The following is a 71,546-nucleotide window of genomic DNA, read 5'->3' as shown; positions in this document are numbered from 1 at the left end:
ATTAAGTCGTGTGTCGTAACCGACGCCGTTACCTGCCGCGACGGCCGTTTCGACTGACCTCTGGCGCTTGACTGCAGGTTCCCCATATTCCCCATTTGGGGAATAAAGCCTGCCCGGGGGGGGGGGGGGGGGGGGCGCACTGTGAACGGCTTCATCGCGCGTGAATCGCGCAGAGGTTCGTGACCGTTCTCACGACGCTAACCTTGCTGTGCAGCACTGCAACCGCGGCTTGGCAACCAGAGTAGGGTTGATGAGTGCGTGGCCACCCGCCGGCCGTTCTTTCTCCGTGAAAAATAACGAGCGAGCAGACGTGCGGCAGCAGACACCTCGAACAAGAATACTTTTCTGGCAGCGTTGCTTGGCATGAAGGACAAAGACACCGAAACAAAATAAATAAATGCTGGCATAAGTTGGTCTGGTGAAATACCGCACGAGGCGGTTTGCAACAATATTGAATAATTTATGAGATATCTTTGATTGCGGGTGATTTGGCGTAATGTACGCAGCAATGTCAATACACTTTATGCAGCCATTTGGGTTAGGACAGTTGCACGCACTGTGACTCCGGCAAATTTTACGAATTGCGAGGGCGGGCATACAATTTGCCGTAGCAACTCTGGTAGCCCTGCGAATCACACAGTGCGCAAAGTCAATCTCGAATTGCGTAATAACGGAGCGCAGTCCCTATTTTTCGAGTTGAATACTACGCTGGCTCTCGGCATTGGCCTACTTTGCCCTCTTGATCGCAGTGATTGATTATTCCGTTGCTGTGGCGATGCAGACCCGTGAGCGCATTTAAAAATTTATAATAAAAAGAAAAATCATGGGTTTGCGTTGTTACATTGCTCCTGAGTGACCAGTCGCTGCCTCAAAGGGCGCAAATTTGACGAACAACGAAGCCAGACGCGCTACTACGCTCACAAATTCGGCCTACGCTGTCGCATCACGCAAGTCGAAAACGTCATGCCTGCATTTCTCACTGTCACAGCGCAGACCCCATTTTACGAGTTGAATTATGTGCCGGGCCTTGTCATTTTTCTTATTTTTTACATTATGTTGGTATGACTGGTGATTTAGATGCATTGAGTGGTGGGGTGTACATCTGATTTTTGGTACCGAAGGATCTTCCTATAGGGTAACTCTAACTTGTAGAGAAGTAAAGTTTAGGTCTGTTTCTTCACCGTGTGTCGTACATTAGGCAAACCCATAGTAATAAAATAAAATAAAATAAAATAAAATAAAATAAAATAAAATAAAATAAAATAAAATAAAATAAAATAAAATAAAATAAAATAAAATAAAATAAAATAAAATAAAATAAAATAAGAATTCAGGTGCACTGACACTCTCAATTTTAGGTTATGACGCCTGTACTAGCGTTCCTGCTGAAGGCATTTTAATGAAAACTTGGTTGCCTTTGGGACACTCTACAACCTCATAGTTAAAAAAAAAACATTTTTTTAGCTTTGCTCTTAAAAGTGTTTTGAATATTCTTTTTTTGTAATACATTGTTAAGCACATCATAGATGTGTTGTGGCACATGTACCGGAATAAGGAATAATTGAATACGTCGCTCAGGGAACTACTTGCTCGTTTCAAAAATGTCCTTTTAGTAAAGTTTCATATTTCTGTTTCTAAGGCTCGACATCGCACTGAGCTCTGGTCCCACTTACGTGATATGAACAGGGAATAATATATGCACTGCATTTATAAAAAGTTCATTGAGTACTCGGCTCATGAATAACTAAAATCTCCAAAGGATATTTGGATGGCCATTGTAATAACAGAAGCAGCCGCAGTAGAAAGTGGGAAAAAGCGTTCTTCTACCCTCCACGTTAAAAATGTATACGTTGTCATTTGCGCAATCTCAATTTCAAGGACAAGCTCTAAGGGCTATAAATTTTCGACAAAAATGGTGCATTTATTTTTACCTTATTACCCGCGTTTCATTTGGCTGAAACCACATAGGGCTGAGAAGGCCACAAGTATAAATATTTTATAAATGCTTAAGTTTCGAAATCATTCATAAGAACGATGTTCCTCACTTGGGTGGACTGGTTACGCCGCCATGGGATCTGAATAGCGGCCAGCATATTTTATTCGTCTTTTTGAGATGCGATCGAAAGCACAGCGTATCGCCGTTATCCTACCCCAACCCCCGCACGCTCTCCGGTCGTTTTGGCGGTGCCGTAAGTTGGTCCGCAGACAAGCGCATGGTCATGCAGTGTTCATGAGCTAAAGCAACTCCCCAAGCCTACACCTGACTCGTCATAAAGAAGGCGGTATTCGGCAACCACTTTTCCAGATCTACGCGCTTGCCCCTTGCACCAATGCATGCCTCCTTTTGTTTTTCGCGTGCCCTTAACTCCCGCATTTATTTCGGTGTCAGAGGCACGCGCGTATCGCAACGCATCGGCTCTCATTTTCAGCGCCACGCGCATCACCGCCGAGAGGGCCTGCGCCCTCCAAGCCGATTGGCTTCAGTGACACCAAAACTAGTCCGCCACAGCGATTGCGTCACATCGCTAACGGGAGGGCGTTCATTATTCCGCCGCGCTTTCTCGGTTCCGGCGGCTCTCCCTTGCCCTGCGATTCCGAAAGCCGCGCGCGCGCCTCACTCGGGGCTGCCGCCAGCACGCATCTCAGTCGGCCTGAGCAGAGCGCGTGGTTCTCTGGCGCAGTCGTATCAGCATGCTGGACGCGCTGAGCTCCCTCGTGGCCGTCGCCAGCACGGGCCTTCAGCAGCTGGGGGACGCAGCCGCGTCCGTGGTGTCGGCGGCCTCCGATCCGGGGTCTGGCGGCGAGGGTGGCCGCAAGGGCTCCCAGCTGCCACGCTACACGCTGCACGACGTGTGCCAGCACTGCCACCAGAACGACTGCTGGATCGTGATCCACAACAGGGTCTACGACGTGACGAGCTTCCTCGCCAAGGTGCGCCTCTCATCTCCGTCGTCTCTTTACGATGCCCAGGAGGGGGAGGAGGAGGGTCAGCGGAAATAAGGGCGTGGGACGAGCGACTTGCGTGCATGCAAGCGGGAACAAAGAGGAGGGAACTAAGCAAAAAAGTCACGCAGCGTAAATGCTGGCCTTGCTGCTGTGCACTCGTTTCGTTTCTTTCCCTCTTATCGGGGCTGGGTTCCATAGGTCGTACGACCAACCCTGACTTTTGCCTTGACTCTGAGGGGGGGGGGGGGGGGGGGGGCTTAGGCTTGTGGGGGACGAAGAATGTGTCAAAAGGTGTATGATGAGAGTAGGACAAGAAAAAGCCTGGTAGTTAAGTTTTTATTACACTAAGTTGGGAGAACCTCGGAAAAGGTCTTCCGAAGTTAAGCTTTACTGCACTGAAACAAGGTTGACGAGTACCAGCAAATAGCAGAGGAACGCCTTGTGTAAACTTAACTTTGTGTTGGGTTTTATTGTGTGCATGTAAAATCTCATGCATATTTTTGGTACTCCGCGCACAGGAATTTTCTTTCTCTCCTTTTTTATTCGGCTGTATAACATTGAATCAAGGCCTGTAAGTAGTTATGTCAGTTTACCGAACTCAAGCCGTGCGCTTCTGCGAGTGGAGGCAAAAATACTCAAAAACCGGAAGGGAGGTAAAAGTAAAGCGATTCTTTCTTTTTGATTACTATACGAGCGGTGACAGATCCCGCAAAGTAGGAAGAAGGTTCAAAGTAAAGCAAAATAAAGTTACAACTATGTAAGTCACAAATAATTGTGGACTTTATGGCCTTTGATTCCAGCTGGCAATTGTTCGAGGAAAGTGTAATATTTTTTAAAAATTCGAATACATAGAAGTAGTCGAGCGCACGGGATGGATTTCAGGCCGGGGCGGTTGTGTTTGAACGCGGGGTTCATACGCGTGCATGAAGCGTCGTGAACACCACGGGTGTTTTTGTGTTTCAACGCGGGGAAAACACAGAAACACCTGTGGTGTTCATGACGCTTCATGTACACGTATGAACCCCAGCTGGCTAAAAATTAATCTAGAGCACCGTTAGGGCCCACATCACAGCTGAGATGTTTCCTCGAAGCGCTAAACGCTGATATCGTATTTTTCAGGAACAGCTGACAATGTATGGGGTAATTTTATATGGAGGGGGTGCATCTTTTTTTGGTTAGTGTGCCTGTCACCGTGTGTGTGAGGGAGTGTGTCCATTGCCCCGTGTCCATCGCCGGTATGTCCTTGTAATATCTTTAGGTTTGTGCGCACTCGGCCACGAGTCAACGCTGACAACAAGTTACAATTGCGAATTTTCTATTCAAATTTTGTGACCTGTATTAAGGGATAGGAGGAAGTAGCAACATTAATGACGGCTCGTAGATTTCGGAGCAAGTGGAAGTAGGGACACCACAAATGTGCACTGTTGGCGCTCCGTAGAGATGCCTACGCGTACATGCCACATGGCACATATCCACACGGCGTATGGCAACGTGAGTGCGTTCCTAGTGTAGCTAGAAGGTGACATGCCCCATGCCCCCATACATGGCACGTACCCGTGCTCGGGATTTTGAAATACGATATGTTTCTCTTGGCCTACTTAAAAACAAAAATTTTAGTCCGTCCGTCCATCTGTCTCTCCCACTCCCTCCCTCCCTCCCTCCCTCCCTCCCTCCCTCCCTCCCTCCCTCCCTCCCTCCCTCACTCACTCACTTCATTCAAGAGGTGAAAGAATGATTGAGCACAAAGTTATATGGGGATACCATTCCAAACCACTGAAAGGGCTGGCATGGCTCATACATGCCAACAATTCAGTGCACAGACTTCTGCCGTATTTGAGGCAAAACTTATTAGGACATAAAGGGGAGTGCCAGCGTTCTTTTGTTCAGAATACGCGTTATATTGCTTTTTACAAAAGAAAATAAAAAAAAAACGCGCCAAACTGGTGCGAAAAGCGGTGACATGAACGCAAGCCTTAAAACAAAAGTGCTCTAGCTTTAGCTGGAGCATTTTCACGAAAAAAAACAGGAACAAAATGTTCCCAATATATGTTCCCAATGTTCCCAATATATGTTCCCAATATATGTTCCCAATAAATGTTCCCTGTAATAATCCCCATGGGGGATTGACAGTATTCTGTAAATAATAAATATATTGCGAGGGGGCAGTGCGAACGCGGGGAGATTGAACTGAGTGGACCAAACCTTCATTGCTCCCATTGCATTATAATCATGGGAGGAACGAGAGCGGAGAGGGTGTTACGTGGCAGGAGCGGCAGGCGACTATCGTCTTTCGACCACATTTGCAGCAAAGCAGGCAGATGCGAAGCCTTCTTTTTTTTTTTTTTAAGTGCGAATGCACTTCTTAAGCGAGCCTGAATCGTCCGCCGCCGTTGTCCGCATAGCAACAGCTGCGGGTGCGCGCGCTCCTCGTCTTCCCTAGCAACGGGGGGAGATGGGCGCGCGCTACTCTCCTCCTTTCTCCGCTCAGTGACTGCGGGTGTTGGGCGCCTCCTCTCCACTTCGGGCGGGAGAGCTCTCGCTCGCGTAGCGGGCGCTCCGCATTCCGACGCGTGAGGGCGCTCGTGTAGCCCTCGCCGTAACGGCGGGCGCTACTCTCCTCCTCCTCTCTCCGCTCAGTGACTGCGGGTGTTGGGCGCCTCCTCTCCACTCCAAGGTCACGATATCCACCGTAATCGCGCAATCAACAACCGTGCATTCGCACTTACACACTCTCCCCCTCGGGGAAGTGCGAGGGAATTTTTTCTCGTTCTACAGCTGCAACTACAGTACGCGGCGCTTGAAATATTTTCCTTGGGGAATCGCGGCAATCGAATAGGGGCACTTAACAGTTGCTTGCCGGTATAGGCCGTTTCATCTTGCGGTCATCTATCGTGAAGTTATTTTGGTCGCAATAAAGGGCTGTATTTTTTGTTTGTAGGAGTTTTTGGGGCATTACCTCACGCGCAAGTTCGCACTAGTGTCACTAAATAAGGTTTTTTAGTGACACTAGTTCGCACCATACACGCACAGCGCCACAACACAACTTAGTTACTAATAACTGCGATCAACGAGTAATTCGGAAACCATGAGTTGCAGCACTTGACTTGCAATATGACCGCGCAGAGCACATTTTTCAGCTGAATCACATGCTAGTCCTCAGAATTTTCAAATGGGATCCTTTGGTCATAGTGATTACTAATCTGGCAGTGGGGTGTAGTCTAATTAGGTTCTTTCACAGAACTATTTCAAGCGCAACGCAATAGCTGGCTGAATTGAGAATCATTGTGGGAAGGATCGATGACATAATAATAGTTTTTCGCTTCAATCATGCACGATTTAAATTATGATTAGCAAGAAGGACTTACTAATACCCTCCTCCACGCTCCCAATGCACAAAAAAGTTTTTACCGGTATGAGAAAGCCCTCTCATTGCCTATTTGCAGAGTTATTTCCATCAATTGATAGGCGACGTTTTTATTGCCCCAGAGACGTTTTGATCTCAGCCGTACAAAAGACGCGAAGGCTGTCATAAATGATAAATTGAGAGCTTTGTTATCTTGCCAGTGTTCCCTAGAGAGTGCCCTCGAGCATTGCACTGTTCAAACACACCAGTGGCGAATGGCCACGCTAAGCTCTTTCCTAGATGTCAATAAAAATGTTTACTCTGTCTATCTCTCCACCGCGTCCGTTTAGCGTAACGCCCTACTGCCGTTCAACGAAGAAAAAAAAGCCCGAAAAAAGCGATCGTAGATAGATCCAGGCGTTGAACGAAAATTATTGCAAGGACATTGGGCAGCACTCGAGCACTATTTCGAGGAAAGGCCCGTCCGAGGCGTTTCATCGTGTCAGTAGGAACGACCTTGGTTTTCTTGATCGGTATTCCGATTGCTATCAACTTTCTGCGGGGCAATAGCAATGGGAGACGACCCAAGGGGTGTGTGTCTACAAGCAGGTTGATCATTAGCCAATTCAGGGTCAGCTGAACGAATGCGCAGCCGGTATCCTGGATCTCAAGCTCAAAATTCCGATCTGCGCCGCAGGAACGAAGCCCAATATTCGACGCTGTAGCAGTATACGCGACTGAACAAACTATGACCGCTTTCATTCTTGCCTAATTGCTTTTGGCTTCGGCAGTATTTGCTTTTGCTCTTCGTACCGCTTCTTGCGGCAGCCCGGGATTTTCAGTGTTGGGACAAAGTACCACGAGCGGTCCGTGGACTTGCGAGCAGTGAACTCAATGGAAAGAGGCGGAGCAATTTTTCTGTGTCCCACGCTGTTGTACCTTGTAGGGAGACACAGCTCAGTTAGCATGTGGGGCCGATGGCATTGCGCCTTGTTATGAGTGCGGATGGCGGAAGTGATGGGAGCATCGCGAAACTAATGGCTCTTCAGGTATACGCACGAATAATGTAAGGACATTATAATTCTCTGTAACAGTGAAAAGCTTTTTATTACGAAGGGCGTCACGCAAAAGAGACGCGGTCTTTCCGATATGATTCATAGTCTGTTTAAAGGCTTGTTTTGGGGGTAAATTATGGCACTTTAGTCGACACAAGGGAATAGTTGCATTGGAGTAATTGGAGATTTCAGTACGACATGAATTTATTCCGTGTAGATGACATAGAATTTGTTTTATTGAAAAAAAAAGACTCCCAAACGTTTTTTAGAAAACCAAGTAATGATGACTGCACTAGTTTCGAGGGTGTTCAGAAGATGGGAAAGATAATTGCTGGTTGTCAAGTGTAAACAGTAAAGGTTGCGTGATAAAAAAATAGTTTGATGGGTGGAGGGTGCGCCGTGAATTTGGGTTGTCCTTTCGAAAAATAAACAGCACCTCACCACTGCCGCCGAAAAGAACAGCGTGCAGTCAATCGCACGGCTCACCTCAGCGGCACAGATTTATCGTTCTACGAAGCACCTTTCAACTTACTTTGCTCCAATTAAGGGACATAAAGGTTTTTTTTTCAAAAACACCTTGAAACAAAATTTAGGTCAACCGATAGAACCATGGTAACAATGATGATAGGTATAACGCTAAAGGGTAGGAGGCGAGCGTCTTTGATGAAGGAACAAAGTGGCCTCAAAGACATTCTAACCAAAATTGAGGGAAGAAAGCCGAGTTTGGCAGGGCATGTTATGCGTAAGGAATGGGCAACACGAGCAATTAGTTAGATAGTGAGGAAACGGAGAAGTGGCGGCAAATAATGAAATGAGTGGACAGATGAAGCGAGGAAATTCGCGGTGAATACGGAATATGAACGCTTGAAAGTCTACCGCAAGGGACTTAAATTTGCGGCGTCCGTAAACAAGTCTAGAATGACGACGATGATGACGAGGTTTACAAGGTCCAAAGTCCGGTAATTCATGTATAAATAACACTCGAATAGAATTAAAATGATCGTTATATTTTTATATCGCAGTAAAAAGGGATGACGCGAGCGGTCCTAAAACGCCTGGCGTATATACGGCGTCCTAGGGCATTTACACCAGGATTAACCAGAAGTATATTACTGCTGGCGCACACAGGAAAATGCAGCATCCGGTTCATAGTGTCACCTACATCTCCAGTTTCCGCTGTCGTCGACTGAGCATCCGGATTGGGCGAGTTTTTTCCTGCGTTTACGTGGAATCATCGCGGCAACAGTTACAATGAACTGACGTACACTGTAAGGCAATGAAAATCAGAGTCGCGAGCGCGTCCAGACCGGCCGTCGTGCAGGAAAGAAACTCTCCGTTTCGTCGAGTGAATAGCCTTGTCAGCAATGATCTAGAACTTGGGGAAAAAAGCGAAAAAATTGCGGGGACCCTTAATTACATTTATGATGTATTTATTTATATTATTTAGTTGGTGCCCGCAGCGACAATGTGGCTTTATAGTGGGGGCTTAGCTATTGCGTAGTAATTGCGTAATGTAGTTAGTTAGTGAGGAAGCGTTGGTGTTCAATTGCCGAATGTGTCCTCTCACTATTACTATCATCATTTTCCCTTTGCATCTCTTTAGTCTTCTTTGGGTTACTTTAACTCGGCACATGGGCGCGTTCGCACGGCAAAGCAAAAATGACATTTAGCGGGAACGCACTTTGCCACTAGACTAATCGCAACTCCTGCAGTTAGCATTTTGAAATTGCTGATGTCCAGTTATAACACATGTTTCTATGTTAAACCTGTGCTGATTTTTCTTTTAAACTCCATGACTTAACTTCGTTAAAACGAGGTTCCATAAGAAATGTGGCGTCAATTCGAAGATTATTTCACTTGCTTTCTATTCTTTTCATCATCGGCCAGTTTATCTGCCAACCGTCTACCAGGAGTGGCTGATTTTCGACCCGCTGTGTTAGCTAATGTGTTCGCATTAATTGTGCCAAACAGAGAGCGCTTACATGGCTGTAGTAATGCTAAAACGTTGTTTAAAGTTTATATCACTCTAATTTAAAAATTACAAAAAGCGACGCAGCGGTTGCAAAAAAAAAAAAAAAAAAAAACTCGCTTTCAACAACTCTGTCAGTAAGGGCGGGGCGTGCTCTGCGGCGGTTATTCTCTGCCACTATAAGTGCACCCATAATTTATTCTGGCTGTGCGGCTGAATTTCCGTTACTGCACTTTGTTTCATAATCCACGCTGTTTGATTTAGTTTTTAAGCTTATGCTTTCAGGATTAGCTGCGCAGCGAAAAAGAGAGATGAGGGGACTGGCGCACTTCTATTTGTGTTAACGTTTTCGTTAATGCGTAAGCACTCTTTGCCGAGTACCCCAACGTGAACAGTGAAACGGCTCGTACTTGTAGAAAATGCGGACTTGGTAAATTTAAGACATTCCATCTTTATAGTAGTTTAAGTGCACGTTATGCTAAGAAAAAAACAAAGAAAACAACGTAAAGAAATGAAACGAAAAGTCACCCAATTTCGTGATTAATATACAAATCTTGCAACCACCGCACGTCGCAGGTAAAAAATTATATATATGCGGAATTATATACGGAATCCGGAACGACGTGCTTTCACTGCGTGATGCCATCGCGCAGACCAAAAATTTTAGTCAAATAGTATGCACGTCATCCTCATTCACCGAAATATCGTCGTTGGTTGCATGAATTGGTCACTCGAGTGCGTCGCGGTAAAGCTGGAGCACAGGATTACATTAGAGCCTATGTGCATGGGTCATATTGCCGCTGAAGCAGTGCACATGGGCAGCGGTGAGCTGATACCCGCGCTCCTCTCCGCAGCACCCTGGCGGCGAAGAAATACTGTGGGAGCACGCCGGCCGGGACGCCACGCTCGCCTTCATGGGAACCGGACACACGCGGGAGGCGGTTGGCCTGCTGCAACAGTACTGCGTCGGCATTTTGGTCGAGGTATGACGCTGCTCCCTTTCCAGCCTTGCTGTAAGAAGCCTCGGCGGGGCTCTCCCTTTGTGAGGGCATTTAGAAGCTAAGAAATAAACCGAGTCAGGAGAGATACCTCAGAGAGTTCAAAAAGTTTAAAATTTAGGTGTTTTACGCGCCGAAACTATGAGGCGCGCCGTAGTGGAGGGTTCCGGATTAATTTTGACCATCTGCGGATATTTAACGCGCGCCGAAATCTCGACACACGGGGGTTTTACCTTTCCGCCAACATTAGAAAAGCGGCTGTCCCGGCTGGGAATTGAACCCGTGTCCTTGGGTTCAGCAGCACAATGCTCTTGACAGTGGTCCACCGCTGCGGGTACCTCGGAGATTTTCCGACAGAATGCGAAGCCTATGGAGTAGTCACAATGGAGTAGTCACAATGAATGGAGTAGTCACAATGAATGATCGTTTATTTTCAGTGTTTCAAACAAATATCCGTAATGCACATCAGCGTTTTTTTCTTCTTTTTTTTTTTTCGCCTTACATTTGTTCCAACGCAAGACCAATGTCCATTTAAAACTTCAATAAAGGCATTCCTAAGTAAGGAAATGTTGCATCCTATGCTGTTTATTAAGCGACCGAGGGTGTGGGGGGGGGGGGGGGGTGGAATAACCGTCTTTTTTGAGCAAGCAAACTCGCTATACAACATTTTGAGGAGTAGCTGAACGAGATATAACTGTTTTTTAATACCGCCCCATTCGAGATGCTATTCGGGATGCACGCCCTCGCACATTCACAAGCGCACACGCACGCACAAACAGTCATAAAAATTCAATTGCTAGAGAAAAGATTAACTTAGGCTTATTATGAGGGAGAAGGCGTGGCAGCGCCCTTTGGGTTGTTCTGTGTGGTGTTAAAGCCACTGAGAGTGATTCAAGGAACAGTCGACGCTTGGTTGTATCAGAGTCCTTCAATTGAAGGACTCTGATTCTAGGCACTGCAGATATTTATGGGACCACTTACTAATCGGAGATAGAACCATGTTCTCTTGTGGCGGGCATTTTATAATAATAATAATAAAAAAAAAACTGGTCGCCGCAAAGCCAGGAGCCCTGCTCACACTAATTTAGCAAAGTCAAAGAATATTTCGCATTTAATGACAGACATGGAATATCAGTTCTTCCTGCCGCTCTTTTTTTGTGTGTATGAGCTGCAGGAGATGACGAGCAAATACACAATGCTATTACCGATCCATTTGTTGGCAGGATGGTATCTGTGCATATCTTGAGGGGATAATGTCTCGTTGCGGAAGCCAGGGACTTGTAACGGTGGCCTTAGGAATGATTTTAAATTCGCGTGACACCTTTGGATCAGTACGAGCAGGTGGAAATCAGCGGTTACTTTGAGTACGAAGGCGAAATGCTTCAGTGACCCATTAAGCGGAAAACCGCCGTTGCTGTTGTCGTAGTAGTAGCTGTTATTGTACGGTCAAGATAATGGCCGCCGCTGTAAAGGGCAAATAAAAAACACGTGTGTTGTCCGGTGGGATTTGAAAGCGGGAGTCCAGAGAAGCAGTTAGACGCGCTCCCACTCCACTATCTCCGATTTTTTAAAAATTTTTAGTGCACTGTCTCCGCACATTGGCAGTGGTAGAAGAAAAATTGTTGTCATTGTCCTTTACTTCGTAGACATAGCCACCCGGGGGATTGTCCGGGAATCAGAAGATTTGATAGGCCCGCTTCACAAAATTTATAAAACTAGGAATTGGAAACCTAAAAGTTGCGGAATATAGTGCAACATTACCAGGCTTTCACTTTCAAAGCACGTAAGCAGACCTAAGTGCCCCTAGCAATTTTTCGCCGCATAACCGAATACGGATAAAGTCTCAGCTAGAGCCAACGAACAGGAGATACGGAATGCACCTGCAGCGTGCCATGTCGAGGGCACTGTGAAATCACGGAAACCTGGCTTCAGAAACAAGCCCGAGTGGAAAACGCCGGGTTATATTAACGGTGAATTCCGCTGGTCCGCTTGAAGAGCGCCCCTAAATCCTCCAAAGGGCATCAAAATTTGATCTTCGGCGTTGAAATTCAAACCAACTCATCAAACACGCTCATGCTGCCCAGGAAAAGAAATCATCGTAACATGACGTTTTCTAGTGCGATATCAAAACAATGCAAACGTTGCAGGCCATTTGTCGCATCGCAGCTAGGAGAGTTTACACCGGATATGCGATCGCTTCGAACGCGCCAACATTAGCACAGCAAAATAAACGGCAGCGATAAAATCCGACAAGTTTTGGTTCTTCCACGGCCTCATATAGCGTCTACAAGTCTCTGACTCCAAAAATCTAGTATCCCGCATCATTTACCCTGGTGCAAATTACGGCAAATCTTTCAGCAAAAGCCGCCGCTGTGAGGCGCCGATACAAAAACCACTTAGAGCAGACGAAAGGGATAGTATGGACGTAGAACAGTGACGACACTCCATTCGTTGTAGCTCCGGCTGAATCGAAGCTTCTCAAAGATTAAACGTTCAACTTAGCTTTTGTCTTGAGCTATGAAGCGCGACCACCGGGGTACGCCTTGTTTGATCGATTGATAATGAGGTTTAACGCGGCGGCGCTACACAGGCCATGAGGCGCGCCGTAGTGGAGGGCCCGGATTAATTTTGACCACCTGGGGATCTTTAACGTGCGCCGAAATCTCAAACACACGGGCGTTTTCACCAAGGAGGACAACCTCCTTGGTTTTCACTTGTCGCCTCCGCCGGGAAAACGGCCGCCGCGGACGGGAACCGCGTCCTTGGGCTCTGCAGCACAACGCCTTAGCCACTGAGCCTCCGCGGCGGGTGTGTACGCCTTGTGCCCATGTACCAAATTTACCTTGTACCTAATCTTGTAACCCCATTTTTTATCACTGCTGCCAGAGAAATAGCCGCCGCGAACGGGAATGGAAGACGTGAGTTTGCGTTCAGCAGCACAGCGCCGTAGCTTGAGCCATGGCGACGGGCCATTCGAAGCCTCTCAATGAAGCGAGACTGAGCAGGGCTCCACGGAGCGAGCTGATTCGAGTCGACCAGGCAAACATGGGAAGCTGATTGCGCAGCGATCAGCGAGGTTTTAAAATTTGAGTTATTCGCCAAGAAGAGGGATAGGGAGACATATCCTCCAGATTCACGAGTGCAATTCCAGATAATCGCCGGTATACCTGTGTTGTTATTCTATTTTGTGCTTACTGAAGAATAACACCGCCGTGACAAGCTTGTAATCTTGAGCACACTATTATAATTCCTTAGCACGTCACCAGCATGTGTGCTTGTGTGGTTTTGTTTTTAACAAGTTCAATGAAGTGACGCCAACCAACGCACGTTTTTTTTTTTTCTTGCAGGAGGAGCATATGAACATATTCAGCGACGTGTCCTTTCAATTGGCCGTGACAGCGCAGTCCTAGGCACATCAAGGATTGACCAAAGCGGACGTGCCTCACAGCCTAGACAGAGTGGACTCGCATAAACCTCATCATCACCTCTCACGTGTCGTGTGTTCGTGCGTCCGTGCATCGCAGTGTATATTTATTTTCGGGATGCCAAAATAAAGCTTCACGGCATGCCTCTTTTTGTTTCTCATGTCACAGAGAGACTTAATCGTACCACGTTGCTTCTATTTATCTTGTGTGGCGACACTATAGGGTGAAGCCCTGTCGCGCCATTCAAACGAGGTTCGCTAGTCGAGCGACACGACGGCATTTTGGCATGGTCGAATCCAGTCGAATCCAGAGGCGAATCCAGTCTGGCTTCGTAACCTTGGAATTAAAGCAGGTACCCCAGTACCTGCCCTCCTTCCTGCCCCATTAGTACGCTTAGTAGTGTTAGTTTTGAAGGTGCTGTATACGAAGGGGGCAGAAGCGCTCCTTTTCTGCAACCGTCACCGAGCCTTACTCAAGCTACTTTTCGTTCAACACCATCGGTTAACCACTCGTCTTTTACACAGTCTATAAAACAGTGCAATTTTATAAGAAATTTATAAAAACGCCAGATTCAGACTCAGCAAGTGAGTGCGCGTGCACGGGCCCATGAACACAGCTTTGTTGACTCGTTATTTATTTGTATTACCCACAGCTCCAGGCCTCTCGCAGTTGTGTACTAGCACATAACTTGGCTCCGGATAAAGATAATTATACAAATGTCAGCGAAGCATGTGCATGTTCTCCACGCTCTTCCCATCACTCTCTCGCTTTTCCTCCGTTGAAGGCCATAGAGTTTGCTCAATTTAATAGAATTTTCTCGCGTTCTCACTGCCCACGCACCACTTTTTAGGACATTTTGCTTCGGTTCTTCTGTTCGTAGGACCTCGAGCCAGTTTTGTTTTATTTACCTCTCTTCGACACCATTTTTAATACGTTTTTGTTTTCATTCGCTATTGTAAAACACAACCCAACGTGTATTATAATTATAAGGGCGCTGGTACTCTCGGTTATGTACTATATTTCACCTCAGATATGCCTTAGGTGTGCTTTGCACTGAATAATGTGGCCATGTGTGAGCCATGGCGCTCGTCCTGTTTTTCGTCATTGTACCATCCTTTACGTGCAGTTTTTTCTTCTTAAAAGGTAACACCAACTAGCACAAGAACATGCTGTACTGAGCAGTTGTAGTAGTTTGGAACTACATTTATTGCCTATATATACTTCGTGTTTCAACATTCTATCACCTATTTTTTTTTTTGGCCGGTTTTGTGAATTGAGGGAGCCATGAAGACAAAACACAAGTTTGGTTCATTCGAAAGGTCGCCTCGTTAGAATCATACTGGCACCACTTTTAACGTACTATTCGCTCAAATAAGCTATATAATTAGGGGAAAAGGGAATGGGCATGCGACCCACTAGCTCATTTCCCGCAACAGAACCTATGATGTCATATGAGCCCAGCTGTGCGATTGGCTGAGGTCGGCAAAAGCAAACGCAAATTAGGCAGGGTTTGTAAGCTTGTCGGACGAGCTATTTGCGCCTAAATGCAATGCATATCCATTTTACAGCAGTAAGAATGGTGCGGTAAACAACAAAAGTTACGAAAATACACGTAAACATACAAGTACCGATGCGCACTGCTGTTGGTACTGGCCCACTATGCATGTTTTAGCTGCACAACAGTCCGACGCTTTGGAGTTGTCTTATACGACGCTGGCCGATTGGCGTAAGAGACGTTGCCTTATATATACGTGACCCTGTTTGTCAAGCATACACCATGTTTCACGAAGTGATTACTTTCTACCGTAACAAAAACAAGCCGGTCAAAATACGGTCAAAAACAAACCAACGGCGGAGTGCTGAGTATGCTAGCGCCACCTGGGATGTTTGACGGCAAGGAAGGCTGCAGAGCCGAATGGTGCAGTGGAAGTTTGTTTGTATAAAGACCGGGCGGCCGTTGTATGGCGCCACCGTCGCTTCAGCCAACAATAATGCCGCCCGCGGCGAACCGCTCGTCAGTGGAATGCCGGTGGCGGTCAGCGCAGCGTTGCTGTGCATAGCTTTCTGTCGTTCTGCTGCTGTGCGGTTTGCAAAGCGTAGATAACCACAAGGACTTCTTTCAGATCGGTAAATCTTGAGCGTGGAGGTGGCCTTTGCGAGGCATGCCTTGTGTGTGATTTACGCCCTTATTCATTACTTACGAATAGCAGACGACGCTCAGTGCGCCGAGCTGGAAGTCAAGCTGGAAGTGCAAATTCATTCCTTCTTGCAAATTCTTCACGCCTGCATGAAGTTTGGCATATCGAGGAACAAAGCCGGTGTATGCCGCCGATCCAGGAATGCTGCGGCGCTGGCCTTAAGCAGTTGATGACGAAACGGCGTCGTGCACAAACGAAAGACAAATTTGGGGGGTACCTTCTAAAATTTACCTAAAAACATGTTTAATTTCACAGAAGTACGCTTAATACAGTCATCGGAAATCGTTTACAGAATAAATACCGCATGATAGTAGAACGTTATTGCTTGTCGTGGAAAAGCATTGCTTTACAAGAATTTCAATGGTTGCTGGCTAGTTGGGTAATGGTTTTTCAAAAAAACAATTCCTGCGTGGCTAAAGGACGAGCTACAGGAGTGTGCCTAAAACCTATACTCAGTTTCACAACTGAATGCTGCGGTCATTTTACAAGCTGCCTCCCATGCTTGAAAAATCATGCGCTCCTCCGCCAAACGACGATGATGGTTTATCGCAAAGCTTTCCTTGGTTGCCTTCTGGATTTAAACTTGTGACTAGTGAGAACTTTGAATTTGACCAGCACGCAGTTTGGTCTTTTGATCGCAGCGTCGTTGACTTTCACTATTTCCCCCTCGATTTCGCACGAAGAAAGCTTCGCGTTCAACCATCATCGTCGTTAAATGGAGGGCTGAATGATTTTGCTGTTTGATTTTGCCCTTTCATGCACCCCTCTCCAAATCCTAACTGCTTCCAGTGTGTCGGAAACGCGTCTGTGCTGGAAAACTCGGGCTGTTGCACCCCCTATTTGAGGCAACTAGTTGCGCATATTTGGTTTCTTCACAAGGCATTACACGACTTTTTAGGTGCTCAGTAAAGAATACTTGAGCATTAAAAAATGCGGGCTTAAATTAACACTGCCACATTTTTGAAACTATCGGTGCCAGCGATGGATTCGCCGCCAGGGGGCCGACACAGACGGTCACGTTTTGTATGGGCTCCCGCAGTGAACCTCCAAATCGGCGGACTACCCTCACTGGCAAGTGAACGACTTTACCGTCGTGTTTCTAACGTTATCCAGCACGCTTCGGTGCTTAAAGTGCCATCGCGGGGCCTCTCTCTGCTTAATTACCCGACTTTGAACTTCCACGGCGGCGAAGCTCTGCTAAGCCTACCGCGCCAAAGGTGTTCTATACTGCTGCCTCCGGCCATGCCGGCGAGCGCAGAGCCACGGCCGCTGGATGAAAGGCGCACTGACGTGCGCTCTCATCCAGCGGCCGTGGCAGAGCTCTCACTCCCAGCGCCCCACTCCCAGCGCCAAGAGGCCATGGAATTCGACCAACTGAGTGGCCGTACTATCCCACCGGAAAACCCCTGGACCGATGTCATTTACTCGCGCCTCAAGAAAGCGCCTTCGAAGCCACCGGGCAACGCCACGTCAGCTTTACCGCCGCAACGCGGTGAGCCAAGAGTTTCACCTACCACGGGCGCCAACACCCGCCGTGCACCACAACCGCGGTTGCCGAAAGACAACTACACCGTGGTCTATCGACCCCGCTCTGGCCTTAACGTCGCGGCCTGGGCTCCTCGCACTGTTCTCCAAAGCTTCGCAACTGCAAGTGCGATTCCCCTGCAAGAATTCTACAACACCATCGTTTTTCAAATCCAGACGTCCCAAAATTTAGTCGTGGCAAGCACACCCAACTCCAGTCATGCCATCACGCTGAGCAAGATAACATGTGTGCAAATCGGCGAAGTACAATACGAAATCATGCCGTACATGAAGCCCCCTCCCGACACTTGCCGGGGAGTCATCCATGGCTTGGACCCGGATACAACAAATGAAGCCCTCGGCGACCTACTACAAGCAAACAGGCCTCAACTCATACATGCTCGCCTCATGGGGCGTACCACCTCGGCACTCCTGACCTTCCAGGGCCCTCACGTGCCCTTCTACGTGAAAGTCGGCAGCCTCCTGTACCACTGCCGCTTATTCCGCCGGAGTGTACAAGTTTGTCAACTGTGCGGCGACATCGGCCACAGACAAGATGTCTGCCCGCATCCCGACCGCCCGACTTGCCCCGCTTGTGCATTGAGCAATCCTCCTGCAGACCATCCGTGCAGTCCCCAGTGCAAACTGTGTAACTTCCCCCATGCAACCGCAAGCAAAGACTGCCCTAAGAGACTCATACCTGCACCCCCAGTCTCCAAGCCTCGCCCCACCCACTATGGACAAACCACCCCTCCAGCATCGGACATCGACCCCCGACAGGTGAGCTGGTCAGCTGTTGTCTCGCGCTCCCCCGCTGCTCACTCCTTCCCTCCTCTTCCCACGCGACCTGCACCAGCCTCTCAAACCACACTTCCCCCGGCCCCGCCCGCAATAGAACAACTTCTAGCCGAAATAAAAGAGCAAAACGCCGCCATGCTCCAGCGTATTGAAGCGCTCGAAAACGCTAACCGCCTCTCTCAACAAGCACCGAAAATGCTACCGCCCCCAAATACTGCCTCCCTAACCCCACCCCCACCCTCCCTTTCTGACGTACCAGCCGACGCCCTCATTGACGAAAAGATTCGTACGCAAATCATGCCGCTTGTCGAAAAACAGATCACCGATGCCTTGGCTGCTCAACAAAACCATTACCGACACTGCGCAGACTCTCCTTCGGCTCACTGACTTCCTCACCCAGCGCATGACCGCCCACAGGCTAGCCCATCCAACCTTACCCAGGCTATTCTGCAGCGCCTTGACGCTTTCGAAGGCGACAGGACTCCTCAATCGAAGAAGCCGAAGATATCTCAGCATCCCGATGCCCAGATAGCCGCCGCCAACCCCCTCCCGTCCGATGATGACTGACCCCTCCGAGATTACCATCTATCAATGGAATTGCCGTTCATATAACAGCAAAAAAGCCCAGCTCGATCATTACATATGCCAATATTCCCCAGACGTTATTGCCCTCCAGGAAACCGATACGCCAAACCCAACGCTTCGTGGTTTCGAATGTTTCACCCAGGATCCCTCTCATCGCACAGCAGTGTTCGTCTCTAAAACGTTCACGGCGCAGCAGCATGATATCCCTTCATCCATTAACCACACTTTCGTCGAGATTCTCCCAACTCACACGGGTCAACACAGCCTCTTTATCCTCAACGTGTACAGTCCCCCGCAACACCCGCTTAAAGATATCGACCCCTCCTCCTGATGGCATCACAAAAAGCCTGCTCTAACCCCTTTCTTCTGCTTGGGGATTTCAACGCCCCTCACCACTCATGGGGTTATAACCAAGCCACAAGGAAAGGCACTGCCCTCCTTCACGCAACGCAGCACCACGCACTCACGCTGTGCAACGACTTAGCCCTCCCGACCCGTATAGGGAACAGTGTTTCACGCGACACCAACCCAGACCTGACTTTCGCTCGAAATGCCCCTTACCTAGAGTGGCAGAGACTACCGGATACTTTGGGGAGTGACCATCACATTCTGGCGCTCACTATTCGCTGCCTTCCCCTCAAGCGTAAAATCGGTCACGCTACGCTCACCGATTGGTCCTCGTTCCGCAAGGATCCCACCTCCCTGCCAGATGACATCACGGACCTCGAAGAATGGACATCGCAGCTTCTGTCCCTGGTTCAGAAGTACACAAAAGTTATCCCCCTCACTACAGCCAATCCCTCTGTGGACGCCCATCTCGCACATTTGTGGGCAGCCCGACGAGGCTTAGTAAACCGCTGGAAGACGCGCAGGCACAATCGCTCGCTAAAGCGCCGCATCGCTCAAGTCACTTAGCGTGCCTCGCAATAGGCTCGAACACCACAAACCCAAAATTGGCGCTCATTCTGCGACGAGCTGCAGGGTACGCTTAGCACAAAACGTGCGTGGCGTATTCTGAGACATCTGCTGGGATCAAAACACTCCAAGACTGCCACGTATCGCCACATTCAACGTGTGATTCATAACTACCCCCATCCCCCTGCCAACCTTCTAGACACCCTACGCACGAAGTTTTTTGGTCCCCCACAAACCCCGCCACCTCCTCCATCTAACGACTACATGGGTACACCGAACCCTGCGTTCGATGCCCCCTTCTCGATTCAAGAATTGAAGCAGGCCCTCGCCCGCATCACGCGAAATACCACCCCTGGAAAAGATCGAGTAACCAACAAGACCTTGCGAAATCTCGATGAAGACACCCTCAACTCCCTCCTTGCCCTCTTCAACAAGCACTGGGCAGCCGGCACCCTTCCTCCTCAGTGGCGCCACGCCGACATCACCCTCATCCCGAAACCGCAGAAACCAATCTCCATTGACAACCTTCGCCCTATTTCCCTCCCATCATGCCTGGGTAAATTCTTCGAGCACCTCGTTCACTCCCGACTTACGGCATTCCTGGAGGACAATGACCTCTATCCTCATACCATGTTTGGATTTCGAGCACACCTGTCTACCCAAGATGTGCTTTTACAACTTAAAGAGCAAATTATCGAAAATTTAAGCAAAACGCACCCCAGTTCTATACTTGTACTAGATGTACAAGGAGCATTTGACAATGTCACGCATGCAGCAATACTCCAAGGACTGCAAACAACCAATTGCGGGGAGGCCACATACAACTTCGTCCGGGCCTTTCTCAAGAACCGCACCGCAACGCTTCGTATTGGCCCCCTCCAGTCTGACCCTTTCCCGACTCCGCCGAAAGGAACACCACAGGGTTCTGTAATCTCTCCACTCCTTTTTAACATAGTCCTTCTTCAACTCCCAGCCCAGCTTTCTGCCATCCCCAACCTTCAGCACGCTTTCTATGCGGATGACCTCACGTTCTGGACTAACGCAGGATCCCCCAGAGATCAACAAGACATTCTCCAGCAAGCCGTTGATTGCACACTCGGGTACCTGCAGCAGCGTGGTCTGACATGTGCCCCACATAAATCCGCACTCCTCGTTCTTCGAGCCCGCACCCGAGGCCGTCCTCCAAACCCCACTCCGGACCCGTCAGTCACGATCGATTCTACGCCCGTTCCCCAAGTGCCCTCACTCCGTATACTTGGTGTGACGTTCCACGCAGATGGCTATGGGGCGGCGATTCTCCCACAACTTCATGTCACAGTCACCCAGCTCACACATCTCATCAGAAGAATCTGCACCCAGCGCCATGGCCTAAAAGAACCAGACACCTGCCGTCTTGTTCAAGCCCTACTGATCAGCCGCATTACATATGGTACTCCCTACGTCAACCTCAAACCAAAGGAACATGCCAAATTAGACGTCCTTATTAGGAAATCATACAAAATCGCCCTCGGCCTCCCTGCCTTCACGCCTACTGCCCGCCTTCTGCAATTAGGTATCCACAATTCCCTTTCTGAGCTCCTCGTAGCACAGCGGGTCCAACAACTCACTACGGGTCGCACGGTACAACATAGGCTACCCCACTCCTCTTCCTTTAGACACCCCCCAGCGTATCCCTCCATCACTCCGCGCTCACATCTTCGTGTCTCCCATCCCCAAACACATGCACCCTTCCTTCAATCAAGGCAGAAGACAGGCCCGCGTCACCCGCCTCCGAGCCGAATACCACAACAAACCGGACACCCGATACACGGACGTCGCTCCCGGTATACATCCCGCCCTGCTCACGCACTGGTTGTCGTCGACTCCAAATCTGTCAATGTTACCTCCCTCAGCATTCTCCACGCAAGCACCACGACGGCTGAAGAGACAGCCATCGCTCTAGCAGCGACCACGGCTTCCTCTAACTACGTGGCAATCCTCACAGATTCGCAACAGGCTTGCCGCAACTACTGTACAGGCCGCATCTGTCCCTCAGCGCTGAAGATACTATCCTCAATCAAGGATCCACCCCACATCCAGATTGTATGGACACCAGGCCATTCTTCCCTCAAGGGAAACGAGGCGGCACACGCCGCTGCCCGCGCTCTTACATTCCGGGCGTTTTCTTTGATGGAAGAGGACCTTTCCGAACCCTCCATCTATCCCCCGGTCCCTCCCCGATACACTGAAATCCTATATCATTATCGTCAACTGCGGCTTCAATACCCTCCTCCTCACCCATCCCTCAGCACACAGGCGGCTCGCATTTGGCGTCGACTGCAGACCAACACATTCTACAACACCACGATACTCCACCACATCTCTCCCTCCACTTACCTCTACAACTGCCCTTCTTGCTCCGTCCCAAACACTACCTACCACCTAGTCTGGGAATGCCCCTACGCGCCAAACCCCCTCCCTTCCCCATCCCCTGAGCAGTGGGAGCGCGAGCTGGCCAGCTCACGGTGCGAGGACCAAGAACGCCTCATCACTCGCGCCCAAGCAGCTGCGCTAGCTCGCGGCTATCTGGACTGAGAAAGCCACCCACTTTTATGCTCATTAAATGTTTTCCAATCCAATCCAAATCGGTTCCAGCCTTTATTAGACGCAAATTGTAAAAACGGGAAGGGAAGGAGGGATGGTTTCTAGCTTGGGCTGTTGGGTGGTTGAATAACTTTGGCTCCTGATAAAATGACCGCTACAAACGTGGAAGTTCCGCTTCGGCTCTCAGGTTCCCATGCTGTGACAGTGTCGCTCACCAAAAGCGAAGGCACAAAGCTTACGGTTACAGAAAGGAAGTGTAAACTGCGACAACGTTTCCATGGCCACACGGTAATCGATCTCGTACGTAGGTGCCTTTCTCTTCAAAGCCCACGTATCGAGGTATTCCAGCGTTAAGGCTGGCGTGGAAAGAGTAATCATTGAAACCCGTGAACATAATTTAAAATAGTAGCAATAAATACTAATATTAATAGTTTTATTCCTACTCCGATCGCGCGGAGCCAGGCGCAGAGCGCTGTAAAAAGCGCTCATGTCAATGTAGCCCATTCCCAAACTAAGAAGCTTCAAAGAAGTTTACGTAGCCGTTAGTGCATTTAAGAAGAAATGAATACAAATACTAGTATTATTCGTACTCAGAACGGGTGGAGCCAAGCGTAGATTACTGCAAAAAGCGCTCATGTCATTGTAGCCCATTCCCAAATTTAGAAGCGTCTGACAAGATTACGTAGCCGTTATTACATCTAAGAACTCAACACATTGGTCTAAACATCATTCCAATGCACATTTCCGCTCACAACACCACCAAAACGTTCAAAGCACCGAAGTAAAGACGAAAAAACCAACGGGAGGCTGCGTAGCCCAATGCACCGGCTCATTCCACTAACGAAGGGAGCGCCGAGTGGTGGCGCCACCCGTCCAGCTGCCCGGTCCCCGTCACCAAAACACACGATTTGGCGGGAGAATCAAAATTTTAACCTAAATTGATTAATTTCGCAGTGAATACGGCATCATTTGCTGCCGCGCAAGCGCTGGGGACGGTATAAAACAGGAAATCTTTCGAATAAAACCAACTTGTATTTTGTCTTCATGGCTCCTTTTTTAAGTGGCGCCTTGGGCCACTATGCTTTATGAGACATTGTGAGGTACAGAATTCTTACAGAAAATCGAAGCGCCAGCCGGAGAGTGAGCACCAGGAAAGGGAAACAGAAGGGCGATGGACCATACGATGTTCTAGACGCGCCTTGTATATGTCGCCGTGTCTGCTCAGAACTTCTACATCCCTTACAGCTAACGTATTTTCACCTGCGCCACTTAAACTGTTCGTCCTCCTCGCCCTTGTTATCATGACGTTACCTTAGATGCCTTCTTTGTGTGGGCGCCCATGCGTGACTCGTGATAATCCCGGCTGTTTCTGTCTAAGACAGGGCGTCGACACTTACGTAATAGGAATGCCACAAACCGAGACCGTGATATTAGCGGCATCGTTCGTACAAGAAATGACCCCCCGAATCGCCAGGATATAGAAAACGGCGCTGCTGCTTGCGAGGCAAACATCAGCGCAACCTGCCTATATCTATCGCAGCGTCTGCGCAAAACGTTGCTTTGCGGGATTTTACGGCTACACGGGATTTTACGGCTACAGCCATGAGCGACTCATAGCCCACGAAAATGCATTTTTTCGTTGTTACAATGTAAGAATTGGAGAAGGGGGGGGGGGGGGACTTCTCGTTGGAAACTTTAAATTTCTCTCTATCGAGCTTTCCACCATTGCGCCCTAATTTGGCGACGAAGAGAACACTTGAGGTTAGCGCTCGCCGCATGGATGAACCATGCTGGGACGCTGCAATGCACAGCTCGTCTGGCATGAGTCTGTACCATGGCCAAGTATTAAATGTATTATGGTATCCACGGGTCTACTTCCTGGGAACACCATGACCACATTTTCCAGCCAACAGAACAGACACGGACCTCCTTCGCGCCGGTAATGCGAAAAAACTATCACGGAAGAGATAGTATCTGAATTTGAAAATCATTCGAAGAACATATTCAGCGGTGCGTCTCACCCCATTGATGGCCACCTTTTGGGAAATTTTGTCTCCCTAGTAAAGCCATTCACAGATGACGCCAGTTCCATTATAAGTGGCCCTAAGAGTGAAATTCCTTATGAAGAGCAACTTGCCCGCTTGGAAAGCCGACGAGAGCCCATGATAATAAAGATATAGATCCACTGTAACAAAACCTACCATAGCAAAACCCACCATCTTCTTTTGTGTTTCCTACTTCAAGGGCTCCTGCAGTGACTTTTTGGCCGGCGTTGTTCCCGTCAAGCTCAAAGGGCTTTCGCAGCGACATTTTCGCCTACGTCTTTCACGTCTAAGCATGCGCGCATCACTGGTTGCTCTCTCTACTTGTGTGCGCATTTTTCGGAGGGGGGGGGGGGGGGGGGGGGGGGACGGGTGCGGGCGCGACCTGACAGGCTTAACGAGCTCACTGAGAGAGAGAGAGAGAGAGAGAGAGAGAGAGAGAGAGAGAGAGAGAGAGAGAGAGAGAGAGAGAGAGAGAGAGATTTCAACATTGACGTCCCACGGCCCGATGCGACCTGTCTGCATGTCCTCGTTGTAGAGAGGTTTCAGTTGGTGTGTTGCCCAGGCAGTAAGATGGCTACGACGCGGTAGGGAAACGGACAGCCTCATGTTTGTCTCCTAGAATAAAATTGTAGTCCTTCTAAGTTGCATTCAGCTAAGTAGCTAGGAAGTATGAAAATTACAAGCAAATTTGTTTTGTTTAGTGTAATTGAACTGCGCCCAGCTTCGGTGGTAATCCTTTTTCACAGAGGGGAAGGGCACTGATTTTTTTTGTATCTTACGATTTTCTCTACCTCAAAACGCGTGTGCTTCAAACACTTCAAACATAGAGAGTGCTTCAAACATTTCAACCTTTCACCTTGAAACCACCAGCAGCCGACACCACCGCAGCCGTTATGACGCAAAAATTACACGTCAGGCTTATATCCCTTTCATGACGAAAACATTGTGGCAACAGAAGATGGCTTCAGGAGGAGGCAACATAACATGTCAAGGTCGCAACAGGAGATCTGTTATATGACGCAGCAGGTGTCAGGCCATTCTGGTGGATAGAGTGCCCTGGAATTAGCCATAGAGCTTTAGGGCGCAGGTGTAAATTAGGGCGCAGTGGTGTACAGCTCGATAGAGAGAAATTTAAAGTTTCTAATGAGAAGTTCCCCCCCCCCCCCTCCCCAATTCTTGCATTGTAACAACGAAAAAATGCCTTTTTCGTGGGCTATGAGTCACTCACGGCTGCAGCCGTAAAATCCCGTGGTTTCCAGCAACGTTTTGCGCAGACGCTGCGATGGATATAGGCAGGTTGCGCCGATGTTTACCTCGCAAGCAGCAGCACCGTTTTCTATATCCTGACGATTCGGAGGGTCATTTATTGTAGGAACGATGCCGCAATATCACGGGCGTGGTTTGTTGCATTCCTACTGCGTAAGTGTCGGCGCCCTGTCCTAGACAGAAACAGCCGGAATTATCACACGAGTCACGCATGGGCGCCCGTACAAAGAAGGCATCTAAGGTAACGTCATCTAAAGTAACGATAAGAACGAACAGTTTAAGTGGAGCAGACGAAAATACGTTAGTTGATGATATTGTAGCCGACCAGTCAGACTGCAGATAATACAAATGGCAGGGAGGAACCGATGCATTCATCACGGCCGTCTTTCTTTACACCGTGTCTCGGGGTCAACCCCGTAGATCGTTGGCACGGCATGCTGCAGCCAGTGGGTGATAACGGGTCGAGGAATCGCCACTCCTTTACCGGTGCCCTAGCGTGCGCTCCATACAGTTTTAGTAGGAAAAGTGCTGCGCTCACAGCGGCCTCTGTCCGGTGCAACGTGCCTATAGTAGAGGATGAGCACATGTTAATCCCAAAGCATTGGCGAGGTTGGACCAGGGGCAGAATGTTGAGTTGCGTCCGTTTAGAAAACGTCAGCTTCAAGTGGGCCCTGATTTATTTTAGGCGGACGACACGGACGTGAGGGAAAACGAGCCAGGCGGAACGTTGGCTGTTGCGCGTAAGTCAGAAACGCCGCAACTGGAACTACGCCACGGACACAGCCCAGAATTCCGGCCCAGAACGACATCCCGGGAGGCACCGCGGCCGTCATTCAGACGACCACTGGGTACCCGGCACTTACAAGTTCACCTTGGACGACAAGCACGCAGTACTCGAATAAGCCTCGTTCTGTAGACCTTACGTCTACTTCAGCGAAACCATCGTATACGAAAGATTCTCCTTCAGATAGAAAAAAAAAAGTTTTCATAGCATGAGCAAGAGGTGACCACCCACACAAATACAAGCGGCCACAAAATAAAACGGACCAAGGGTGCAGCGCTCGAAAACTACTGGTGGGACACCTCCTGGCCCAGCTGTGTGCGCCTGCGTGTCCCTTCCATGGCCAGGGCATGCAATTTTTTTTTTCGATTTCGGTCGCAGCACCTCGTTGTTGCCGGCGGCGCTTTAAGTGGCGCGTCCAGCAAGCGCCACGATTCTGGACAGCGGCTGGCATGCGCTGAAGACCTGTACCTCCTTGCCCCCCCCCCCTCCACACACACACCATTCAACTTCAAGATAGCATGTTCGTCAGGTGCCCCTCTTATCGTCATCTTATTGACTGTAAAGCGAAGTGCTGTTGGAACAAGTCGACGCTAAAGACTCAAGCGTGATTTAACTCGATCTTATTCGACGAACAAACGGCTGATATAAGAACCGTCAAGAGTTAACTATTGGGAGAAGCTTTATCGTCCACTTGCTCCAAGGCCGATCTGCTTTCGAGGCAATAAAATGAGAACATTCGCCTGGTGCACGTATTATCTAGAAGTTGAACGTGAAACATTACATATATCTGGTGCATGCCGGAGGCTGCCGGCTGCTTTAAGGAATCGATGTCGCTTTCTCAGCGTGCACAAAGCGCCGCGGGGTGCCGCAGTCGATACAAACGAAGCGGCTTCGGCTGAAATCGAGAATATCGGTATGCATTCATAAAAGGCACGCATGCGCACACGACTGTCTCAAGTTCAGCAGGCGCTGAGCCAGGTGACGCGCCAAAGGACTTCGCGCAACACTCGCTTGGTCGTTTTATTTGGTGGTCGCCTGTAGGTTGTAGATAAAAGGAGCGGAACAATGCAGCTGAAGAAGCGAACATGGTCGCGAGTTCGCTGTTGGTCGTATTTGGTCCGAATTGTTTGCGCGCTTGAATGACGTCGATCAAGCGATGACGAGACTTCCTTTCAGTGTCAGCAATGAGCACATTCGATAGCCACTTAAAAGCAGAGCAGAAACTGGCAGGCTTATTTTCTGAGACGAGTAAAGTATGCGCCGTGACGCTCTGTGCTGGCGATAGCTGCAGCTTTCGTAGTGCTTCCGGGCACGAAGGAAAGAGTGAACGCATTCTCTCTCAGCGGTGCAGGGTGCCTTTCACGAAAATTCATGCCGCCATTCTATGGAATTTACTCAAGAGGTCCCAATCCAAATTATTGACCGAACTGTTCGTCGTTAAACATCGTATATTCAGGAGTAAGGGATCTAGCAGCATAGTTTCTGGCCCGACAGGTGGCAGAAATGCGTGTAGTGGTGTATCGGGGGTGGAACAGGTAGGTTTATGATACCAAGACATCCCGAGCCAAGGCACCGCCGCAATTTAAAACAAAACTTGCTTGCTGAGACGGGCCATTTCGGCTGAAGTACAAAGGATAAATCACGATTGGGGTATTGTAGTGACGTCATATGGCTGAACTCGCAGCGGTCAGAAATACGCTCTTAATTGCGCTGCTGAGCACGAGGTTGCGGGTTCGATTCCCGGCCGCGGCGGCCGCTGTTCTGATGGAGGCGAAAAGCAAAAACGCCCGTGTGTACGAGATTTCGGCGCACGTTAAAGATCCCCAGGTGGTCAAAATTAATCCAGAGCCCTCCACTACGGCGCGCCTCATCGCCTGCGTTGCGTCGGCGCGTTAAACCATCAATCATCAGAAATACACTCACCGCCATGTTTTAAGCAGGGTCCCTTTGTCACCCACAATGGGGTTACTACCGAACGCAACGGGGAAGGCGTATTACTAGCAGCGACACAAACAGGCCCTCAACACATGTCGGCGCACGTTAGACAGGGCAGGCGGGAGGGAGACGAGACTGCGAAGAACTGTACAGGTACTGTCAGAAGTCTTTGGATCACGGGAGCTGTGGCCAAACCGCATAGGAGCGCCGTGTAGCTACAACGGCGGTAAACGAAAGGAGCCGAACACGCATGCGCGCTTCCACGGTGATAGCCCATTTATACTTTTCAAGCAACTTTTAACGCGGCTTCGAGTATTATTCGCAGTATACTGGCCCCAGCGATGGCGCTAATAGCAGATGCGGTATCTGGCAGCGCACCCACACACACTTGCAGTGCACCTATACCACCAGAAGAAAATACCGAGACAAACAGCCGCTACCACATATCGCGAAGACGCTGAAGAGTGGACGCCACAACGCGGTACAAAACATTCCCTTGGGTGAATGTCCCAGAAAAGAATAACAGCACGCTAGCAGCCGTTGTACGCCAGCAAGCCTGGGAGAAAAAATAGCCACACACAGGCACTTCTGGCTGGGGGCATTAATTTATTACCGCATCCAGCGAACGGCTAATAGCCTTGGCTGGGGCCCGCGTCGTCGTCCTTGCGCCCGTGGTGGCCGGAGGGGCCCGGAGCCCCGGAAGAAGACTTCTTGGGAAGCAGCTCGGCCGGGATGTGGGGAAGCACCCCGCCCTCGGAGATGGTAACGCCGGCGAGCAGCTTGCTCAGCTCCTCGTCGTTCCTCACGGCCAGCTGTAGGTGGCGGGGCGTGATGCGGCTCTTGTGGTTGTCCCTGGCCGCGTTGCCGGCCAGCTCGAGAACCTCGGCCGCCAGGTACTCGAGGACTGCGGCCAGGTAGACCGGGGCGCCCCCGCCGATGCGGTCGGCGTAGTTGCCCTTCCGCAGCAGCCGGTGGATGCGCCCCACGGGGAACTGCAGGCCCGCCCGCGCCGACCGGGACTTCGTCTTGGGAGACTTGGACGACGACTTCGCTCCCGCGCCCCGGCTTGACATGCTGCAGGCCCGGTCGGATGTGGTCGAACAAAGGTGTGGTCGATCGAAGGAATGAGCGCGGTGACGCTGGCTGCGGTGATTTTAAGCAGTGGCCAGTGGTCACGTGCCCGTTTTCCTATTGGCCAATATTGTTTTTTTTCCGAGACCGGTTGAACCGGAAAGTTATCACACATGATGGTGGTGTGGGGCGTAATTTTTTTTAAACATCGCGTGCTCGTCGATGCTCGTCGCTGCCTCCGTTCACAAAATGGAATCTACGAACGCGTCATCGGCCTGCTTGAGTTATCAGCACTTCCGTCACGCGTCGAGGCACCGACCGCCACAAAAAGAAGGCATCTGGGGCAACGTAGTGGAAGCGGAAGCCACGATAAAATAATGGTTTGATTTAATGGCTACTTGATCACAAGACGTCAGTGGCAGGTTTTGTAGACGCACGCATTTATTTTCTTCTGAAACCCGGTTTCTGAAGCCCAGCTGAAACACGTCGCGATTATTCATTATTGAATAAACTTAATAAACTTTTATGCGAAGCGCCCTAGGGGCTGGCGGCAGAAACATTGGCTTTGTGTGTGCTTTTCCTAGTTGGTAAAACCCAAGTCATTGTGGTAGTCGGGACCATGGTCGCCAGGCGAGGTCGCCACTTGTCAGCCGGGTCGCCCAACACGAGGTTAGGCAACGTAGGAATGAGGGGACGAGTTTGGGAGAGCTCTTATTGCAGAGTTATACAGGTTTATTGCAGAATGGACATGTTGAGAGTGGGGAACGCAGAATATCAATTAGGCGTAGGGGGAAATGGGGAAACATGAAAGAACGAAAAGTAAAAACAACAAAGCGATAGAATATAAAAAGCAAAAGCCAGGAATTGATTCAAACAAAAAGAAAAAGAATGAAGGAAGGTCACACTAACGCGTAAGACTTAAAGGAGCCGTGAAGACAAAATACAAGTTGGGTTTGTTAGAAAGACTGCTTAGTCCCGATAGCAATGATACCAATATCATCGCAATCTTCGAACAAATAAGGGAGATATTACAGAAAACGTGTGAAGCAGTCGGGACCCCCTAGCCAATTTCCCGCAACTTTTCTATCACGTCACGGAACCTTGTTTGTGCGATTGGCGGCCGCCTAACTGACCTGTCACGACGACACATGACTGGACGTCTGTAATGGGGCCTCTAGTTCCATTTGACCGCATCACTTGAATGCTAACGTGCAGTTAAGACACTGAAAATAATGTTTTATTGTTGGCCCGTATGATGTCATTCTTGCTCATAACACGTCACTGAGGCGCAAAATTTGAAAGTTTTTAAGTAATTCTTGCTTTTTTTCGTTAAAAAAATCTTTTGTGGCTGTAATGGAGCTGAGTGAGATACTGAAGCCTAGTTCTTTCAAATTAAACGAAGTTGTATTTTCTCTTCATGGCTCGAAGTTGCACGCAACCTTGACGACCATTACGACGGCTTAAGTCCACGATTGTAACCGATTTGCTTGTTCTTCGCTGACGCAACGATCTTTACTCCGTCATTGTTGGCATAAGTGTGAACTTCCTTCATTTTTTTGGATGTGATAATCATTGGGCATCGCCTTGGAGGGGCGTACGCTGTGACGCATCTTTCTGGTTCTGGTACCACAATTACGGGGAACACTGGCGTTTTCTTTTTTGGCCAACCTTGGCCATTCTCCTATAGTGGGTATGTTTTTCTTGACAAACGTACGCCGGGGACGCTGGGTGGTCGTCGTGAGGCACGCACACACGAGCGTTAGGCCTTTTCTTGTTTTGTTTTTTTAATGCCGGGTGGTCGCCACGAGGCACGCGCTCACGTGCACGCGCTGGGAACTTTCTTGGTATTTTTAACGTCGGACAAGAAAAATTACGATTTGCTAAACAGCTTCGGTGTTAAAAAATTGGTCCTTATCCCGCCCTACGAAAGTGGATGTCAAGCGAAGTTGTTGCAAACCACTACGAATGGTGATGCAGGAGGGTATGAAATGCTTCTCGTTGTCTCGGCGAGATTGTCGCTTGCGCTCGGCTAGTGTCACCTAGGCAAGGCTACAGAGTATCGGCACCCTTTTCTCCTACTGTTCCGTGCCACCGCCATGATCGCATTATGTGACATTTGTTCACACTGCGCCGGTACCTGTCGGCCGCCATTTTGTTGTTTATGCGTTTTAGTCGGTGCACTTGGGAGGCTTAGCTTGTCCTCCCTGCTCTGCGGCTGCGCGCGACTGACGCAGTTCCGCATACGAATCAAAGATAACGCATGTAACAGCATTTCAGCAGCAGATGTTTGTCGAAAGATAGCGTTTTGCTGCATCTTCGGCAGTGTTGTTAACAAACAACGGTGCGACCATAGATGCGGCAATCTCGCAACACTGATAAACGCCAAAATAGCCGCCGTTGCTGACTGGCGTGCCTCAGTGGCGGTACTGTAATGCCTTATCTACTTGACACTACGCTGGGCTTCTCTGGCGGCAAATGCTGGTTGCTACCTAGCCTGACGCCTGCTTTCGGCGCCTTGGGCAAGAGCTGCTCTATGTAGTCACACTAGTCCTGCCTAGCCATCAAAAATAATCTGCAAACACACAGAAACTCATGGTGGTGGTGGTGGGGGGAGGGAGGGGGGGGGGGTCTCATTGTCCACAGACGCCTTATTCTCCATAATACTGTTTAGATGCTTGTTTTGTGGTTTCTTTAAACGAATTCTGAGCTCTTTGCTGTATGCATAGCCTGACACATGCGCTCGGCGACTTAGGCTTTGGCGTTCTTGCCCGTGGGGGTGAAACCGTTGGGGGGTAGAGGTATACAGCTTTGTTGTAAACGGAAATGCCGTGCTCTACAGAACTTTCCGATTGTTATATTAACTTTTTTCCTAGTGAAAGTGGAAAATGGCTGGTCGTCCTTTTGAGAGCCTACATAACAGCTGCATAGCTTTCGCAGCTTTTATGGTGCGTAGCTTGCGCAAAAAAAAAAAAAAAAAAAAGGAAAGAAAGCTAGTTCTCGGTTGTCGTTATTTAGTGACAGTCAAACATGGTAGCTTTGTCCGTTTCTGCCCCCTGGGAACAAGCATTTCGGGCGGTGCTCTCACCCCCCCCCCCCCCCCCTTTTTTTTTCTGCTACGCCAATGACCTGAGGTATCTGATAAAGTCATATATTTGATAGAACCGGCGAGAGTGTTTGCGCTACGGGGTATTATTCGTCCAAAGTTCAATCGCTAGCACGCTTTTGCGTACTCAAGAATACGCTTAGGAATAATTGTAACTTTGTTTAATATATTCTTGGCCAAAGCTAAACAAGAATCAGTTTTGTGCCTTTCACTTTCGCGTTTAACTGCGAATAAAATATACCCCAAACTCGGGCATTATGGAACACGCAAAAGTAGCAGACTGTGGGGTGACCAAAACGCTCCTGTCACGCAATGCGCGCGGCAGACGGCTACTCCCACTGCGTGGTACGCATACGCGGCCAGGCTTGTACTCTGTGCTGATAGTAGACTTAGTAGAGAGTTAGTAGTCTTAGTGGAGAGATAGTAGTCTTAGTAGAGAGAAAACCTTCGCATCTTGGTTAAATAGAAATATGTCGAAAAGAGGCGCCATACCCGCAAAAAAAAAAAAAAAGAAGAAGAAAAGAAGGGGAAACGGCTGCCATGCGCAGTCCACAAGAGCGGCGCTGACGTGGCCATCGTGGCTTTAAAAAAATTCAGTGGCCTCCCACCCGAACGGCAAAACTGGGCGCAGTCTGAGGAGCGCACAGAACAGAGCACGTTTGTTTGCAATTTGCGATTGAGCATTCTTCCTAGCCAATTAGCTGAATAAAACTTCGAAGGACTAGTCTTATTCTAGCGCGCAAACGTGTGGCTGCCCATTTCCTTCCCGCGCCTTAGGCATCTATTAGTCTGTGTAGCATACAATCCCAAACCACTTGATCACGGAGGACAGCAGTCAGGTCGCATCGGGCCGTGAGAAGTCCAAGTTGAACTTTCCCACCAGTACAACGGGTTCGTCGTAGGTCGCTCTAAAATCCCTTCCAGCTGGACGGGAAAAACGCCGGCCAATAGGTCACTCCAGTAGCCTTTGAAGAAGGAAACACAGCTGTTCTGTGCGATAAACTTCCGTTCTACGCCTATTTGTGCGCATATAGTATATGCGGAAACCGAGGCATATAATAGTGCTTCGCTTGTCCCGAGGTACAAGCGGGAGTCGGGCGGCTGGCGTCCATGTGTGGCGTGGCCCAACTTCACAAGAACTTCTAACTGCAGACAGGCGCTCAGCACAGTCTACTTAAGTTCACATTGTTCGACAAATTTTGTGCTTTCAATTATTTCCAAGCGGGATGAAGTTGCGTTAATATTTTCACTACTTTTTAAAGCAAAGCTTTCTTCCTCTACCAGCCAACGGTTCTTCCGTGGCGTGCGCGACAAGAAACTCCCTACGCGGCTGGGGAGGGGGAGGGTATGGTTTCCACTCACGCAGCACAGCGTAGATGGCGCGGCGAATGGTTACCCAGCGTTCCCCGCGTGCAGGTGCCTACTTACACCAGGGGGCGCGTCGGCGGGACGGCTTTCTCGTCTGCTTTAGCGACGGTTGTTTTGGGCCTGTTTTGGCGCAGCTTCGCGTCCATTGCGGGCTTCCTTCCCACGGCTTGATTAACTTATTCGACAGCACCTCCTGGGTAACCCGGACCCGACAGAATTAAGTGGTCGTACGGCAAACATACGGTAAGGATTGGTTTGAAGGACGGGAAAACAAAATGTAGAGGCGGCATACAGACATCTGGCCGCTAGAGAAACTACATTTTGCACACTGCTTTAAACGAATAGGATTTCGTTTTCTAAATTGGTGAATACCAATTCGGTTGTGTTTTAAGAGGTATTACACAAGGCGAAAGGAGCGACTGGTTCTGATAAATAGCGATTCTAAAAGTTCCCTCAGCTTTCTCGCAATTCTCAAACCTACTAAACTAACTAGTTGGAATCGGTACAAATGGGAGTCACTAAGCTCACATGCCGAATTGTTTCGGTGCCTGCGCTTGTGTCGCGCGGTGGTGTAGCCCCGAGATAGCACATCAGGATGGCTAGGTTCCACTGTTTCTCCCTTCGCTCCTCTCCGCTCCTCTCCGTTTACTGCCGACGCACGGCCCGGCTACAGCGGCGGCGACGTCCGGCGCCCTAGCCCGGCCGTGGCCGACGCTGCTGCGTTCGGGACGCCGCCCCCATAAAATCCAGGTAACGGCTGGCAGAATCTCCGGTTTCACTCGTTGTAGAGCCACGTGTGTGAATTCAAAGACGTTGCATGAGCAATTGTTGCGGGTGTCATTTATAGCAATGTTATCCAACCACCTTCACAGCGTGGATTGGAGTCAATTTTCTTTTTGAAATTCTTAAAAAAAAAAAAGAAATCGTAATCGTATATCCACAGCGAAAAACGCTTTTGTGAGAAGGCTGCATCAACAACGCGAAAACAGCTCGGGATCGAGCGACAGGTAGTTGAAAAAAAAAGATGTACTATTTTTAGGTCAAACAATGGTAATTAATGGGAGTTAGTTTTCGCCTCTCCATCTTCTTGGTGAATAATGAAGAGGAAATAATTAGGTTCTTAAAGCAGCTCGAGCCCAGAGGATGATATCGACTCGCTCCGATCACCGAAGTCCGATGCTTGAAGCAGGTGAGGGATGAGGACTGCCTTTCTTGCTGGATATTAGGTTTTTTTTACACTATTCACATTAATCCAATTATTTACATCAGGACAGAATGACGGCTACATTGTCGCTCTGCCCGCAGCATCCTGATCGGCGAAGATCTATACTGAACTCGATCCCCTCGACTGACTTACCACGGACCAAACCCAACACTCCGGTTTTGATCCCAGAAACCACGCCTCGAAAGGGGGCGTTCAAGTAAGAGCGAAAACCCTTTTCAACATGATTCATATGGACCACGTATTGGCCACAAGAACCAACCAAACCTAAACATGTCCCCACCTGCGGTCACATGCCCCAACACTCTCTGTCATGCACTCGCAGTACGTTTCTCGCGCACGTTATTGCAACCGACAAGCAAATACAAGACATCTGCCACCTAAAATCACTGACCGCGCGCAGTGGTCAAACCATTACGTTAAGCGGGCGGCACCTGCTCAAAGCCAAAGCCGAATACTTAGAGCAGTCTTCGCGCGGCTAACGTTTTACAGTGTCCTCGCCTTGCCGCCTCGCATTTGTCCGCGCGCGCTTGCCGGCACAATTAGGGAGTCGTGGCTAATCCCCTCCCCAGACTAATGGAAGCCGCTGCCAGCCGCCTGACTTGCGGGAAGAGCGGAAGAGCTCCACCCAACCTAGGCGAGCATTCTCGAGGCGAATGACCCATAAACGAACAGCACCTACGCCGGCTTCGCAAATCGTCAAAGGCTACGCCGTGCATCTTTTCGACAATAAGAGACGGCATCCTTTCGCTTCCCGTCAGCTCGTCAACCTTGAACGACCGAGCCACTTTCCAATGCCGGCAAGCCATAATAGCGGCGTGCGCATCTGTCCGAGAGGGACCCCCGCGCCGGAACTGTTTTCACTGCTGTGCACTCATCTGCCTTTCACTGAGACCACCCGGTCGAGCCGACCACTGTTGCAACGTTGTCATCCCACCGCTGACAACAGTTGCGTACGGGAAGGCCGACCCGAGCCGAGCTCCGTCGCCTCCGACATACGTGCGGTAGCGTGGTTTGAAGCGAGCGGCCAGCCCGTGTTGCTGCCGTGAAGAAGTCCATAAGCCGTAGGCAAAACGTAACTCGTTTACTTCATAGCGAGAGATGAGCCGAAGCCAAAGAAGAATTCCCGGACGGGCGAGGTTGCAGTACAGAACTCGAGCAGGGTGACAGCATTGATTCACTGCTCAAAAAGGAATGATATACAGCGCTTGGAGGAGTCTTATTTATACCCAAAGCGCTTACGGTCGAAACAAGCGTTCCATCTAGATTGTGCACCCGACACGAACGGCACAGACACACACAACGCTCTTTTTAAAGTTCGTGAGCAGTCGGTAATAGCGGCGCACGCTGAGTCCCAGAGAGGGGAGAGAGGAGGTCTCTGCTGTGAACGCGGGGCTTCTGTGTCCTTGGGGCAGGTCTCTACGTATTGCGTCAGCACGCCACCGCAGTTTGATCGCGCCGATAGATGGGCGCCAGAGACCCAGGCTTGTCGGAGCTTGCTGCAAGCGTGAGTCAACGACAAAGCGGGCCTGCTTGAAAGGCGCACGTAGTGGAGGCTTCGCCACACAGCCGAGGAGTATTGAAACAAAGCCCAGAGTCGGGCTCATTCATAACACCGCATACCAACGCAACAGATATACTCGGGCTAAGCACCCCCGTCTTTTGCCACACAAAAGGAAGAAACACAAAGCATGCACTCGGCGGCCCCCAACTTCGCGTCCCTGCGGTTGCATGAAAGGAACGCAGCATGATAGCTACAAGCGGAGGCAACGCCGATACATGAGCCACCGGCGGCTTTCAATAATTAAATGAGGATCCCGAACTGAACAATGAGCATATCGAGTGGTTTATTAGCACTGCGTGCACTGATCGCTGTGAATTTGCAAGTACCTTTGATTATATATAAATGATTCACATTTAAGTCGACCGTATCATTCAATGACCTAAAGGCAAACGCTACTAAACGGAGCAATCTCACTGAAGCAGTGAATTAGACGAACACATTTAGCAATTTGTTTGGATTGATTTCTGTACGTAGAAAATGAAAGCGACCAATGAACATGGTGGTGAGTGGGCACTTCACAATTATGTTTAGCTGATTCAAGTCCACATAGATGTTTCAATTTAACGATGCATTCATTTTGTCCCTGTCCAAACGGTTTATATGATAGCGACTGTGAAGACGCTAGGTTTCTTACCAAGCCACTCGACGCCAACCCAGGCAACAAGAATAAATTCTATAAAATTGAAGTCAACTCCGGTTTTGCATAATATAAAGGGTGGAAGAATAAGAATCCGTTTGTCAAGGGTGGCCAACGGTGACAGCGTTTCCCTGGCTTTCCGCCACTCTTAATTGATGAGTGCTCGAAAAATCCTCGCCTGTTGTCCCTACTTCATGGTTTCTTCAGCGAATGGGGCAGGAGCCGCAGTGGCTTAAGGCCCAACCACATGAATACGTAAAATTGACGTACGCGAGCAACGACGTACGCCTACGCCGACATACGCCGCTCCCTTTACGCCAACCGACGACGCCTGAGAGGGCGAGTAACCACATAATCACCTCAACGCGCGCGTAAGTCCAGCGTACTTCAATGCGCCTTGCAGCGTGGCTAGACTACACTGGACTCAGCCTTGGGGCGACCAGCTCAACTACATTTTCACTGAAATAAAATAAATTATACCAATTCTCACAAGACTATAGATTTAATACAGCAACAACTGAAACAGTATTTGCGACATTAAAAAAAAAAAAAAAAACGTTAAGAAGTAAAATGCTTACTCGGCAGGCACAAAACACTCCACTATATTTCGCGCAAACTTTCTTTCTCCCGTAGTTTGGAGAAAGGGAGTTTACAAATCACTTCAGGGTCCCTTTAAAGGGACACTAAAGGGATTTGTAAACATTGCGGGATTACTAAGGCAAATTGTATCTCTAGGGCAATTCTGGCCCACTCTCGCTGCGCCTATGTATACGCGACATTATTCAGTAGAAAAATGAATTCGAAAATGCTGTCCTCTATGCATCCTCCTTGCCGATTTCCTATGACGTTTCGTCTGACGTCAAAACAAGATGGTTTGACTTGAGTGCGCTACTGCACGGCTCGCCGACCCTCCGACAGAAGCAGTCGGCCCAGAGTAGTCAGCCGTCCGCCGGCGGGTCGTCACAATTCGGGCGTTCATTTGAAACTAAGCCCCGACATGTTTGTGCCTGGATGAATGTGCCTTTAGTTTGTTAGTTTGTAGACTGTATCAAGCTACAAGTCCAAGTCGCTCCAGACAAGCGCACATGCGACGCTTCGCTGACTGGTACGCTATAGAAAACTCTTAAGGCCAATCGAAGGCGAGAGAAGAGTCAGCGAAGTCATTATAGGTACCAAGAAATTAAAATCAACCGAAACTTTTATCGTACAGCGTAAAGCCATGGTGCGCGAATCACTTTTTCGCTGTGTGAGCTAGCACAGTGGTCAGCAGCACGACCACGCATCTGAGAAAGCTCTTCCACCTAATGAATGCAGTGGCTTGTTACAAAATGTTAGTGGAAATTTGGGGATGCTTACTACACGAGCGTTAATCAAGAAATAGGCATCTAAGCTGCTTGGAATGCTGAAACTAAATAAAAATGCAAACTGGCTACACATTATAAACTGTATATTTCTGACCCTGGCAGCACTGGCTTGTTGCAGAGTGGCCTGGAGCACTAAGAGCATTGTTTTGCAATTCGCAAGTTCGAATTCCCGATAGCGCATGTTTCTTTTTTTTTTAAGTTCATTTATTTGTTTTTGGGCGATCTTTTCTACACCAAATTCACCATTTTTGCGCAGTAACGTTCATTGCTCCCCGAGCGAGTTCGCAGAACGCGTGCAAAATGACACTGACGCACTGGTGAGTTGCCATCAGCCCCGACTGCTTGCGGCCCCAGTCCCGAATCAGCCGACCCTTGGCCTGGTGCGATCATGCCCCTTACGATACAGGCACGAGCCAGGAAAGCTCCAAAGGTGGCGGAAAAGTGCATCGCATTTGAACGTCTCTGCTGACGCGGAGGGAGTTCATCCACTGCGTACGTCTCGGCTAGTAACTATTACGCTTCGAAGCCGCGCTGGTAGGCTTATATGACGCATTTTGCAGCCGACAACATGTCAGAAGCGCGGTATGCCGATTACTGAGTAATCAAGAATGCCTAGGCAACAACAACGTCGGATACCAAGCATGTTGTTTCACAGAAGCGGAACCGAATCTGGTTTGAATTGTAATCTTGGGCATCGTGTACTCACGTAACACTTAGTATTGACGTCACGGCGTTGGTTGGTGCGGCCGCCACAGACGGCGCATGGTAGTTTTTCTTCTTTCTGACTTCATAAAATAAATACCGCCTGATCGACCGCATAAACGATGAAAAGTGCGCTTATTGAAGCCAGTCTACGCACTACACAAGCAAAAACAGGAGCTTTACAAATTCACTTCAGTGTCCCTGGAAGGCGTTGGCTGCCGAGCCCGAAGATGCTGGTTTGATCCCGGCCGCGGTGGCTACTTTTCTGGTGGAGGCCAAAAGCGAAAACGTCTGTGTGTCGAGATTTCGGCGCACGTTAAAGTCCCCCAGGTGGTCATAAGTAATCCCGAGCCATCTACTACGGCGCGCCTCATAGCACAGGTATATTTCAACTCCACAATCAATGAATCAGTTGGGCAGAATATGCCTAATGTACCTTACTTGTCATGCTATCTCCCTCAATTATAGCGGCATAGACTTGTTATCCAACCTGACTTCATGGTTCGCCCATGCGAGCATGTTGATTAATGATTTTACGTCGTTGCGCGCATAGGGTAGGGTACCTATCATCGTATCATCACGACGCTTGGACAGTTCGAAGTTTAACGCACCGAAACGTGCACGGGCCGCGAATCACATCGTATCGAATCTGAAGTGCGCACATAAAGTCGAACACACGAGCATTCATCCGCAATATATTTTCCCTTTGTATCATTGATTGATTGATTGATTGATTGATTGATTGATTGATTGATTGATTGATTGATTGATTGTAGGGTTTAACGCACCGACGGAACGAAGGCGAGGAGGCGCGCCGTCGTGGAGGGCTCCGGATTAATTTTGACCACCTCGTACACACGGGCGTTTTTATTTTTCGCGTCCATCAGAAAAGCGGCCGCCGCGGCCGAGAATTGAACCCGCGTCCTCGTGCTCAGGCTGGTCCAGTCCTTCGCGATCAGCCACGTGGCGTACACGGCGGCGTACCACACGTGGGCGCAGACCGACGAGAATAAGATCGACGTCATGATCCGTAGATTGTACAAGAGGGCACTCGGACTGCGCGAGTCTACGAACACCGAGAGGCTGTTGCAGTTGGGTGTCCACAACACGGTGGACGAGATCATCGAGGCGCAACTGGAAGCGCAGCGAGAGCGGCTGGCGGAGACTGACGGGCAGAAGCATCCTCGAGACCCTGGGCTACGGCTACCGGGTCACAGGAAGACACCTCCAGGAACTCGACGAGAGTGTGCGCGAGGACGTGCGGGTGAGCCCCATCCCGAGGAACGTGCACCCGGAGCACAACCAAGAGAGAAGACGGGCGAGAGCAAAGTTTCTCGTCGAAGAGTACTGCGGGGACACGCGGACTAGGTACGTTGACGCGGCGGAGTACGGGCAAGGAAGATACGCGTTGGTGACTGTGAATGCACGCACAGGACGGGTTTCCAAGTCGGCGAGCGCGAAGTGCGAGAACGCCACCGAGGCCGAGGAGATCGCCATAGCCCTGGCGATGTCTGAGGGAGGTTGCGACACAATCCTGAGCGACTCGCAAGAGGCCGTCCGCAACCTGGAAAGAGGTCGAGTGAGCGGCAAGTCGGCTGGAATTATAGAAAGATCGGGAGTTCGAGACGGAAGACGAGTGGAGGTCAGATGGATCCCTGCGCACGCAGGAAACTGCTCACCGTACGCGCCGAACCACAACGAGACGGCCCACAGGGAAGCGCGCGCTATCACTCACCGCGCTCCCAACGTGGGCACTCGTCCAGAGTGGGAGTGGTGGACGGAAACCAAAGACAGAGCCGGGGGCTACGGCAAAACACTGAAGACCCTACGTCTGGCCAGACGAGTGTACCCGCCGCCCCACCGGGAACTGGGCCGCGAGGAGGCGATACATCTAAGAAGACTACAAACGGCGTCGACAACGTCGCCGGCCTCCTTACACCAAATGTACCCGGACGAGTACCCGAGTGACCAGTGCAGTGTGTGTAAGAAAGGACCGGCCAACCGGTGGCACATCATGTGGGACTGTGCCACCGACCCAGACGGCGCGCACTTCGAAGAGTATCCGGAGGAACTCCAGAGAGCCATCGAATCTACAAGCAAGACAGAACAGTCATGGGCCATCCAGCAGGTCTTCGCCGCGCTCGAAAGGCACGGGCTCCGTAAAACGGGCTTGTGACGAGTAGGGTCGCAGAAGAAGGCGCGACGCCAGGCCACGTCGAGGCGGAGCCGTAACCCGGCTCCTGCCTACTGCAGGGTTTGTTTCAATTAAGTCCTTCCAGTGCTCAGCAGCACAACGCCTTAGCCACTGAGCCACCGCGGCTTCCTTTGTATTACATACTGTACGTAATAAGTAGGTTTAGAAAGACGCCTACACAGCGCTGGCACCACTACGCGTTGTATGGCACAGCGGCGTGTAACATTTGACTGCGAAACAGTATGTGTCTAACCGCCCTAGTTTTCATTGCGGTGAAGCCGCTTTACTCGGCGCCGCTCCGCGGCTCTTCCTCGCCACCGCCGACCCCTCTAGCACGACTGCTATTCCCCTTACCACGACGGATTCCTCTTTCACAAGGTGCACGATCGGCTGACAACGGCAGTAGCGCGGTTAGCAGATGATTGCGGAGAATACACAGAAGCGCAACTCGGCGTAAAAACAACCGAAAGCTGCCGCCAGCGTTGCGGCTTCAAATTCCTCCTCATCGAGTAGGTGCGAATTCCTCCCACTTTAAGAGTCACTTTCCCGGTTGGAACGCCGGCGTGAGCCTATAATTCTTCACCTTGAAAGACTTTCCGAGCGAGATTTTTGCCAGTGTATTTCACGCCTAAATATGCGCCCACCAGCGGCTGCTGGTTTATGCGTGCACGGTTTGGGTATGGAAGAAACGGGCGTGCAGGCATAGCTGGGATTAATGTCGCAACCGATAGCATGCCCCTTGTGCTGGTGGGAGATTTAAACGTGGAAATCTCATGGCTCAATGTGCCCTGACAGCTGTTCTCCGTAATCGAGCAGCTTCGGTCTGGGTTGGTGTGTTACAGACACAGTACGATGCCTACGACGGGGGAGGGAAACGGACAGCCATATGTTGGTCTGCTAGACTAAAGCTCGAGGCCTTCCAGGTTTAACTCGCTATGAGGCGGACGCATGTTGTTTGCTTTGAAGAGGAGCGGGAATCGAAGAAGCGTCGGCCCGAACAGAAGCGCTAAAACAACGAAAAGGCGCTGCCGCCACCGTTGCCCCCTCAAGTTCCAGCTCGTCGAGTAGCTGCGTATTCCTCCAGGATGAACGCCTATTTCCCCCCTTTGAACGCCGGCGTGGGCCATGATTACTTGAGCTTAAAGGACTTTCAGAGCGACATTTTAGACGGCTTCTTTCACTTCTAAGCGCGCGCACAAAACCAGTTGCCGGCGTGCACGGGTTGGGAGGGGGAATGGGTGTGCACGCGAAGCTATAGGTTTCATGCCCTTACTGATGAGTGTTGTGCAGGCGGTTCAGGCGGCCCAAGTTGTGCAGGCGGCCCAAGGCGACCTGTCCAGTGCCCTCCCAGTGGTCTATCGGATTGGGTTGGTGTGTTATACAAGCAGTAAGATGCCTACGCCACGGGAGGGAAACAGAGAGCTCCGTGTTTGTCCGCGAGACTAAAGCACGGGTCTTTCCAAGTTTCATTCAGCTAGAAGTATGCTCAATCGCAAATGAGAAACAAACGTGTTTTGTTTCGTTCACTCCGTGAACTGCGTCCAGCTTCGCAGGTCATCCGTCTTCACAGAAAGGAAGGGCATTATGTTTTTTTATTGATTGAGGCATTTTTACGAGCTTCGACTCAAGTGGGATAACCAACTGTCCCAGGGCTGTTTATTCTAGCTGGGACCTTCGTCAACGTACACTGGCGTAGCCCACATATGGGCAAGTCTGCTGGTTTATACACACAGAAATGCTTGTAAATACATCCCGCGACAACAGGTCTCTTCAGGGTAGCCCATTCTTTATCATGTGTATTCTATTGGCGGTGAGATGTTTGAGTGGCGCCCCTTGGCTCTGACGTCGGCTTAGGGACTCGCACCGCTGTCGTCTGCTATACTCGGTTACAACTCAAGAACGGCACCACCTCGTGTAATGTATCACTCCGCCAAGGCGCCGGACCCGTGAGGTCAGTGCGCGGGCGTTTTGAAAGGGGTTTGCTATGAATGCGTGATATCGTCTGCCTTGTCTCGCGCAGTTTGTTTGTCGTCACTGGAGTCGTTTATAAGCATATTAAATCACGGGAACGGCTCACGCCATGTTCAAAATATTCCCAGTAATGCTCTACTTGCGCCGCGCGGAGAAACATCCGGCTACGGTGATAAGGCACAGCGGCAACTTCCGGTGCCGTTCTTAAGTTGTCACCGAGTATACACTCCAGCGCTTGTGAGGGGAAGCAGTGCCTGTGCTAGAAGCCGCCCGCTTTGATGCTTTAGTGCATTAAAAGCGTATTGCTAGTAATTCCGTCATTTTTTCCGCCTTCTGACACATCTGAATAATTTACAGCTGTATTCCCAACAAGTTTGCAACACACGAGGTCAGAGAGAACAACTTTCTTCAGAGCATCGGTCAGAATGTCGTGTTTAAGTCGTCCTTTCTAACTCATTTGCGGGGTTCAGAGCTCCTCGATAAGTATTCGAAATGCGTGGGCTTCCCTACAGTATTTTTGAGATGCTCTTATGAAGACTCGACAGTCTTTTTTTATTTCTAATTTTATTCCCACCCCTTATGTAATACCCACTGGGGGTATTACATAAGGGGTGGGTCTAATGCTACGTACCAAGCAACGGGCCCCTACACGCGCATCGCACAGCTGGAAATAAAGCGGCTGTCTTCTGTATCTTTCGTAGATGGATGTTTTTTTGTTTTTTTTGTGCTCAACGGATTAATTTTTTTGCACCGTCACAAACGTCTTATTAGTAGGTTCGGGGATATTTGGAAGGCTCACAAAGATCGCGTGGATAATTTCTTCAGGCTGTATGCCATACATTCCCTTCTTCACAAATTGGCTTTCGTTATGGCTGTGTGCAAGAAGGCGCATATCCTCAGCGTGCGTTCTTTATTCAAATGCAAATACAATGGGAAAGTTTGTGCTATGCCACCGCGATCGCGCCCCAGACCGCGTTGTCCAGATTACTGGAAGGCGGCTTTTGTGCTCCGAATTTATATCGTAATTATCGTTCTCATAGCAAACTGGCTCTGAACTCAAACAATTATGACATTATTACGGCGTTGAAGGTGTGATATACTCGCTAACGAAAGCAATAAATAGTATACGTGCCGGTTTTCAGTATAACGAGAAGCGAAATCGATGAATATGTCCAAACCGGTCTTTATTGTTTTACAAAGCCTTAATCGTAAAGAACAATTCCTGGCCTACATGGGATGGCGTTCCATGAATCGAATAAAATACCTCTTAAGGGCCGTTCACACTTGCGACGAAAGCGAGCGAAAGCGACGAAAGCGACGGAAATTTCTGTCGCTTTCGTCACCTGGCATCGCTTTCGTCGCGCGACGAGAGCGATCGGTCTCGACCAATTTTTTTCGCCTCCGTCGCGCCGTCGCTTTTGAAGCGGAAGCAGGAGGCGAGACTTCCTGACGCCATATCCTGCCAAAGCACCCGGATGCTGTGTCTCCACAAGCGGTGAAACTCCCGTGAAGTCTCACTCCGAGCGCGAGACAATAACAAGAAAAGCAAAAAATAGTCGCCGCCCGTCGCTCGATGTCGCGTGCAAGTGTGAACAGCAAGGGTGGCGATGGCTTTCGCCTTCGTCGCTTTGTTGCGTCGCTTCGTCGCAAGTGTGAACGGGCCTTTACTCTCTCGTCCTGGACTTAGGAGCCCGCCAACTAACCACTTCGATTTTATTCTGAAAGTTTTCTTCTCCTGTACTCCTCTTCTTGAGTGCAGTTTTCCTATAACGCATATCTGAATATTGGGAAGATATGGGTGTGGTAAATGTACCGAAATATCCCTCCAGGTCTGAACAAACATAATGTTACTGTATATGCACCCTATACGTGACTCGTTTTGCTCAATAAACGTCCATCCTGGTTAGAAGCCTGATGTAAAACCATCACGCGCCTATACACACAGTGGGTTATTTGGAACTCAACCTACAGTTTTTGCAGCCCATAGTGCATATCGGCCTACTTTTATGATATTACAACGTAAAGTGACGTGGTACAATACTTGCGATCGTTCGGCAAGGTTGAAAAAACTCTTTTACCTTACATATTAGTACCGGGTATCGTAATCTGCCAAAGCCGACAGCATGCAGTGAAGGTCTGGTATTTCTTTTGGCCTTGCAGTTTTCGATGTTGTCGGTTATTGGCAGCTTGCTGCTCCCTTTGTGCTAAAGATTGCTGAACACAGTAGCTGAGGCCTACCTCCGACTCTTCGCTAACCGCACAGGACCGGCTTCGCAAGGAATGGGGCAATGATGGCAATGTTTCTTCTAGGAATGGGGCAATGCTGGCAATGTTTCTTCTGGAGTAGTTTAAAAAAATCGTACACTCAATCACGCATTGAACTAGTGCATGCGATTTTAAGTGTTTTATTATGATAAAAAGTTACGCGCACGCAAAATCTGGAGCGGGCAAGCATCAGACGTCAATCGAGCGCAAAGAAACGGCAAAAAGAGCGAGCGCGAGTGAAGCAGACGATAAATGCGGTAGTCCCTGCCGACGTCACGAAGGCGCGCTTCGCAGCGCCGCCCGTGGTCGCGCTCACCGCCAATAGGGAGGGATTGGGTCTCCGTAAGCCATATTTTCTGGGTCCTCCGTTCCAGAAGGCGTTCTGCTCAGACACTGGGATTCCGCGAAATGTCGGATAACCAAGAAGTTCAGGAGCCCAGTAGGCTGGGTAATTTCAAGCATTAAAAAAAAAAAAGGAGTGCTTCCTTTGAAGATACGTTGCGGGGGATGGTGCACGAAAGCCCACTTTCTCAGATGCCTTGCCTCAAACACACGCAGATGTCCTGTTGTCAAAAGCCTCGCACTCATAATCTTCTGACAAGTTTTTCCCATTGGAAAAAACACACTGAATTCTACTTGTTGGCAATTCAGCTTTGAGGGTCCAGTGTCTCAGAAAAGCCGGCGTCGTCGGTGGCGTTGACTATGAGCAAAAAAACCGCTGGCCTGCACTGCTAACTCTACCACCACGCTGGCGCATCGGATACGTCACGGTCTCTGTCTTCTGTCCGGAAGAGTTACGACGGAATCACGATAGACGAGCAACGCGCGTGTGTAAACACGTGTGCTTTGTGCCTTTTCAAGTTTGTTGTATACGCTCGCTGAGTGGTAGTCTCCTTACGGTCGGGAAGACTGATTGGGTTTGGAACGCAGCGCCGAGAAAGGGTACGTGGCGAGTACCGGTGGTTGGGTGCGCTGTTGGCACGATTTGGGCTTAGAACGTATTTTATATGCGGATGAAGTTTCTTGAGAACACGTGGGAACACGACAGGGACGACAGTGCTGCGGTGTCTGTTCGCAGTTCCTTCTACAAGCCGAGTTAGGCTAACGCTTTCCCCTTGGCAAGCAAGAAGCGGCTGTGTATACCACATCCCGCTATGACAGATAGGTGCATTCACCAGGCGCCAGCACTTTCCCACCCATACGGTGTCATTACCCACAAACCGGGCACACCTCCCTGTCAAGTATGTGGCGCTTGCACTGACGTTTAACATGTGGTCCTCGCTCCATCCTGGTTTGATCCGCGTCCTGATCTGCCTGGTTCTCGCTCCAGACGTCCTTATTACCAGTACTTATTACCTTTACTCGAGACAGCTGAAACTTACAGTCCTTTCTTTGACGAAGGGGGGGGGGGGGGGTTGGTACCATCGTCATCATCATCACCACCACCATCATCATCACCACCACCATCATAAGGCAAATTTATTGAATTTTTCTGGGAATTAATACAAGTGTTTGGACCGATAGCCAAAGGCTAGTGTCCGGTACACTACAGGAGTGCGTTATTGGATCGCAAAACAAGGCAAATTCGCAGAAAAGCAAAATATAGCAAGTATACCCCTGTCACACGGGCACTTTCAATCGCGATTGAGTCGAAGCGGATCAAGTTCAATTCGGGTCGGGCGCTGCTACACGGCAGTTTCAATCGCGATCGAACCCGATCCCGCTCGAACTCAATCCTGGTTTCTCAAGCGCAATTGAGGTTTCCCAACGCGATCGGACGAAAGCGGTGATACTCTCGTCCCCTCTAACATTTATATAGTTAGGTATACCTACATCCGCGCAAAGTTACCAGACACCTGCCATGAAGTACATTTTTGGCGCCATCTGGCGCACGTGTGTGAAACCGGTACAACTTTTCAATCAGGATTAAAACGTGCCATGTAGCAGAGGCGGTGCGTCGAGTGCGCTCGAAAATCAATCGCGCTTTGCTTCGATCCGGATTGAAAGTGCCTGTGTGACAGGGGTATTATGTAACTACAGAAAAAAAAATTAGCGCCAATCCACCCTGTGAATGTAGTTGGAAAGCAAAGCTTAAACGGCACCCAAAACATTTACCCATTCGACGTCACTTAACTGCACGCGCATCGCTCTACAAATAATCAAACCAGAGAGAAGTAAAATGCAGTTAACACACCCTCTATTACTTCAAAGAGATATTCCTGGTAAGGTTAAAATATTGCATGATGCATCAACGGTGGTTGGTTGACTTCTGTTGGTGTAGCACATCAGTGAAAACTCTTTTTTAATAATAATAAAGCTCAAACCCAGTGTTAGACGATCTCACTTCTCCGTCTCTGCCGTCAAGGACGGAGACGACGAGATCGGATGCAGAGACGGCGGACGAGAAGGAGGTAGTACTTCTATTCGGATTTCTGAACGGCCCAGAGTGCGGCCCAGAGTGCGGCCCAGGGAAGTGGTTCCTTCTTCACTGTAGCCCATATTCAGTCCGCGCCGCCTGTGCTCTGTCCACAGCTGAAGCTGGGTAAGCAGAGAGTGGCTGGACAGCAGTGTATCCCATTGTTGTTGTTTGGTAGTTCACGGAAAGAGAGGAGGGTGCTCAGTGCTAAAGTCGCACACCCCCTTTATGTGGCGGAGTGGTCCTACTTCTGAGCAAAATTTACTTTCAGCGTCGTAGCGAATCAGGTGCATTATGTGAAGACGCGTCGGGTGTGAGGAGGAGCCGGATTATATTAGCCGAAGGGTAGTTTGTTGTTCTATGAAAAGATCAAGGTAAGGTGAAGGTAGGGTCTGTCTCAGAAGGCGATAATGATGTGTTATGTCCCTTAACGAGACAAGAGGGTTTCACCGTGCTGTCATCGTACTGCTCCATAGCACAGGTGGTAAAGTGCAGGCTTGGTGGGCGTATTCGTTGCATTCTATGGAAGCGTGAGCGGGTGTCCAGATTAGCTGAATGGAACCATCTGGGGACCGGTTTTCAGCACACGCAGTGCCGGCCTGGACACCGAACCCGACTGGTAATTCTGGTAGGCTTGTTGGGAATCATTGACTACCTTGCGAACCCCTGGTTGAGTGAGAGCCAAGCCGATGGCTGCCACTTCTGCTGCCGTCATGTCTTGGGGCTTGAATGAGGCACAAGCAGGGAGTTTGGTTGGAGGTAGCCACGATGATGGCGTACTCCTGCCCTCGGTGTTGGGAGGCGTCTGTGTAGATAACTGCATGATCCCCACCAAGGATGGAGTTGTGCGCTTGAGTCCATGCTTGTGGCGACTCTCGTCGTGTGAGGGGTTCATATTTCTAAGCAAAGGGAGCATCTTTAGTTCTTGTCGCCAAAAGTCGAGGAGTACATAAAGCGGAGTGACATTCTGTGCTGTCCAGCCAATCTAGTGAAGGATGCGGCGACCCGCCGCAGTTATGCTCATTCGGAGCTTCTGGACAGAAAGATGGCCCTCTATCAGCTCTTCCACCGTGTTGTAGAGCCCCGTGCTAAGGAGCCTCTCTGTGGACGCACACATGGGAAGACCAATGGCTTGCTCAACCGCCTTTCTAATCATCATATAAAGCATCTTTATGTCCTCCTTGCCGAGAAGGAGACAGGAGGTTGACGTGAGTAATTTTGAGAGGACAAATGCTTGAACTAATCGAAATGTATCGGATTCCTTGAAGCCTCGCTTCTTGGTGGCAACTGGCCTTATGTGTATGATTTTATTGATGCTTTTTTTAAGGCACTGCAAGGATACGTTAGTCTTGGTGTTGGCCTGAAGATGTAGGCCCAGGGTCTTGCTGCTGGGGCTTGGAGTGAAGGCCTGTCCATCAAGGAGTATTTAAATGTGTTCCTTGAGGTGTCGTTTGGCTTGAGGGGGACGACAAGGGGCTTTAATTTTTTACGTGAATACTGGAAGCCACAGGCTTCAGCACATTTGCGTACGAGAAGTGAGATGGCATGGGTTGGTGTAAGCTTCCTTTAATCGCTATCGCGTGGCATTCAATGAGAATGCAGGGGTTTAACCCGTAGATGTGCTTGGTGAGAGCACCATTTGCCTTCCCCGTGTTAGCGTGGACTCGTAGCTAAATCGGTAAGACAACGGGCATTGGCTTTGTTACTATATTAGTTCCAGGTTTGATTCCTGGCGGCGCCAGTAAATTCCTTTATTTGTTCGCGGAGTTTTTTGGTGACACCAACGGTCGCCAAAGAACCCTTGGGGGATAGAGGTAAAAAGCTTTGCTTTAAAAATCACGCCTACTCGACGAAATGGAACTTGAGGCGGCAATGGCGCCTACACATCCTGCAGGGCCGGCTGTCCGTTGTTTCCGCACCGTCCATTCGCGCCTCTTTGCGGGCCGACAGCAGCGCGAATTTCCGCTCTTCATCTGAGCGAACGACACGCGTCCGTCTCATAGCAAGTTAGTTCAAATACTGAAAACGCGCTAGGGCCATTATCAGCCTATTTTACAGCTTTTGAAAGAGGCATCGGTGGTGGCGAGGGGATACAGTTTGAGAGACGTGTCGGCGGTGGCGAGTAGGAGACACAAATCCCAGACACAAATTCCCCACAGTTTTTTGTTGTTCTCTTTGCAGCATCCGACATTTTTGGAAGCATCGCCTGTTCACGCTGACTCTGGATTTTCGCATAATTGGGAGGAAACTTTTTCTCACCATTCCACAAATGGGGTGTAGGATGCCTCAATATCGAACCGACACCCCCTGCAAATATTGCCTGTCGCGTCACCCGCTTTCCAAAGAGCACAGTAAGGACTCCTAGTTCTGCCGATCGTCCGCGGTGTGGCCTGCATAGAGATCCTGTTATAGCACCCCTTGGTGATCACAGTTGCACATCCTTCCGCCATCTTGAATTATAAGGTCGTGCGGGAAAGCCACCCGTCACGCATGTAGGAGCCACCGCTCCGGTTGCAGCGGCGGTGCAAAGTAGGGTCGTGCTTGTTATTGAACCCTTTTGTTTCACATTTTAAACGCGGAGCGTTTCTTAGTCGCACGATGTCCCTCGACCGTCGGCGGCGGCGTCCACACGCTCACTGCGCATGCGCGTCGCGGCGAGGCGCAGGTGCGCGTCTCTCCCCCGTACCCTCCTCGCTCTCAACAACCGGTGCAGCGTTGTTGTCCGTCCGCACCCCTCCCCCTACACTATAAAAAAAATAATAGTTATCGGCGCCTGGTTTCGATCCCACGACCCTGTGGGCGGAACGCGAGGTACATGGTGCTCTTCCCACTGCGCCACAATACTGACACAGAATCAAAGGCTACGAACGCGCCTTATATCCTTGACTCATTCAAACTACGTCAAGAAGCTGCTGATACAACGCATTCACTACCACCAACTCCCCAAACACTAAACGTTAACGCAATACTAAACGTTAACGCAATAATAATTAATAGTAATAAGCAATAATAGTTAACACATTCACTACCACCCCACCACCACCCCCCAAACACTAACGTTAACGCAATACACCCACCCCCTACGCGACGCATTTACTCGAGTCCCCCCTCGTAGGGAGATGGGCCCAATTTTTTTATGCAACGTTCTGTCGTTTGATGACTGGCTTCGGTCATGACAGGCTGCACTTCTGGCAGTGTGTCCGAGCCGAGAATCGGTGGCAGGAGCTTCTGCGTCATCCATAAATTGGTTTAACGACCGCCAAAGCTCATTGGCGACCGCTGCAGTTGTAGCCGGGTTAGGGTGCCTCGACTCACGCACGTCCGGTGGCATCGAGGCACCCTAACTCGGGTGAGGTGTAGCCTAGTTCTGAAGGGAATTCGGCCTTATCTCACTTGGGGGGCGCATACATGTTCTGCCGGCTGCGCCGGCCGCTGCGCAGGACAGCTGCAGTCGCTGACCTGCGCCCCACTGGAAAAGGAGTTGAGTGCGCAGCACTGAAAGCGGGCTTTCCAGTCAGAGGGGAACCAGCGACGCAGCGGTTCGTAGAAATCAGACGGTGAACTCTGGCGAAGCTTATACAGGAACTCTTGGTGTCCCGCCTTACGTCACCGCTCGAGCTTGGCACGCAGCTTGCCAGGCAGACAGAGAAAACACGGACACGTAAGAAATCCACTTCGTAAAGGCTAGACAAACTTTGTAAGTTACATCTTATAGCTTCCACATAGCGGCGCTGCCAAGCGGGTCACTTCCCGACCTATAAACGTTGTCCCGATACGGGATTACATGCGAAGACTAGCGAGCGGGAAAGGGAAGGAAAGAGCAACAGGAAACTGGCTGTTTCACCATTTTCAGCTCACGCGGTGGGCACCGTTGTACAGACGGCGTTGATCGAACATTACAATATGCCCAGTTCGACGAACATCGAACTTTACGGACTAATACAATTACACTAGCAGAATGCCGTCATTGCCAATAGTACAAGAAAAGAGCCCGCCGTGCCCTGCCCATGCAGCAGTGTCCACCAGTAAGGTTGTGGTTAACCCGGACGACCGAGACCTCGCGGCTCTCATAGAACACTTCCCCAGGTTTACGGGGAAGATACCAACCCAATGGAAAGCGGCAGATATACGCCTCATACACTTGCATATCGAGAATATGCGACCGATCTCCCTCACGTTGTGCGCAGGCAAAATCATAGAAAGGCTAATGCCCAAACACCTAAAAAAAGCCTTGGATGAAGTCCAGCAGATACTAGACACCATGCTGGGCTTTAGACGACATGTCGGCAGCCAGGACGTGCTCATCCAACGGAAGGAGAAGGTCGTCGTCCCTGCACACGTCCCTCTTTGAGGGCCATTCTCGCCCTCAACCTAAAGGAGGCCTTTAATAACGTGACACACGGGGAAACCCTCGGCTGCCTGAAGATGCGGGGAGAGAACATGCGACTACATTATCGACTTACTAACTTACCGCAAAGCCTTAACCAAGATCGGGGGCGTCCCCTCCGACCCCATCACTCTAGGATTTCGAGGAACATCACCAAGGCTTGGTCCTCTGCCCACTCATATTCAACATCACGTTCCGAGGCCTCCAGGGACACGTGGGGAGTATAATCTACGCCACGCACTTTCACTCGCAGGCCTGCAAGACACCCTACAGCTGGCAGGGGAAGCAGTCAGTTTCCGAACGAGTGCAGGTTGCCTGCTCAACCGAACAATCAGCGCTCCTCGTGGTATGGCGACGCCGCACCAAGAAGGAAGGGCACTATGTAGGTCACCCCGGAGCGACGAGTCATCAAACCATGCAAGTTCCTATGGATATCAGGCACCCTAATCTAATCCGACGCAAAGAACGACATGAAGTAATGCCTTACACCGCTACTTTTTTCAGAGGGCATCAACTATTAATGGGAATTCTTACCAGTTAGCTTAATTGGCCGTTCTGCTGCCCCCAAAAGACAGCATTTACACGATTAGCAGAATAAACACACATCACGCATGGAGGAGAGCGACATGATCTGCTTTGTTCAAGCCTTCGTGATCTCCACGGTTGCGAACGCAGCGTCATACCCTATACCGAGCAAAACGAACACAAATAGAACATGATCTTCAGAAAAGCCCAAAGCAAGCACTCGGCCTCGCCGTGAGTGCGTCCTTGCGTCATAATGCTCATTCCTGGTAAGGGTCCACTGGATTCGCCACTCGGGTGTTCCCGTACATGTTGTGGTGGATGCACTGCAGCTTGCAACTTCCCTTCTCTTTCCATCCACTGCCTCTTCTCAAGCTCTCTGCCCCGGATACCCTAGATATGCGGTGCACCACGTGAGCTCTCGTTCTCCCGCGTGCATCCGACCTCCCAGGTGATCGTACGCGGCAGAAATAGATCTCGCCCCAAAAATCCTCGCAGATGCAGCAATTACGCCGGATCTACGTGCAAGCGGGGGCCTCCCCGGTTTCTGTGCCAGCTATCGGTTAAAGGCAATCTGCAACACTTCTTTCAACTGTTTACAAAATTCTAGAGTGCTTTTAGTACTCACTCAACGAGTGCATTTGGTACGTAGGTTAGGTGACCACAAAATACCCAAGCCAAACATTATTGCACTATGCAGATCCGATAACTTAAAAACTTGCTTAATAGGTTTTCCTGTACTTATCCGTCTGGACATTCTTTCGTGCTTGAGCGACGTCACCCAATCCATACCGCTGCTTTTGCCCGGCTTGCTTTATAGTTGCAACAAGAAACGCATTCAGTATCCCCTTTGGATGTAATCAAAACAAAAACAAAGCATTAACTAGAAAAGGCGTCTGGTGAGGTGAGAAAATCACGCAGTGATACCCAAGGCAGGCGGTAACTATAGCTTTCGAAGTGCTTCCAGGCCCGGAGGAAAGCGTAAAAACGTTTATTTGCAGTGTTAGTTTTGGGAACGTGCACTTATCTTGAAACATCTCACCGGCTACACTCCCCCCGCATAACCTCCAATCAAACCAACTGCTAGACAACGACAGCCACAAGTCTATGATTGAATTTCTCCATATAGCTGCATGCACAGCCGACTTGTGCGAAATGAAAAAATAGCGGAATAATAAAAACACTTTTCGCAACTGACGTTACCCTCCATATAGGGGCTCAAGTCATGGTTAGAGCGTATACAGGCAAACCTAGGGCTGAATTATGTTGGCAGGAGAAGGCGATTCAGCGTAAGGCCAGAAGGCATGCACTATAGGCTTAGCCGCTTGAGGCAGAGGGACAATCGCCGACACCCCCCCCCCCCCCCCCTCCCCCAGTGGATCTGCCGCTGTTGCACCTGTCTTCCCTTCTCCTGGATGTGTTGTCACGAATTTTGTATAGGTAAGATTCCCTATTGGGGGGTTCATTAATATTCAGGCGTACACTGTACACATGCACTTTAATGTAACACACTTCAAAGATGATCTCAAAGGCGGATCTGGAAAGCATAGGGTGATAAAAGGAAGGCTGCCGCCAATACGGCTAGACAGAAGACCACAGTCCGCGAAGTCTTGGTTGACGTCAGCCCTTCGCCAGCTGACTCCACCGCCTTGTCTTGTGGGTCGTGGTGGTGCTGGGACGGCAATGAGCCGCTGCTTCCCCTGCTGCGTGTGTACTGGGTGCACACTTCCGAATATTTTGAGGTGAAGTTGTGCAAGCTGGTCTCATACGGAGCCTGCATCCCAGTCGCGTTAAAGCAGGATGTTTCGGCGCTGGCTTCGTCCACGCAGCTTCCATACCGGTGGTACAACCTGCAAGGTGCGCCGTAAATGGTAGCATGAGCGATAGATTAGACTTGCATTACCCGCGAGAGCGCGGGATTCACCTCTTAGGAACTGCCACGTTGTCTGTAATCAGAGGAACTCGCATGGGGAATGCAGATGCCGGTTGGAGACAGTGCATGCTTGCTTCAGCTTCATCAACAATACCGAGGACAAACGCATAGACTAAATTTGTTACTGCTGGTGTTCCTAAATGCTAACTGTCCTAAAAGGGTGGCTTAATGGGATGTACGAAAGCAGGGAATACAATGCCCTGGAAAAGGGTATGGGATCATCGACCGATTTCGCAGCATGTAAAGAAAGACATCTGGCTGGCACTTGCGTGAATGGAGCTTCTACACTACTGGCTGCCAAAGCTTCCTCTTTCGTATCAGAGAAAGCGAGAAAAAAAAGCGTTTGGCAAAGTTGGATAGGATGCCTGGTATCAGGCAACAGCGCACGCAGACGGCAGAACCGAAAAAGGAAAACACAGCTCTTGTCCTTAATCTTTTTTTTTTTTTTTGTAGCCAGGCTTTCATTCGCGATCTTCTGTATTACTTACCAGGCTACAAAAGTGATTGAAGGGTTAAAACCCTTAACGACCCGAATTCTCTTGCTTTGCTTTAGTCAGCGGTTTGTTACAGGCCAATTTGCTCCCATCCGGCGCTCCTTTATAAGCATCGATGAAACAGTTCTCCCATTCCCCCAAGCTATTCATAATCCTTAATTTTAATAGCCTTTCCGCCTTTGTACACGTCCAAGTCTTGTGCGGTACCTGCATGTCCAGTCTTATTGTCAGACTGCTTGAATTAAGTGATAGGCTAAAAAGGGCAAGGGTGTGAACGATGAAACGATTAAATGGGGCTGAACAGCAGCGCGCCGCTGTTCACGCAGTGGAGAAAAGATGTACCTGCAGAACTTGGGCGTGGCTATCGACTTTCCAGTAACCTCTCTTAGGAAGCTCTCGTAGCACTTCTGCAGGAAGCCAGCAAATTCCGTGTGACTGCAGTGGCGGTACTGAGCTGCAAAGGAAAAGGTGTCGCCGCATTTGAATGCGCGCCAGAGACGGGACATGCCGCGTAGAGGGAGGGCCGTCAAGATTGACTCACATCTCAGCATGCTGCAGTCACGCTTGTGCGCCTGCACTTTGGTGATGAACGCTTCCCGTGCCACGTAGACCACGTCCACTTTCCGGCTACAGGGGTGGCCCTTGAGCACCTCCGTCAGACACGGCTCGGCTAAGCTGGTGGCGTTGTGCTTCAGGGTCAAACTGCGGTTTCGACATGGAGTTTCATTGATACTACCGAAATTACGACCTCAAAAGAGATTCTGGCGAAGAAAAATATGACCTAACCGAAGTAGGTTTACGCCTAGAAAGGAAGCTGACATTCGTGATAAATGCGTCTACCTCTCATCTAGTTTTTGATTCTTACGCTCTTAATTGCGCTGCAATAAGATAGCCTCCTGGTTAGCGCAGTTGAATTGACCAACTACCTTAGACAGGCACCGGCCTCCAACCATAAACCAGGATACATTTTTCAACCACTGTATAGCTTTCTCAGGACTATATAACACTCCTTTGTAGCCCTATCGTTGCATTTGGGCGAATGATACAGTTCCTTTTAAAAGGAAGACAGTCTCCGTGAAGGAGTACATCGCGTAGAAGCACATGTAGCTGAACTTTCGCTCAGCGACGTAACCTCCGACTCCGCGCAGAGAAATTCTGGGCCCAACGCATAAACCTAGGAGAACAAGCAAGTCCGTCAGTTACCGCCTTTTTTACGACGGAGGGTATGGAGTTGAGATACGCAGCGCGGGGTGTATGTGGTACTGTCTGAATGTGCCCCGGAGAAAGAGTTTACAAAAACAATGGTGAGCGTTGCTACTATGTATAAGCGGTGGTGGAATGGAGAAATGGACGTCTCTGTGCCAATTTTATCTGTTGACGTTATCGCAATAAAATTGCTAACAACAGCGATAGCATCGAGTTCCAATGGAAATGTGGTTTAAATGTCGCTTAAATATCGCACAGCTGAGCTCTGTATTTGCGTATTAGCGCCACGTTGTCTGATCGTCGAGCAAATTTTCCCTCACCTGCAATTGTTGGAAACTGGACTGGACGAGAAACACGTGAACAAGTCCTCCACAATTTGCTTTCTGTCGCAATCGCGTGGTGCACCTGCACGAGAAAAAAGTCACTCGAGTTTTCCTTCAATACCATTCCAACGAGTTCCCAGCAGTCCACGAAAGGAAGTTGTTGTAGTTCTTCTCTCTTACGAGCTTGCAGATAACTTGCTTAGCAGCATAATCTATACGAAAACAAGTTACCGCTCTTCAGCACGTATCGTTACGGGGTGGCGAGGCCACGCGTGCAGGAGCCTAAAACAGAAGGTGCTTCCACTTTGAGTTCCGTTTCCAGACTCACTTTATTGGCAGAATCGAGAGAGAAGGAAAAGAAGTGTACATATAGAAAAGAATGGGGAGGGTGGCTGCAGGCATCCACCGCCACGCAAGAGTTCTCCTCGGAGCGGGCGGCGTGGGAGAGTCGTCTTCATTTCACAGCGTTCACTCACTGCGCGCACAACACACACACACACACACACACAAACCCAGACATAACTCTCGTGCGCCGGCGTCCTCGGGGAAACAGACGTCCCTCGAAGGGGTCTCCCCGAATTCCGGTGGCCGCCCCGAAGAGCGTCTGCGGCGATCGCACGAGGTGTCGAGTGACGGGGCCCAGGCGCTTTACGTGACCCGCTGGAGGCAGGCAAGCCTGTGTGATCTTCGTCTGCGTGTGGCGCCGACGCCTCCTCGGTCTCGTCCCCCGCGTTGTCTGCAGCTCCTTACAATAATACAACAATCTCCCCCGGATGAGCATTTTCTTGTGCTCATGGTTTTTTTTTTTTTTAAGGTTCCAAGGGATATAGCAACTGTACGGGCCGTCTGACCTCCGCTCCCCCGGGTAGCCTGAGCTTGCAAGATCGCACGAGGCCATCTCTTCCCTTGAAGGTTTCCGTGATTCGACCGGTTTTCCATAGGTGCCTTTTGAGGTGATCTTCCTTTAAGAGCACCAAGTCACCAGCTTGTAGGCCACTTGACACGGTAGGCTTGCTTAGGTGTGCCGATCTCAGCTCCAACAGGTACTCTTTGCGCCACCTTCGCCAGAAGTTGTCCGCGATGGTGCTGCGGTATCTCCAGCGCCGAACAAGTTGCTGGCCACCTGGAGATGTTGCGGCCGGAAGACGATGCGGTGGCAGAGCAGTGAGTTTTCGCCCCACGAGGAAGTGACCCGGCGACAGCGGTTCAGGCTCATCAGCTTCGGAATAAACGAACGTCAATGGACGCGAGTTGATGACTGCCTCCACCTCGTTGAGAATTGTTGTCAACTCTTCAAAGTTTAGGCTGCTCCGACCCAGCACCTTGCCCTCATGAGCCCGCCTTCATCGATGTACGGGTTAAATAGGTACACAGGAGATTTCTTCGAAAGCGGTCTTTGAGTGAGCAGGTTCGAGATGTCGTCGCCGAAGGCTTCTTTTTGGATGGTCGCCAACCAGTACCTTTCAGAGGTGATTATTTCTTCAGCTGTGAGTGACCCCTTCCTTTTTTCATCTTTCTTCCGGTAGTTGTCCACAAAACGGAGGACCCAAGCAGTCACTCTAAGTATCCGGTTGAACGAACTATGATCCGTGAGATTCAGGATCGGGTCTTGCGATGGAGACATCACTGGCATTGCAGCCACTCTCATTTCCTCTTTGTAGGAATCCGCTTGTTGTGACGCCTGATTACCCAGCATCGGCCAGCCTGACTCATCATTCAGTAGCCACTGGGGCCCTCTCCACCATAGTGCGCTCTGCACCAATGCCGAGGGCAGTATGCCGCGTGTTAAGAGATCCGCAGGGTTGTCCGCTCCAGGGCAATGCCCCCAATCTTCAGGGTTGGTCAGTGTTTGCAACTCTGTAACTCGGTTAGCCACGAATGGTTTCCATCGGCTGGCGGAACCCTTGATCCAGTACATGGCCACTGTAGAGTCCGTCCAGAGTCGTACCCGAGCGTGCTCCATTCTCAGCGTCTTTACGAGGCATTGGCGCAGCCGCGCGCCTATTAGGGCTCCCATTAACTCGAGTCGGGGCAAAGAGAGTCGTTTCAGAGGTGCCACTCGGGTTCTAGCCATTATCAAGCTGACGCCTACCTCTCCCGACGCTGATGTAGTTACGATGTATGCAACGGCGCCGTAGGCCTTGGGGCTTGCATCACAGAAAACGTGCAGCACTTTCTTTGTTTGATCGTCCCCGAAATCCGCGGCGATCATGCGTGGCACTGTAATCTGTTGAATGAGCGGAAGCTCGCTGCACCACTGATCCCACTCGGTTTGCAAACTACTTGGCAAAAGTTCATCCCATTTTACTCCCAGCTCCCACAGTCTTTGAAACATCATCTTAACATTCACTGTGGTGGGGGACAGGAATCCAAATGGATCGAAAATTCTCGCTGACACTTGGAGCACAAATCTCTTATTGTCCACTCTGGCGGAGAGAAAATCGATGAGGGCGGTCAACCTGTATTTGAACACGTCGCTTTGGAGGTTCCAGCCCACTCCCAACACCTTTGCGGCCGCAGCATGTCCGAAGTCATTGTATTGCTGCTGAACAGCACCCTGTTCCAATGAGTTTAGCAGCTCGGCATCGTTGGACATCCACTTGTGCAGTTTCATTCCTGCTTGTCCCATAATAGTAGTTGCCTCCTGGCACAGCTTCGTCGCTTGTTCTCGGCTGTCCACTCCAGTCACGAGGTCATCAACGTAAAGGTGACGGCGTAGGATATCCGCCGTTCCGTCGTACTGCTCAGGCAGGTTTCTTAGGTGATGGTGCAACGTCGCTGCCAAAAGAAATGGGCTTGAAGTTACGCCAAAGGGCACTCTTGTCATTTGGTAGGTCACGACTGGAGGAAGTTCTTCCCCGATCTTTGGCGTTCCTTCGTACCACAGGAAACGCACCGCGCTCCTATCCGTCTTGGCCAAAGATATCTGCAAGAAAGCCTTCTCGATGTCCGCAACAATAGCGATGTTATGGGTGCGGAATCTGGTCAGTACGTCAATGAGCTCAGGATTCAAATTTGGCCCACTCTCCAAAACGTCGTTCAGAGAGGGGCGATTGTTGGTGCTTGACGAGGCATCGAAAACAACCCTTAGCTTAGTTGTTTGGCTGTCATGACGTACAACAGCTTGGTGTGGCATATAGTACACCGGACTTGTACTGCCTTTGTTTTCTTCCACCTCCTCCGCGAAGCCCTTCTTAATGTAGTCACGGATGGAAGTATCGTATTCTTGCATTAGGTGCTCGCTCTTACTTAGGCGTGTTGTTAGAGACTTTAGACGCCTGGCAGCACATTCTTGGTTGTCGCTCAATTCCGTTGCTGTTGGCTTCCACGGGAACGATACCTTGTAGCGACCGTCTTCAAACCGGACCGTTTCTTTATGATGCTGAAGAACGGCATCTTCGGGACAAACTCGTTCGGTTTCGTTGATACCAAGGTGCTCAAGCTCCCAGAAAGACCGGAGTTGTGAAGCTATCTCTTTGTCTGTTTCTTCACTCACACTCGCTCTCATCACACTTGTCGCAGTGGAACAAATTGCCGTAGATCGGGTCGTGCCAACCTCGCCTTGCAGAGTCCACCCAAAAGCAGTGTCCACTGCCATGAGCTTAGGAGCCAGTCGCCTGACCGATCCTGTGACCACTGCCCAGTAGAAATCAGCCCCAATCAAGAGACCGATCCCCTCGTCACTGTGATCACCGTGTGAAACGTCTGCGACTTTCATTCCTTCCTCTAGCATTCGCAAAACGTCTGCGTCCGACGGAGCAGGCATGAGATCTGCACATATGCAGGGCACCTCGAGAGCTTCAACCCGCACCTCTGTTCTGTCATGCTGGCTTCGGAGCCAGAGCTCGACTCGACGTGACTTGGTATGCCTCGCAGCTTCCGCGCCTCCGAACGTAAAAATGTTCAGCTCCTCTTCGCCTAGGACCTTCAACTGCAGATTCTTGGACAGGTCGCTTCGTATGAATGTACGTTGGCTACCTCCATCAAGGAGAAGTCTCACCAGTGTACGCTTTTGTTGGCCCTCAGCCCAAGCCTTTGCTGTCTGAAGAAACACCTGTGACCCGTGATTACGAGCATCCAGTGACGACTGCAACACTGTCTTTGGGTCTGTCACTGTTGTTACGGTTGCATTCTCTTTGGCCGTGTTGTCAGCGCCCGACATGTTGGGATCACACAACGTGGTGAGATGTTTCCCCCCGCAACTTGCGCACTTCAACCATCTGGCTGTTCGGCATTCTTTAGACCTATGTCCTTTTCTTGTGCAGCGAAAGCAACGGTTGTCGCGCTTTAGAAGTTCCCGCTTTTCCGAAACCGACATCCGAGAATCACAGCTCCCAGCGTCGTGGTTGGAAGAGTGGCAGAACACGCATCCTATGCTGTCTCTGTCCGTTACGGCGTTCAGCAAAGCAGCAGAAGGCGCATGCGATCCTTTGAAGCCACTCTTGTGTCGGTTGGGAGCAGCGGTAGGCTCGCGGTGTCTGGAGTCAGCTGCTTGTATCTTTTCGCGCGTTTCTACCTCTTTTCTTAGGAAAAGCAAGAATGTTTCTACCTCGCTGCCCTCTTTTGTTTCATCGTGCCTTCTATAATATTCGAGGCAGAGATCAGCTGGCACAGCCTTCTTGAGTACGGTCAGCAATAGCACGCCGTATTTGCTAGCACTCACTCCCAATGCGGCTAAACTTCTGACTTCCGTCTGCACTTCGTCGACGAGCCCACGCAGTTTGTCGAGGTTTCGTACATCCTGAACCGGCTTCACATGAAGCAAGCGCGACATGTGCTCCTCGATTATCATTTCCTTTCGGCCGAATCTTTCTTGAAGGATGGTAAGGGCTACGTCATAATTTGCCTCTGATAGGTCAAGCCCTGCGATGGCCGCCGCTGCCTTCGCGGTCATGTAGCTGTTCAGATATTTAAACTTGTCAATTTTTGACAAAGTGGGGTTGCTGTGGATAGTAGAGTTGAATTGGCTCCAAAATCCTTGCCACTTTCTCAGTTCTCCTCCAAATTTAGAAATTTCCAACTTTGGAAGCCTCACGACTTGCACAGGGGGAACCGGAGTCATGCTCGTTTCTGCCTGCTGCCTGGGATCTGTCTGCCGCGTTGCTGCAGTAGCTGCTGCCTTTTCATTGCCGGACTTCAGACCTTTTATCCAGCTTCTGACTTCGCTTTTGGCTACGATGATTTTCTCAGCGTAGGATTCAGCGCTTGCTACATCGTCTTCTAGCTCTTCCACTTCAATGACTGTATGGATTTCTTCATCCAGTTCTTTCAGAGATCTTTCTTTAAGAGAGAGAAGGTCCAAATTGGATTCCAGCTCACCGATTGATGCGGAGTCCCTCTTGTCGGTGATGTCGTTGATCAGCTTTGTAGTCGACAATCGCACCACGGTCCGCTTGCGTTTGAGGCGGCTGACGTCCATCTTTTTTGAAGTCCCTCCTCCCGGGTTTCGGCACCAGAAAATATTGTTGTAGTTCTTCTCTCTTACGAGCTTGCAGATAACTTGCTTAGCAGCATAATCTATACGAAAACAAGTTACCGCTCTTCAGCACGTATCGTTACGGGGTGGCGAGGCCACGCGTGCAGGAGCCTAAAACAGAAGGTGCTTCCACTTTGAGTTCCGTTTCCAGACTCACTTTATTGGCAGAATCGAGAGAGAAGGAAAAGAAGTGTACATATAGAAAAGAATGGGGAGGGTGGCTGCAGGCATCCACCGCCACGCAAGAGTTCTCCTCGGAGCGGGCGGCGTGGGAGAGTCGTCTTCATTTCACAGCGTTCACTCACTGCGCGCACAACACACACACACACACACACACACAAACCCAGACATAACTCTCGTGCGCCGGCGTCCTCGGGGAAACAGACGTCCCTCGAAGGGGTCTCCCCGAATTCCGGTGGCCGCCCCGAAGAGCGTCTGCGGCGATCGCACGAGGTGTCGAGTGACGGGGCCCAGGCGCTTTACGTGACCCGCTGGAGGCAGGCAAGCCTGTGTGATCTTCGTCTGCGTGTGGCGCCGACGCCTCCTCGGTCTCGTCCCCCGCGTTGTCTGCAGCTCCTTACAATAATACAACAGAAGTGATTTAAAACGCGCAGCGTACGGGAAGAAAGCTGTACTTGCATTTTATCTCATAGCGGCCAGCCAAGGCTTCCGACTTATTGCGTATTGCTGCAGACTGCGGACTGTCGACATTCTTGCCGAGGATTATGGTGGCTTCTGTGCACAAAGTGAATAACTGGAGTGCACTGAAAAAAAAAATCACAAAAAGTCAGTTTACATGATTTGTAGTGGCAGGCTTTGGTAGTAATATGTCGGTGCTTTTGGAGGTTAGAACACTTGCTAAGACACTACTCTCGGTATCTCACCCAAACTACACAAATTAGAGCTAAGGAATGCTGATATGCATTGTGTATGTCACAGCGTGTATAGGAGAGCGCTCATGCGCTCACTCGAGCTTCAAGTATGGTGGAAAAGTTTGGGGACTGTAAAGCTGCGCATACTAAACAGCTCACAAACGGCGTAACACCATATCCGCACAACGTGACAAGTCTCCAGTAAAGACCGAATTCGTGGTTTCAGAACAAGGCCAAAATATTTACGCCTGAGAAATCAAACTGGCTCTCTTCCCTTCGGAACTGATAATCACTGGAGAAATATTTCGTGTACGGTTTTAATGGTTCGGATATTTATGTGATTTTAATGTATGGGTTGTTTGCGCGCCTAATATACGGTGTATAGGACCGTGTTACAAAGAAAAAAAGATCAGTGAATAGGCATGCAATTCAGCAGTTTTAACAAATGTTAAAAGTTTCTTCAAAATAGATTTCTGCCCAGTGCAAGAATCTAGATGACTCTGGGGTGATGAGACACCCCCAGAGCGTTCATCCCGCAAGGCCAGGTTGTGATTATGGGCGTTATGATAGGGTTTGTAATAAACCCACCCACCTCTATTCTTCAATTATATTGATCATTTCATTGCATGGCATGCGCATATTTCATATTTCCACTGTTCTTTATTCCCTTTTATTTATTACCATGTTATGAACAGCTCATTGTACTATTCGCTGGGCAACAAAGCCGCATGCGTTCCTCTTTGACTTTGTCCCGTCAATATGCTTCGAGTGTGTAGTGACCGGCCGTGATGATTCAGTGGCTATGGCGTTTTACTGCTGAGCAAGAGGACGCTGTTTCGATCCCGGCCGCGGCCGCTTCTGGCTTCAGACGAAAAACGAAAACATCCATGTGTAGAGATTTCGGCGCCTAATATACGGTGTATAGGACCGTTTTACAAAGAAACAAGATCGGCGTATAGGCATGCAATTCAGCAGTTTTAACAAATGCTAAAATTTTCTTCAAAATAGATTTCTGTCCCCAGGTGGCCAAAATTACTCGAGAGCCCTCCGCTACGGCGCGCCTCATAGCCCATCTTCTGGGCGTAAAACCTCAAAATTTGCTTTTTTGAAAAACTTGATCGAGTGTGCGGTTGGAGAATGCTCCTTCTCTTCCCCGCTTTACCTTAGCGAATATCATGTCTTTACATTATCCTTGTCCTCCCACAGTATCTGGGAGCGTAATTAATACACAATTAAAACTATAATGTTTGTTAATGAACGAATGCAGCGTCTCTCGTGATGTCCCTGAATCTGTCGCGATTACTCTCTGCGTCCGAAGTTTCCGTTTCAGCTTCGCCTTAACCATTCCTCTGATTGCCTTTGAGCCATCTGTTGTACGTGGTCAATTGAGCAGGGCTCCCGTTATCTACGCATTGATGGATTGATCCCAGCCTTTATTCGGGGAAAGGGAAGGTGAAAGGATGTGGAAGTAGCAAAGGTTTTCGTCAAATATTGAATGACTTTTTGAGCACTCATTTTTCGTCCATGGTTTTAAAGGAGTGCTGGCACAAAATTTCGAAGCTCAGATAACTATGTAAAAAGCATCGTTTGTATATGGAGATACCTCCTCGGAAGTTTAAACCGTAACCATTCAGTAGAACGTATTTTCAATCAATTTTAATCCTTGCGCGCCCGATAAAGCTCATCCGCGCCATCGAGCAAACTCCTGACGCCATCTGCGCTTCTACTTAAACGGCCGACGTCAGGGCTCCCGTGATGTATCGGGGTGGCCGCGGTGCCGTTGGCGCGCGCTTTTCCCCCTTGTGCATCAGGTCATAGTTTTTGGGACAGACGTTACGTGCGACTACGGTCGGTCGGGCCATTCTGGCGCGCGCGCGCGCGCGCCCAGACTGCCATTGGCTGTGGTGCGACGAGAACAGCTAGTGACGTCAAATGCGCTTTCCCGTCATGGCGGGTGCCTCGGTGTTCGCTTCACCGAAATCGAAACTGACACGAATAAACGGAGCTGTAAGTAATTATTTATGATACATTCGACAATATAATGTGCCGCACTATGATTAGTGGGCTCGTAATCACCTATAGCTGCGAAAAAAAAAACGCAAGAAAAAATTCGTGTCAGTACTCCTTTAAGGCTCTTCTAGGGATAGGTATTCACACCCGGACAACACTAATCTCGCAAAGCCACTCTGTATACTATAATTGCCTAGTGCTTCAAGAAAATCGATGTCGTGATTTTGAGGATGTAGAGTGTCCTTGTCTCGAGGGACGGGATGAAACAAGTCCTGTCGTTGGAGCGCGAAATAACAACCACCCACGCGAAGTGATGAGGGTCCGACGATACGTTCTGTTGGCGATAAGGGCGATACGGAGGTTGGTGGCCATTCGGATGGTACCATTTCATCGTAACAGAGAGCGTGTAGGCACTATTGGCGGAGCTTTGTTTATAAAAGCGTCGGCTATTCTGGGTATTTGAAGGTTGGTTCGATTCCCATCATCGACTAAGCAAAGGTTCTCTTCGTGGATGTTATAGTGTCTTATTTTTCGGGAGCTAGAGAGACCAATATACCACCGTTTACTCAGCCCAAGAAAGATCATAGTCTTCGAAGAAAACTTTACAAAGAAGGTCGGCTAGAGAGCTGTGGTTGGCTTATGGTATACGCCCGATTATTTTTGTCCTCTGGCAGTCAAATGATAGTAACGAACCTCGCTCGATCCTGGGCCTGAATTTTAATTTCGGTCTTGTAAAGGGGCAGTACGTGACTGCTTTGAAACGTTAAATGCAGCGAGCGTTCTGGCTGGTAAGTACTTACCGGCACGCGTCAAGTACTTTTGTCTCCCGAATCTGAGCCGCCTTGAGAAGACGGTCGGACTTCCTTAGCATGAGCCGGCACCGATCAAACTCGCTCTCCAGAAAGTTTACGCCGAGTGAATTAGCTGTTTCTGAAATGGTGACCAGTAAATAAAGGAATCAAAATCGATTGTTTTGAGCCAAAGTCAAATGGTGTTACCGTTTTGTGATTCCGCGAAATATATAAAATAGTTATAGTCGCATCTGTGTTTGCTACGCCTTGCGGTGGAAGCGTTCTCTGGGGAAGTGTTTCAACGTTACAAATTGTGGCTGGACTTTATTGAAGTGATGTATTTACTATTTTTATAGCCGGCCCTTACGATCACATACATACCTTTAGCGCTCCTCAGGTGGTCCGGTGACCTCCTTTCTGAAATCGTGTACCTACGTTAACTTTGAACAATCATATCCAGTTTGTATTCACACGGTTCATATTTCCGGCAAAAGTTACCCTAACCATTAAAATCATTTAACCACTGTTGTCCAGTTTCAACTTAGTCATTATAGAAGTACAACTTTGCTCTTACCCAATGGGGCTCTTTGATTTGCAACCTATACTCACCGCGGAAAGTCAGCGTGTATGCCGAAGTTCTTCCCGCCTTAGTTGCGAAAAACGAATGCCCGATTGCTTCGTGGGGAGTCCGCGGTGAGTCTGGGACTGATAAAGGGCGTCCGTGCATCCTTACACTTATTGCACGGTCGACTGCCATGGCGTTAATAGAATCACGCAACTCCAGAATTGCGGGTAGTGGTAATTGTTGGAGTTGTAACTGCACACACCCTTTACTCCGTAAAGAGACGAAAGCAAGAGATATATTGGTTTGCATCGGTAAAATAACGTTCCCTCATTTCCAAATATACAATACTAAGCAACAGAAGCCCTCCAATCTATAGAGGCTGTAAGACCACTGGCGAGGTCGTTTACGTACAAAGCGGCGTATTCCGTGTAAGTAGCAGACGAAGCCGCCAGTTTGTTTGAGCAACTAGCGCTGCGGAACCTACACCTCCGCGAGACGATAATAACTGCAGCTAAAACCACTAAATAAGCTACGATTTTTTAGTGCCTGTAGGTTACGCTAGGCCACTGTCGGTCTTTCCCAGCGGGAAGCAAAGCAGCCGTTTTCCACCTTCCAGCCGGTTGAAACAGCTAAGTACAGAGCAGCACGGCATCGTTACTCTGGGGCTCAAAAAGTCACTCTTAACGTGTCATACAGCCACACTTCGCTGCCTTTTTTTTTTTCAATGCTCTTTTCTCCCCCGGCGAGACCCTTCGCCCCCCCCCCCTTTCCCTCTCTCTCTCTCTCTCTCTCTCTCTCTCTCTCTCTCTCTCTCTCTCTCTCTCTCTCTCTCTCTCTCTCTCTCTCTCTCTCTCTCACACACACACACACACACACACACACACACACACACACACACACACACACACACACACACACACACACACACACACACACACACACACACACACACACACACACACACAATCACAATTTATAGAAGAACTCACGCGACAACCCCGAGGCACTGAAATATCAGCGCCCATGGGTCTTCCGGAGTAAACAAATGCCACGTGACGCGGTTCGACCAATGGCCGCTGTCAGCGGCATACAACAATGAGAGAAAACAGTGCCGATAATCTAAAACCTGATGTAGTAGTGGTTCTAGCCGCGGCGTCTTGAAGTGCCAGTTCATCTGGGCGGAGAGCTCGCCGGGCTGGTGCGTCCTGTCGCGACCCAAGCTGCTCCATTCGAGTTCGTGGAACCGGCGGGGGCAGGAACAAACGGAACTAATCACCGCCGCAATCTTGACCCATTTTACATCGACCCACGCATTAAACGGACCGCTTCTCAATCGGAAAACAATGACATTTGTCTGCCGATCCCCTTTGTTATAATCGTGCCGCGAGAGGAGGATTGCGTTGTGCGACGCGTCTGAGCTCCCCCACCCCTGAACCTTTCGAGTCGGCGCGTGTTCTTACCGCCGCGTGCTGGCTCGTCTGAACGTGTAGCGCTCAAGCTTTTGGCCTGTAAGCTGTGACGGCTAATTGTTCAGCAGATGGCTCTGAGAGACAGCTGTTCGTGTGACTTTGGGCCTTCCGTACCCGAGGGAGAAAAATGCCGAGGATTCATAAGGTCGGTCTTTGCAAAAAAGGAGAGTTCTTGTCTGAGCGTTGGAGCTAAACAGATCCCGGCGAGACGTGGGGTCTCGACCGATGAAGCTGGTTTGGGATTTATAGGCCCCCTAAAACGAGAGGTAAATTTGGAGTTGAGGATCACGTCGGAAGTCAAAGGTACGCTAGACGGATTCTACGGAAAGAACAGAGTCCTGGGCGTTGGCGCTGAAGTGGTTTGTGTACACTTAGAGCATCGGAGAGTTAGAGTTTGTAGCGCTCAAATGATCTGTACGCACCTGGAGCTAAAGTCTAGAGTCTAACTGCCGTCTGGAAGTTTTAATTTTATTACTCATGTGCCCAGTTATTTCAATGTAAATAGTTGTAGTAAATGTCTTAACTTCCCTTCAGCATGTCAACAACGTCTCGAGCTCGTCACTTCGGCCACCACCCCCGAGAACTCCAATCGCCATCGCACTGCTGAGTCCTGTTTTGTCCCCTGCTGACTCTCCTGCTGAGTCTTCTGAATCACTAACTTTACTGCGACACTTTTGGCGTGTTGGTTAGACATAATAGAAAAAAATACAACGGAGCTGGAAAGAGGACAGGATGGAGAGGGCGTGACGCACCCGATTGCTGAACAAGCAGTTCGCTGAAAAATACTGCAAACACATCCTCACGCACGCACGCACGCACACACACGCGCGCACACACACACACACACACGCGCGCACACACACACACACGCGCGCGCGCGCGCGCACGCACACGCACAAGCATACATACATACATACATACATACATACATACATACATACATACATACATACACATACATACGCACAGCTCTGGGAAATGTTTGCATCTGTCTGCGTTATGTTCTGTGCAATCTACCAGTACATCAAGGGCGGTAAGCCCGTGTCCCCATCTAGCGCATTTTGGTCTTTGCGCACCGTTAAAAAGGTAACAATGCGTTTCATGTGTGTGTCCTAGAGTTAGACTGAAAAGTGTAATTTCTATTAGTATGTTCTGTGCGGCAGAAGGTGATTGTTCTCGCGCGGATAGCAGCCCCAGCCGACGCGGTCAAGGCAGTGTAAGCTTCTGAAGCCTTGTGTGCTTTACCACTCTAATGAGCCCCTGAAGCTTTGTAGGATGAGTGATAGAGATGCTAGTGGAGAACGAAGCTGAGGTAGCTGTATAGAAACGGTTACATTGAATGCGGCGAAAGTTTACAAAATTCCTCCGAGTTCTGAAAGACAGTACGTCGGGCAGACAGGAAGATGCTTAAACGATGAAGAAATTCTTTTGAACGGAATGTGCGCGATGGCTTTCTGGCTTTCCACTGCTCCATATGCGAATGCACGCCTCTTTTTGAAAAAAAGTTGTTTTCGACAAATGTGCCGCGCACGTCGCTCGCTCACTAGATACTTGAAGCTGAGCTGATAAAAAGGCTCGGCTGGGACGCGCACGGATGAGCTCCCCTTCACTGCATTCCTAAAGACAGCTGATTTTTTTACGCATGCGGCCTTGGTATCTGACGTAAACTCGGAGACAATTTTCTGTGGCAATGCAGTCAAGGCTACAGAGCCGAACCACGCCGTTTCGCTGCGCACCTGGAAGTAGTTCAACAAAAATAATTGGCTGGCTGTAACCTAAGCAATTCAAAAATATATAGTTCTTATTGTTTCGCCTTGGATTGATTATACCGCTAAATTACGAACCGAGTATATAAAACAGAGGGCATTATATTTTACATTTTCGGATTTTTTTGGTTGCGACTGTCGCCACTGGCGTCGCAATGGTTCCCTTCCGCGAAAACATGGCGTCTTCGTCGACAGCGTTATGGTTAGCCAGCTCGCGGCAGCTCGCCACTTCATTCCCCGCATAGGATTTGTAAGAAGCTCGAGGAGCAAAAGCGGTCAAAACAAACGAAGCAAGTGGTTTGCGAAGTGTGCGCCCAAGTGAGACTGATGCAACGGAAACTCTCCGTCCTGTCCGCAATCCGTTTGGTTAGCCAGTTTGCCGTCGTAAGCGAGCGGGTGCGTAAGCGTGTGTGCGTGCTGCTGCGCTATGGAAGTACGCTACACATGTTGGTGGTGCTTGCTGCCCAGTTTTCAGCCCCAGAAGAGTTTACGAATCAGTGTATGCCGTCACAACTGTAGCGCTGATAAAGTTCACTTCACTTCTGAACGATACAGAGTTGGGCGGTATAGTCCACGGTCGGTCTGAGTGCTCCAGCCAAAGCGTTGGCTTGTGTTTACAAACGAAGCATGGGGAAGGAGACGCCAATATGATTGCATTCCCGGTGATCGTGGTTTAGCACACTCAACCACTTAGCTCACGCGTATAAATGAACTGCATTAAATGCGGATCTGTCACGCCGAAACTGAAACCGAAACCTGTTTATTGGGGGCTACTTTGCCGCAGTAACACAAAGCCGTTAGCCCCCTTTCCCTCCCCCCACAGCTTTCGATCTATGGCCACAAAAAGTTGTCGCCGAGTATGCCGCTGTTGCTGGTTGATCCCGCGTTCGTGAGCTTCACGTCTGCTGTTCTTGTTCCGACTGCGCTGTATTTTTTTTTTTCTGTATATAAAGATTTTTTCTTAGACCCGAAAACGACTGAAATACGTACACAGATGGCCCCGGCACATGGCACTCGATGAGTTGTGTTGAAAGTCTATTTTAAAACCTTGTTAACAGTCTCGCAATTACAAGATTGACGTTCTGGCTCACGAAAATACAAAAACGGATTCGTCTTTCAACTTTCGGCACGCTGGTTCTACGCCGCAATACCGTATCAGTCGTTTGTGGTGGCATAACCTTGGCCCGAAAAAAGGTGGGTTAAACGGAAGCGAGAATTTTCTGCCCTTTTTCATTGGTTCATTTGTAATGACCGAATGCAGCTTCAGTCGCTTAGAAAGCAAGGAGGCCGCTGCAAAACAACCAATATTTGTATTATAAACGCAGCTTAATTTGCCTTTAATGTCTCTCTCGAATGATTCCTGTGGGCGCGGAAAAAATAACAGGAGCCCGTAGTGAAAGTCTTTCTAAACGATTTCGGGGTTTTGAAGCGACTTCTGAGTATTTTTGTGTTTTATCGTCACTTTTCGTTTCAGATTCATCCTACT

General features: G+C 49.6%; 3 protein-coding genes across 6 annotated transcripts in view; 1 reads left to right on the top strand and 2 right to left on the bottom strand.

The window, feature by feature from the left end:
- The window catches only part of LOC144155466 (cytochrome b5-like), a 72,860-nt gene extending 58,941 nt beyond the window's left edge, over positions 1–13,919 (top strand). For all 4 annotated transcript variants that reach the window (XM_077686928.1, XM_077686927.1, XM_077686926.1 and 1 more), the window contains exons 2-4: positions 2,682–2,931; positions 10,168–10,296; positions 13,659–13,919. In XM_077686928.1, coding sequence (XP_077543054.1) covers positions 2,692–2,931; positions 10,168–10,296; positions 13,659–13,721 — 432 coding nt within the window. In that variant the 5' untranslated portion in view covers positions 2,682–2,691 and the 3' untranslated portion in view covers positions 13,722–13,919. The remainder of the gene's footprint in view (positions 1–2,681; positions 2,932–10,167; positions 10,297–13,658) is intronic.
- A 15,036-nt stretch (positions 13,920–28,955) lies between these two features.
- Positions 28,956–29,515, bottom strand: LOC144155467 (histone H2A-like). Its single transcript, XM_077686930.1, has one exon. The coding sequence runs from the start codon at positions 29,440–29,442 to the stop codon at positions 28,999–29,001; it is 444 nt and encodes a 147-aa protein (XP_077543056.1). The 5' UTR covers positions 29,443–29,515; the 3' UTR covers positions 28,956–28,998.
- A 25,029-nt stretch (positions 29,516–54,544) lies between these two features.
- Positions 54,545–71,546, bottom strand: part of LOC144161354 (uncharacterized) — a 151,244-nt gene continuing 134,242 nt past the window's right edge. Inside the window, exons 120-125 of the mRNA XM_077692105.1 lie at positions 66,270–66,399; positions 63,227–63,351; positions 57,109–57,193; positions 56,124–56,284; positions 55,925–56,036; positions 54,545–55,005 (exon numbers count right to left, since the gene is read on the bottom strand). Coding sequence (XP_077548231.1) covers positions 54,681–55,005; positions 55,925–56,036; positions 56,124–56,284; positions 57,109–57,193; positions 63,227–63,351; positions 66,270–66,399 — 938 coding nt within the window. The 3' untranslated portion in view covers positions 54,545–54,680. The remainder of the gene's footprint in view (positions 55,006–55,924; positions 56,037–56,123; positions 56,285–57,108; positions 57,194–63,226; positions 63,352–66,269; positions 66,400–71,546) is intronic.

This window comes from Haemaphysalis longicornis, unplaced genomic scaffold (assembly GCF_048455015.1).
Source record: "Haemaphysalis longicornis isolate Haplotype H1 unplaced genomic scaffold, Haemaphysalis longicornis Haplotype H1 scaffold_1, whole genome shotgun sequence".
Lineage (NCBI taxonomy): Eukaryota > Metazoa > Arthropoda > Arachnida > Ixodida > Ixodidae > Haemaphysalis > Haemaphysalis longicornis.
Note: the sequence above shows the minus strand (reverse complement) of the source record. Positions and strands in the feature narration are given on the sequence as shown.

Excerpts from the sequence above, each read along its gene's own strand:
- LOC144155467 (XM_077686930.1), bottom strand. The coding sequence starts at position 29,442 with ATGTCAAGCCGGGGCGCGGGAGCGAAGTCGTCGTCCAAGTCTCCCAAG.